This window comes from Palaemon carinicauda, chromosome 2 (assembly GCF_036898095.1).
Source record: "Palaemon carinicauda isolate YSFRI2023 chromosome 2, ASM3689809v2, whole genome shotgun sequence".
Lineage (NCBI taxonomy): Eukaryota > Metazoa > Arthropoda > Malacostraca > Decapoda > Palaemonidae > Palaemon > Palaemon carinicauda.
The window spans coordinates 40,025,976-40,098,064 of record NC_090726.1 but is presented as its reverse complement, the minus strand read 5'-3'; the positions used below and the strand labels follow the sequence as shown (position 1 = coordinate 40,098,064).

At 39.9% G+C, this 72,089-nt stretch overlaps 2 protein-coding genes across 4 annotated transcripts in view; one reads left to right on the top strand and one right to left on the bottom strand.

The window, feature by feature from the left end:
• The window catches only part of LOC137616682 (uncharacterized), a 20,844-nt gene extending 13,378 nt beyond the window's left edge, over positions 1-7,466 (top strand). Inside the window, exon 4 of the mRNA XM_068346623.1 lies at positions 6,000-7,466. Coding sequence (XP_068202724.1) covers positions 6,000-7,376 — 1,377 coding nt within the window. The 3' untranslated portion in view covers positions 7,377-7,466. The remainder of the gene's footprint in view (positions 1-5,999) is intronic.
• A 13,538-nt stretch (positions 7,467-21,004) lies between these two features.
• Positions 21,005-69,603, bottom strand: LOC137623940 (zinc finger and BTB domain-containing protein 46-like). Of its 3 annotated transcripts, none has more exons than XM_068354701.1 (8): positions 69,493-69,603; positions 59,374-59,472; positions 52,901-53,533; positions 51,831-51,962; positions 45,988-46,219; positions 42,317-42,534; positions 31,587-31,770; positions 21,973-22,132 (listed from the first exon to the last, which is right to left on the bottom strand). In XM_068354701.1, exons 2-8 carry the CDS (start codon positions 59,452-59,454, stop codon positions 22,107-22,109), a joined length of 1,506 nt encoding a protein of 501 aa, XP_068210802.1. In that variant the 5' UTR covers positions 59,455-59,472; positions 69,493-69,603; the 3' UTR covers positions 21,973-22,106. The 3 variants fall into 3 exon arrangements, with proteins under 3 accessions (XP_068210801.1, XP_068210802.1, XP_068210800.1); XM_068354699.1 differs by lacking the exon at positions 21,973-22,132 and adding an exon at positions 28,909-29,596; XM_068354700.1 differs by lacking the exon at positions 31,587-31,770 and having other exon boundaries at positions 21,005-22,132.
• Between the last annotated feature and the right edge of the window lie 2,486 nt (positions 69,604-72,089).

Here is a 72,089-nt window from a genome sequence, read left to right as displayed (position 1 = left end):
TGTAGCCGTTTCAGATGTAAATCCTATGTTCCTGCTGAAGGCGTGTATCTCACTGACTCTTTTAGCTGTTGCCAAACAAACGAGAAAAAGAGTCTTCAAAGGGAGATCTTTAAAAGAGGCTGATTGAAGCGGTTCGAACCTTGCTGACATCAGGAACCTTAAAACCACGTCTAAGTTCCAACCTGGTGTGGCTAACCGACGCTCCTTTGAGGTCTCAAAAGACTTCAGGAGATCCTGTAGATCTTTGTTGTTGGAAAGATCTAAGCCTCTGTGGCGGAAGACTGCTGCCAACATGCTTCTGTAACCTTTGATCGTAGGAGCTGATAGGGATCTTACCCTCCTTAGGTGTAAAAGGAAGTCAGCTATCTGCGTTACAGAGGTACTGGTTGAGGATACTGAATTCGCCTTGCACCAGCTTCGGAAGACTTCCCATTTTGACTGGTAGACCTTGAGAGTGGATGTCCTCCTTGCTCTGGCAATCGCTCTGGCTGCCTCCTTCGAAAAGCCTCTAGCTCTTGAGAGTCTTTCGATAGTCTGAAGGCAGTCAGACGAAGAGCGTGGAGGCTTGGGTGTACCTTCTTTACGTGCGGCTGACGCAGAAGGTCCACTCTTAGAGGAAGAGTCCTGGGAACGTCTACTAGCCATTGCAGTACCTCGGTGAACCATTCTCTCGCGGGCCAGAGGGGAGCAACCAACGTCAACCTTGTCCCTTCGTGAGAGGCGAACTTCTGCAGTACCTTGTTGACAATCTTGAACGGGGGGAACGCATAAAGGTCTAGATGGGACCAATCCAGAAGAAAGGCATCTACGTGAACTGCTGCTGGGTCCGGAATCGGTGAGCAATAATTTGGGAGCCTCTTGGTCATCGAGGTAGCGAACAGATCTATGGTGGGCTGACCCCACAGGGCCCATAGTCTGTTGCAAACATTCTTGTGAAGGGTCCATTCTGTAGGGATGATCTGACCCTTCCGGCTGAGGCGGTCTGCCATGACATTCATATTGCCTTGAATGAACCTCGTTACAAGCGATATCTTTCGCTCTCTTGACCAGGTGAGGAGGTCCCTTGCGATCTCGAACAACGTCATCGAATGAGTCCCTCCTTGCTTGGAGATGTACGCCAGGGCTGTAATGTTGTCGGAGTTCACCTCCACCACCTTGCCTAGAAGAAGGGACTTGAAGCTTCTCAAGGCCAGATGAACTGCCAGTAGCTCCTTGCAGTTGATGTGTAGTGCTCTTTGATCCGGATTCCAGGTGCCCGAGCATTCCCGACCGTCCAGTGTCGCACCCCAGCCCGTGTCCGATGCGTCCGAGAAGAGAAGGTGGTCGGGGGTCTGAACAGCCAGTGGTAGACCTTCCTTGAGAAGAATGTTGTTCTTCCCCCAAGTCAGTGCAGACTTCATCTCTTCGGATATAGGAACTGAGACCGCTTCTAGCGTCATGTCCTTTCTCCAGTGAGCAGCTAGGTGATACTGAAGGGGTCGGAGGTGGAGTCTCCCTAACGCGATGAACTGGTCCAGCGATGAAAGCGTCCCTATTAGACTCATCCACTGTCTGACTGAACATCGGTTCCTTTTCAGCATGCTCTGGATGCATTCTTGGGCTTGACTGATTCTGGGGGCCGACGGAAAAGCCCGAAAAGCTTGACTCTGAATCTCCATACCTAGATAGACTATAGTTTGGGATGGGACGAGTTGGGACTTTTCTATATTGACCAGGAGACCCAATTCCTTGGTCAGATCCATAGTCCATTTGAGATTCTCCAGACAGCGACGACTTGACGCAGCTCTTAAAAGCCAGTCGTCCAAATAGAGGGAGGCTCTGATGTCTGCCAAATGCAGGAATTTGGCAATATTCCTCATCAGTTTGGTAAACACTAGAGGTGCCGTGCTTAGGCCAAAGCACAGGGCTTGGAACTGGTAAACCACCTTCCCAAAGACGAACCTTAGGAAAGGTTGGGAGTCTGGATGGATGGGGACGTGAAAGTACGCGTCCTTTAGGTCTAACGAGACCATCCAGTCTTCCTTCCTGACCGATGCTAGCACCGACTTCATCGTCTCCATGGTGAACGTCTGCTTGGTGACAAAGACATTTAGAGCACTGACGTCCAGCACCGGTCTCCACCCTCCTGTCTTCTTCGCTACTAAGAAGAGACGGTTGTAGAAGCCCGGGGATTGATGGTCCCGGACTATGACTACCGCTCCCTTTTGTAGCAAGAGAGACACCTCTTGCTGTAAAGCTACCCTCTTGTCCTCCTCTCTGTACCTGGGAGAGAGGTCGATGGGAGTAGTTGCTAGAGGGGGCTTGCGCAAGAATGGAATCCTGTACCCCTCTCTGAGCAACTTCACAGACTGTGCGTCTGCACCCCTGTTCTCCCAGTCCTGCCAGTAGTTCTTGAGCCTGGCTCCCACTGCTGTCTGGAGAAGAAGGCAGTCAGACTCTGCCTTTTGAGGACTTGGAACCCTTCTTCTTTTTGCCACGTTGACTATCGGCACGGGTACCTCCTCTGCTGGAGGTTCTGCCACGAAAGGGCGGAATGAACCTAGACGCTGGTGTGTCCATCCTAGGTCTAGGCACGGAAGGTAAAGCTGTGACTTTACGTGCGGATGACGCCACCAGGTCATGGGTGTCTTTCTGGATCAACGAGGCAGCAATCCCCTTGATCAGCTCTTCAGGAAAGAGACACTTGGATAGCGGAGCAAACATCAGCTCTGACTTCTGACATGGTGTGATCCCTGCCGACAAGAAGGAGCAAAGGTGATCTCGCTTCTTAAGAACTCCAGACACGAAAGAAGCTGCAAGCTCGCCAGACCCATCCCGAATGGCTTTGTCCATGCATGACATGATGAGCATGGCAGAGTCCTTATCCAAAGGGGAGGTCTTTCTGCTTAACGCTCCCAAACACCAGTCCAGGAAGTTGAAGATCTCAAACGCACGAAAAACTCCCTTCAAAAGATGGTCCAGGTCCGAAAAGGTCCAGCAAATCTTGGAGCGTCTCATAGCCAGTCTGCGGGGAGAGTCTACCAGACTTGAGAAGTCGCCCTGGGCAGAGGCAGGAACTCCCAAGCCGAGATCTTCTCCCGTGGCATACCAGACGCTAGATTTGGAAGCAAGCTTGGTCGGTGGAAAGATGAAGGATGTCTTCCCAAGTTGCTTCTTGGCCTGCAACCACTCTCCCAGTACCCTTAAAGCTCTCTTGGATGAGCGCGCGAGTACGAGCTTCGTAAAGGCAGGAGCTGCTGACTGCATGCCTAAAGCGAACTCAGAGGGAGGTGAGCGCGGGGCTGCAGACACAAACTGGTCCGGATACAACTCCTTAAACAGGGCAAGGACTTTCCTAAAGTCTAAGGAGGGAGGCGTAGTCTTGGGTTCCTCTATGTCGGAGTGTTGATCGTCCAAATGCGCAGCTTCGTCGTCATCAGAGATTCCTTCATCCGAATGCTGAGGAGGAAGCGGCAAAGGAGGAGAAGAAAGCTGAACGGCTGAATGCGGCAGCACGGGTGCATGCGTAGCTGCACTGGATCCAACATCATGCCGCTGCTGGTCAGTCTGAGAGCTGGCAACAACAAAAGCGGAGTGATGGTGTGTGGTGGGGACTGCCGTGGGTTGCGGAGACTGCCGCATTGCATCAAAACACGGCAGCTTGACAGCACCTTCCCACTGCTGATGCGGTAGCTCACGCATGTCAACGGAGGGTGCCGCACGTCGGCTAACGTCAACATGCGTCTGGCAGGGTCGACTGTGCATCGGTGGTGGAGCTCTAACAGCCGGAGTGTGGGAGTAGGCAGCCGTAGTGTCTGCTGAGCGCACAACCGTGGCAGGTTGTAGGTTAACGGGTGCAGTGTCAACCTTCTCAGCACGATACTCCTGCATGAAGGAAGCTAGCTGAGTCTGCATAGACTGCAGCATAGACCACTTAGGGTCTACAGCGGTTGATGCGGCAACAGACGGAGTGATTGCCTGCTGCGGAACCACTCTACCTCTCTTGGGAGGTGTGCAGTCTTCGGAAGACTGCGGCGAGTCCGAACTGACCCAGTGGCTACACCTGGGCCGTTGGACTCGCTCGGAAGGGACCTTGCGCTTGAGAGGTCGTGAGACCTTGGTCCAGCGTTTCTGACGAGAAACTTCTTCCACAGACGAGGAATGAATGGGCTCACTCGTCTGTTTGTGGGTGGGACGATCTCTGCAAGATACGTCCGCAACCACTGAGGGTACATCTGTACGCTGATCAAGGCCTGTCGAACCCTTTGGTCCTTCGACATTGCTTCTCCCCTGGGCTTGGGAGCTTGCAAGAGGTCCCGGACTGGGAGGACGACTGGCACGAACAGATGCACCCTCATGCGTAACACTGACACTGACACTTTTCACAGCACTTGCACTCACTACACTTCCCACTGCACTTTTCTCCTTCAACTCTTTGACGTCGGCCAAGAGTTGATTGCGGTCATTCGCTAATGACTCAACTCTGTCACCAAGAGCCTGAATGGCACGCATCATGTCCGCCATCGAGGGTTGCTGAGAGCTAGTAGAAGGGTCGGGTGTCACCACTACAGGGGAAGGAATAGGTTGTGGGGCATGGGGAGAGGAAAAAACAAAAGAGCGAGACGAACTCCTCCTGATCCTATCCTTCTCTAGCCTACGTGCATTCTTAAGGAATTCATTAAAATCGAATTCCGAAAGCCCAGCGCATTCCTCACATCGATCTTCCAATTGACAGGATTTACCCCTACAATTGGAACAAACGGTGTGAGGATCTATAGAGGCCTTCGGAAGACGCCTAGAACAGTCCCTAGCGCTACACTGCCTGTACTTGGGGACTTGAGTAGGGTCAGACATCTTGAATTAGTCAAAGGGGGAAATCCAAAATCTATCCAAGTCGTCAACAAATAATCCAAATCTAATCAAAAAAGCTTGATAAGGTAATGATAATAACTCCTGTACAGCGAAAGCTAATATCTAGAGAGAATACATCACCAAATAGCGTGAAAATAAACTCCAGAAACAACAGCGTATCAAGTAGGTCTTGCCGGTGGCACGACAGAGAGAAAATTGGTTCTTGTTAACAAGAAGTACCTGAGTACCTACTCGACAGATGGCGCTGTTGTTGTACACCCCCACCTGTATAGCGATCGCTGGCGTATCCCGCCCGTAGGTTTTTTCTGTCGGGCAACAGAGTTGCAGCTACATGATCACCGGGTAAGATTAATATTGAAAAGTATATTTTCCTCCATTTTGTATGCTCTAATATACAGAAGGGCCTCAACTTGCAAGCATTTGGAGATACAAACACAAATCCAATTGAAAATAACAAAGATAAGATGAAGAAATACAGTACTGTAATAAAACAATTGTCATTTAATACAGTAAGCAAAATAATACTTGTAATAACCTGATATCTATTTCATATGAAACCTGACTATTTGTTGACTTCAGTAGCTGGAAATTGTAGGGATGAAATTCAGGTTAGGCCTACCCAAGGCCAAATTTTCTAAAAAATCAACCTACATACAGCTTGGAATCTATTAACCCTTTTACTGGGGCCCCAGGGTCTTTGGAAATTTCCAACCCTTAACCCCCAAGGGGTTATTTTTTCCCAGCACATTTTGCAGTATATATTTTTTAAATTGCTCTAACAGTCTTAATTTTTGTCATAGAGAGGTCAGGTTGGTCTCATTCTCTTGGAAAATGCCTGAATTTTCTCAAAAAATGATTAAAAATATGAAAAAAAAAATTTATAGCATTTTATGGCAAGGACGTACCGGTACGTCCAGGGGGGTAAAGGGATGTGTTTTGTGAAACGTACCAGTACGTCCTTTGGGGGTAAAAGGGTTAAGTTTGTAAGTTGAGGACCTTATGTAATTACCCAACATCCAACTACATGTTAGTCCAGTGTTTACATGTCATTTCAGTATAAATCCTTATAAATCAGTACTGTACAAACCTAGAACTGACTTAATAATGAAATTGAATGACTATTTACGTACCTTTGACCCTTTTTGCAGACCGTTCGTAGTGGGACCGCTAGAATATTCAACAAACTTTTAGAAGCAACTGCTCCATTTCATTTGGAGAGATTATCAACGGCCTTCATCAAGTTTGAAGAATCTGCACCGTTGGTAACTCTGCTGAAACATTCCCCTTACCTCAAGCACGTGTATCTTGTTAATAATAGTAGTTTTTTCGTATTTAATAGTCTTCGAATACATTGCAAAAATATTGAAACTGTATATTTTAAACTGTTTGCGTATTATGCTGTGCTCACGAGTGGAAGTTCATCAAGTGATATCCTCTTCGAAACCTTTTTCGGGGGACTGAAAATGGATGATGTAATAAAAAGTCTGGATTGTAAAGGACAAGTTGTGCTCTCCTTTCCAAAGTTAAAGGAAGTAGTTATCAATAATAACAATTCAAATACATGTGTTCCAATAACAGAATTTATGCATTGTCTTCAGCACTTTTACCCACATATTAAGACGAGATGGGTTAACTTCATCAATATTCACAAACCTAGTCCAGAGCTCCCTGTGTCCACTTTTAGATTACAGTCTCCCTTTTTAATAAAAGAAAAATATAACTGGGATGTTCTGCAGATTGGCTACGTTAATGAATTAGAATTATTGGATGACACGGTGGAAAATTACGGAGAGTATCCTACCGTAAACCACATCGTGATTGAAGTTGATGCCGTCTTCAGTACAAAGACAAGGAATTTCGTCAAAGACCTAATGAAAAGGCACCAATGCATGAGCATTGAATTAGTATTGTATAAACATTCTCTCTTCTCTAATTCAGAATTAGCATCTGTATTTAATGATATTGGTAATATTTTACAGACATTATGTCTCAATTTACTTTATGGAGTTGTTGCTACAGAGCTTGTGGTAGCTTTAAATTCATGTACAGCACTTCAAGTTCTGAGCTTAGAAACAAATCTTGAATCATACGATCATTCACAAAGTCCTTTTAATATATTTCCAAAGTTGAATTCCTTAACACTTACCATACATTCTCCAAAATTTCCCAGCAAAGATGCAGAAAATTTCCAGCATCACTTGATAATGTCGGCACCTTTTATTCGAACGCTAAAGACGTCGTACATCTCCGAAGAGGGACTGGACAGGATGGATGTTGGAGGACTTCTACACTTGAATACATTACACATAGGCAGTACTTTTCCCAGAAACCTTGAAAGCTTCATCAGACGACTTCCATCGTTGTCTGTACTTACGTTAAACGGTCACTTCTGGACCTGTCGTCGCAGGAGCAATGGCACTTACTTTAGTCTAAAGAAGCATTTCAAAGGTACAAACTTGAATATCTACGGGATAGGTAAATTTTCACGGTATCCCTTCACCCAATGTTATGAATTCTTTGACTGATATATTTATTGGAACCACTTCTGTATGTATAATTTTTAAAATCTATTTTTATAGATATGTGCAATAAGTTTTATTAAAAAAATTCACCGATTATTCATTTCTTTATCCTAGATGATTAATAATTTTTCCAAGTGTGACCAGCAGTGGTCTTGAGGTAGCCTGGCCCAATGAAATTGGGAATATATCACTTTGTACAGTTTGTAAAGTTTGCTGATGGGGGATGAAAGGTCTGATGAAGACCTCTGGACTCCGATCAACCTTAAATGAATACATAATCTTATATTCTTCTCTATTACACTTCATAAGAACTATATAAAATGTACAACATATTTTTGTCATTACTGTACTGTACTGACTATTAGAGTCAATAGTTAACCCTTTTACCCCCAGGCTATTTGGAAATTTCCAACACTTAACCCTCAAGGGGTTGTTTTTTTCCCAGCATATTTTGCAGTATATTTTTTTTAAATTGCTCTAACAGCCTTAATTTTTGTCATAGAGAGGTCAGGTTGGTCTCATTCTCTTGGAAAATGCCTGAATTTTCTCAAAAAATTATCAAAAATATGAAAAAAATAATTTTTATAGCATTTTTTTGCAAGGACGTACCGGTACGTCCATGAGGGTAAAGGGATGGCTTTAGTGAAACGTACCAGTACGTCCTTTGGGGGTAAAAGGGTTAATACAGTAAACAAAGCAACATTTGTAGTAACCTGATATCTACTTCCTATGAAATCTGACCATTTGTTGACTTTTGTAGCTGGGAATCATGGGCATAGGATTCAGGTTAGACCTACCTAAGGAAAAAATTTAGTAAAATTCGACTTGCAAACAACTTCTTGGAACCAATCCAATCCGTAAGATGAGGACCTTCTGTTTATCTTAAAAGGTAACACAGTAGAATATTTCATATAATGACACACAGGTAAAGAATAATAAGCTTATAAGTAAAAGATGAAATAAATTGAGGTCACATTGCTTCATTTCAAATTAACTTTTACTCGTTTTCAATTATGGGGTCTAATGTTTACGTGGACCTTCCAACATTAACATTTTTCGACTCTGAAGAGTCATCAAGGTTTACACACAAGAAAATAACATATTGTAAATAAATGTATATAAAAATTTCTTTGAGGCCCTTTTGCATCAATAGGTGTAGGAGGAGGAGGGGATAATACATTTCTGTACACCATGAATGAATGTTTGCTTGTGACTGAGCCTATATGCAGGACACGGAAGTAAGAAGTCTATCAAGAGAAAAATCGTTGGCAATGAATAAAATGAAATACACTGTATGCAAAATCTGAAAGCTAACGCTGTAAAATGTTATTTTCCTTAGTAAAATAAATTTTTGAATATACTTACCCGATGATCATATAGCTGCATCCCTGCTGCCCGACAGAAAAAATCTACGGGCGGAATACGCCAGCGATCGCTATACAGGTGGGGGTGTACATCAACAGCGCCATCTGTCAAGTAGGTACTCAAGTACTCGATGTCAACATAGAACCAATTTTCTCCTCTGTCCCACTGGTTCTCTATTGGGGAGGAAGGGTGGGTCCTTTAATTTATGATCATCGGGTAAGTATATTCAAAAATTTATTTTACTAAGGAAAATAACATTTTTCAATATCAAACTTACCCGATGATCATATAGCTGATTCACACCCAGGGGGGTGGGTAGAGACCAGCATTACAAGTTGACATTATGAGCTAAGTATTCCGTATTTCATTTTAGCAGTTATTCAAAATAACGAGCATGAAATAAATAAGTACCTGGTAAGGAAGACGACTTGAACAATTACTCTGCCTTTTTAAGTACGTCTTCCTTACTGAGCCTCGCGATCCTCAAAGGATGCTGAGCGACTCCTAGGAGCTGAAGTATGAAGGGTTGCAACCCATACTAAAGGTCCTCATCAAAACCTCTAATCTAGGCGCTTCTCAAGAAATGATTTTGACCACCCGCCAAATCAAGTAGGATGCGAAAGGCTTCTTAGCCTTCCGGACAACCCAAAAATATTTCAAGAGAAAGATTAAAAAGGTTCTGGAATTAGGGAATTGTAGTGGTGGAGCCCCCACCACTACTGCACTCGTTGCTACGAATGGTCCCAGAGTGTAGCAGTTCTCGTAAAGAGACTGGACATTCTTAAGATAAAAGACGCGAACACTGATTTGCTTTTCCAATAGGTTGCGTCGAATATATTTTGCAGAGATCTATTAGTTTAAAGGCCACGGAAGTTGTGACAGCTCTAACTTCGTGTGTCCTTACCTTCAGCCAAGCTTGGTCTTCCTCATTCAGAAGGGAATGAGCTTCTCGTATTAACAGTCTGATAAAATAGGAAAAAGAATTCTCTGACATAGGCAAAGATGGATTCTTAACTGAACACCATAAAGCTTCAGACGGGCCTCGTAAAGGTTTTAAAATAGAACTTAAGAGCTCTTACAGGACATAATACTCTTTCTAGTTCATTTCCAACCATACGATAAGTTTGGAATATCGAACGATATTGGTCAAGGCCGAGAAGGCAGCTCGTGTTTGGCTAGAAAACCAAGATGTAGAACATGTAGCCGTTTCGGATGAGAATCCGATGTTCTTGCTGAAGGCATGAATCTCACTGACTCTTTTAGCTGATGGTTAAGCATATCAGGCAAAGAGTCTTAAAGGTGAGATCTTTCAGGGAGGCTGATTGAAGTGGTTCGAACCTGTCTGACATAAGGAATCTTAGAACCACGTCTAAATTCCAACCAGGAGTAACCAAACGACGCTCCTTCGTGGTCTCAAAAGACTTAAGGAGGTCCTGTAGATCTATATTGTTGGAAAGATCTAAGCCTCTGTGACGGAAGACTGATGCCAACATGCTTCTGTAACCCTTGATAGTGGGAGCTGAAAGAGATCGCTCTTTCCTCAGATATAAGAGGAAGTCAGCTATTTGAGTTACAGAGGTACTGGTCGAGGATATGGATACTGACTTGCACCAGTTTCGGAAGATTTCCCACTTCGATTGGTAGACTCTAAGGGTGGATGTTCTCCTTGCTCTAGCAATCGCTCTGGTTGCCTCCTTCGAAAAACCTCTAGTTCTCGAGAGTCTTTCGATATTCTGAAGGCAGTCAGACGAAGAGCGTGGAGGCCTTGGAGTACCTTCTTTACGCGTGGCAGACGTAGCAGGTCCACCCTTAGGGGAAGTGTTCTGGGAACGTCTACTAGCCATCGAAGTACCTCGGTAAGTTATTCTCTCGCGGGCCAGAGGGAAGCAACTAGAGTCAACTTTGTCCCTTCGTGAGAGGCGAACTTCTGCAGTACCTTGTTGACAATCTAGAACGGAGGAAATGCATATAGATCTAGATGAGATCAATCTAGTAGAAAGGCATCTATAAGAACTACTGCTGGGTCCGGGATAGGTGAGCAAAGTATTGAGAGCCTCTTGGACATCGAGATTGCGAAGAGATCTATGGTTGGCTGGCCCCAGGTGACCCAAAGTCTCTTGCATACATCCTTGTGGAGGGTCCAATGTGTTGGAATTATTGTCCCTTCCTACTGAGACAATCTGCTAAGACATTCAAGTTGCCTTGGATGAAACTCGTTACTAGTGAAAAGTCTAGACCTGTTGAACAGGAGAGGAGGTCACTTACGAACTCGTACCATGTCAGAGAGTAGGTCCCTCCTTGCTAGGAGATGTACATCAAAGCACGGAGTTGACCGTGTTCACCTCCACCACTTTGCCTTGAAGGAGAGACCTGAAGCTTTTCCAGGTCAGACGTACTGCCAGAAGCTTCTTGCAGTTGAAATGCATTGTCCTTTGACTCGAGTTCCATAATCCCGAGCATTCCCTACCGCCTAAGGACGCACCCCAGCCTACGTCCGATGCGTCTGAGAAGAGAACGTGGTTGGGAGTCTGAACAGTCAGGGGAAGACCCTTTCAAAGGTTGATAAAGTCCTTTCATCAAGTCAGACCAGACTATCTTTCCGGAAACCGGGATCGAGACCGCTTCTAGCGTCTTGTCCTTTTCCAGTGAAGAGCTAGATGATACCGAAGAGGACGGAGGTGTAGTCTTCCAAGAGACACCAATTGAACCACGGATGACAGTGTCCTAACCAGACTCATCCACAGCCTGACAGGGCCGTGTTCCTTCTTCAGCATCTTCTGGATGGATAGCATGGCTGGGGAATGATCGTCTTGTTCAGCCATGTCCCCATCAGAGGGTTCCTCATCCGAAACTGATGAGGAAACGGCAACGGAGTGGGCAACGTCTGACTCGCTGAATCCGGTCGCACTGGTGGATGCGTGACGGAGCCGGACACAAGATCATGGTACTGCTGCACAGTCTGTGAACTGTCAATCATGGGGACGCGAGGAAGTACAGCGACAACCCGAAACTGCCTAGACTGTCTGGGTTGTGCAGACAACCCCCTTCCGGGTTGCTGAGGTTGCCGCACTGCGTCACAACAAGTCACCTCTGCTGGTTGTTGAACGTCTTCCTAGTGACACACTGAACGTCCACAACCACCTCCGAGAGTTGCTTAACGTCAACGTGCGACTGGCAACCCACACTGGGTCGCACCGGTAGAGGAACCATCTCAACTGGCGGACGTGAGTAGGATACCTCAGCGTCAACAGGGCGTACAACCAACCGGTAGGAAGGTTGTTGGCTAGAAGGTTCTTCTCCGTAAAAAATCCTCTAACAAGGACTAAGCTTGGACTGCATGTCTTGCAACAAAGACCATTAGGGTCTATGGGAGCAGGTGTGGCAACAGACGGGATTAGCGACTGAAGCGGAACCATTTACCATCCCTGGAAGCATGTTATGCTTTAATTAAAGTCCATAGGAGGCTAAGCAGCTTAAGGCTCCTCTCCAAATGACAGAGTCCTCAAGGGAATATCAGAAGGAGGGAGAACAGCACTTTCTCATCTACAGGAACCATGTCCGAGAATAGCTAGGTTATCTCAGTGAGGGTTTCACTGGTGCATAAGCAGCAGACCAGAAGGCAACGTTATGTAACTGCTTGACAGTCAGTGAACTGTCAACCACAACAGGAGCGTGAGGACATATAGCACTGGTGCATAGTAGCAGACCAGAAGGCAACGTCATGTAACTGCTTGACAGTCTGTGAGCTGGCAACAACCAAAGCTGTGTGGGGAAGCCTCAACTCCTGACTGACTAGTCTGCTGCGGGCGAGTGGCGATAACCACAGTGGGTTGCGGAGGCTGACACACCGTGTCAAAACACGGCAGCTTGTGGTAGCTCACGCACGGCAACGGAGTGCTTCGTGTGTCTGTGGGAGTCAGCATGCGTCTGGCAGGGTCGACTGCGCATGGGTGGAGGAGCTCTCACAACAAGAGTGTGGGAGCAGGCAGCCATGCTGGGCGCACAACCGTGGCAGGCTGTAGGCCAACGGGTGCATCGTCAACCTTCTCCACAGTCGGAGTGTGGGAGCTGGCAACAACAAAAGCGGAGTGCTGGTGCGTGGGAGGGACTGCCGTGGGTTGCGGAGCATGCCGCATTGCGTCAAAACACGGCAGCTTACAGCACCTTCCCACTGCTGATGAGGTAGCTCACGCATGTCAACGGAGGGTGCAGCATGAACATGCGTCTGGCAGGGTCGACTGCGCATCGGTGGTGGAGCTCTCACAGGTGGAGTGTGGGAGCCAGCCGCAGTATCTGCTGAGCGCACAACCGTGGCAGGTTGTAGGTTAACAGGTGCAGTGTCAACCTTCTCATTACGATACTCCTGCATGAAGGAAGCAAGCTGAGACTGCATAGTCTGCAGCATGGACCACTAGGGTCTATAAAAGACGGCAACAAACGGAGCTACTGTCCGTTGTGACTGAGGGTCTAAAACAGCTGGTGCGGCAACAGACGGAGTTACTGCCTGTTGCGGTACCACCTTGCCTCTCTTGGGAGGTGTGCAGTCGTCGGATGACTGCAGCGAGTCCGAACTGACCCAGTGGCTACACCTAGGCCGTTGGACTTGCGCGGAAGGGACCGACTTGCACTAAAAAGCTGCAAGATTTGGTCCATGGTTTCTGCAAGAAACCTCTTCCGCAGACAAGGAATAAATGGGCTCTCTCGTCTTTGTGTGGGTGGGGCGATCACGTCGGCAACGTGTGTAGATACACCCGAAACCACCGAGGGAAACGTCTGTTCGTCAATCAAGGCCTGTGGAACCCATAAGTCCTTCGACATTACTTCTCCCCTGGGCTTGGGAGCTTGTAAGAGGTATCGGACTAGGTGAACAACTGGCACGAACAGACGAACCCTCGAACGCAACACTGTAACACTTTGCGCATATCACTTTATCACTTTTGATTTTCTGTTAGCACTTATTTCACTGAAATCGAAACTTTAACTGATTTCTATCTGAAACACGCAATCCTATCCTTCATTAAAAGGAAGTAATTGCGAAAACCGTTAACAATGCAACAGAAAAACATAATTAAAGATAAAGAATTCAGTGGCTGGAAAAGAGACTAAACACTAGATCAAATAAACTACGTAAAAATCTCTCACCGCATAAAGCCTGGGAACAAGAATAAAACTCTAGAAACGTTTTACCTTCTTCCCCTACAGCGACTAGGGAGAAGAGTAAAAAAACGAGAACAACGTTACCCGCTTGAACGAAACGTTTATTCTCCTCTCTCTCCCTCCGTCTCTATCTCTCTCTCTCTTCTCTCTCGACTTAGAACCTGAGAGAAGAGCCCAATTATATATCGTTAAAACATATTATTTGCTAAAGGAAAAAACTGAAAGGTTTCCCAAATAAAAAGTTCCTTTATTAGAATTTAAACCATTTAAGCTAAGAAAGAATGAACGAAACGCTAGAATCGGTTTACTCTTACTGCAACGTGAAACCGTGAAATACTCTCTCTCTATCGTAACGATAGAGCGCATGTTGAACGTTCTGAACGTCAACAACTGCGGAGACTAAACTAATTTTTTTCATCTTTGAAAACAGTACGAGACTTATCAAAGAAATTCTTTCAAAAACATTAAAATTAAAAAAGTATAAATTCTTAAAAGGTAAATACGAAATGACGGGCTCAATGTTAATTAACTTCGGTTCTAAGTAAGGACCGCCTACTATTAGGAAAGGTCGCATATAAACAAACATAAAAATTAATTTTTATAAGTTTATAATAAATGGAAAGTTAATCGAAGAGGCCTATAAAGGCGGAGAGATATAAAATAAAAAGATCTATAACTTGTTAAGCAAAATTACCAAAAACCTAAACACACTTCCGTCTAAGGGAAAGGTCGGCCATTTAAAAGTGAATGAGAGTCCATACTCTCTTCGTCACCAACACTTCCGTCTAAGGGAAGGGTCGGCCATAATTAAATCTATCCAAAACGAGTTCAAGTTTTGAAATGAAGATAAAACCCCTGCATAGCGAAAGCTCAAAACTGGAATAGTGTACTTCACCAATTCGTTGTGAAAACAAATCCAGTTAGGGACGGCGTATTTAGTAGGTCTTGCCTGTGGCACGACAGAGGGAAAATTGGTTCTATGTTGACATCGAGTACTTGAGTACCTACTTGACAGATGGCGCTGTTGATGTACACCCCCACCTGTATAGCGATTGCTGGCGTATTCCGCCCGTAGATTTTTTCTGTCGGGCAGCAGGGATGCAGCTATATGATCATCGGGTAAGTTTGATATTGAAAATTCCTCGATTTAAATTAAAAATATCAAATCAAATGTGCATAGCTGGACATATGCACAAGAGATTATTGTAGTTGGATGTACACAAACAATTAGCTAACTTGATCATTATCAACCTTATATTTACTCAATGAGTACTGGCACCAGAATGAAGAAAAATCTTTACAACAAAATTGTATTTTCTAAACAATACAGCTGTTGTTTTATTTCAAATACTTTCAATTATTCTATGTATGAATTTGGGACATGTGTCCTAGGACTGGGTTCAGCTCGAGGAAAACGCTGTAATTGCAGTACAGTATAATATCAAATTTAATAGGCAGGACAAGATGGAAGCAAGGATGTGAAATGGAAAAGTGGTAGAAAGCCGAAGTTACTGCAGTTAGGGGCTGAAGAGACCCGTAACTAATGCCTACAATGCACCATGAGAGTTGGAATAAAGGCACTAACCCCAACTTTAAATTACTTAGACTGTAGCTTTTGACTATACAATATTTTATGTTCAGGAGGTAAGATGTAAATGAGATGACTAAAAAACCATCAATTCAGAAAGAACATATTGGCCATTCATAGTTTAGATCCTGAGCAGTCAGCTCGACATAGGGTTAAAAAGTGGTGAGAATTGGACCACTACACACCAAATGAGCCCAAATGAACTACTCCAAAGTGGAATAACCCTCTTAAGAAGACTGGGTAACATTAAGTAGAGCAAGAACCAGATTGGATAAGACTGAGAGCAACACCTATAAATGGGGACTCATCCACTAGCGAGTGCCAGTGTGGCTATCCAGTGCAAACACAACTGTTAATTGTTCAGAGGCTACTTTTCTCTTGATAAGGGTAGAAGAGACTCTTTAGCTATGGTAAGCAGCTCTTCTAAGAAAAGGACACTCCAAAATCAACCATTGTTCTCTGGTCTTGTGTAGTGTCATAGCCTCTGTATCATGGTCTTTCACTATCTTGGGGTAGAGTTCTCTTGCTTGAGGGTACACTCAGGCACACTATTCTGTCTTATTTCTCTTCCTCTTGTTTTTTTAAAGTTTTTATAGTTTATATATGATAGCTTTATTTTAATGTTACTGTTCTTAAAATATTTTATTTTAACTGTTAATTAATTCTCATGTAGTTTTCTTATTTCCTTTCCTCACAGGGCTATTTTCCCTGTTGGAGCCATTGGGCTTATAGCATTCTGCTTTTCCAACTAGGGTTGTAGCTTAGCAAATAGTAATAATCATAATAACACATCCTTTGTGAATATGAACTGGGACCCACCTGTACACATCAAGACCTCTTGAACACCAATGAAGCGGAAAAGCAATGAATAGTACGACAAACTATGATGAATAGCATGGCCGTGAGACAAAGCATAATGCAGTGGACATACTGGGCAAGGATAAAATGGCTGAAAATATGCTATATGTGTGGTGAATATTGGAAAGAATAATGATGATTAAAATTATCTCTGGAAAGAGTGTGATACATGCTTTCAATCCATGTTTCAATTAGAAAAACCAGAAGAAAAACAAAATTTGGGGAAAAACTATCAAATAAGAGTGATAGAAATACTAATCATTACATATACTGATAATGAATAGGCAGATGAGAAAGAAATCAATGAAAAGCAGATCTTGAAAAATATCACTTGGTCGGTAGGCTAGTATGCACCTAATGTCCGATCCAGCATATAACATAATACAGAAGGTCCCTTCTTACAAACATTTGGAGATACAACTGAAAATAACAAAGATAAGATAAAGAAATACTGTACTGTAATAAAACAATATTATATTATTTAATACAGTAGGCAAAATGACATTTGTAGTAACCTGATATCTATTTCATATGAAACTACTATTTGTTGACTTTTGTGGCTGGAAATCATAGGTATGCGTTTCAGGTTAGGCCTACCCTAGGCTAAAATTTAACAAAATTTGACATAAAAAACTCTCCTTCTAGACTTATGTCGCAAATGCTATCTTAGATGAGATGCTACTTGTCGCGTGGTGGCGCTAGGTTCACCATATGATAGCCATGTTCACCATACGATAGCTACCGCGGGACCAATGATAAGGGTATCGAAGGACCCGTGGGTAAACTTTCGTGGGTACTTGTGGGTGAACAAACTCCCATGGGTACATGTGGGTAAACTCACGTGGGTACATGTGGGTAAACTCCCGTGGGTAGTTGGCAATGAAGGTTTTCTGTCGTACAAGACTCCTACCTTCAGGACTTAGCACCACTGACATGTTTTTGAAGGTTAGGATAAATCTGATACCCCAGACTTCATACACTCAAGCTGGGATGGTACTCCAAGAATCTCATTGGATCGAGCACGAATCAGAAGCAATATTTTTGAACATCTTTATTTGTCCCCTTTCACCGTGGAAAAGATTTGCTGGTGCTCTGCCAAGGGACCTGAGATCTCTAAGAAACGTCACTGTTTCCTCAGAGCATAGAGACATTCTGCACCGCCCTAGCATGAGATTGGAGTTGTGCCAGTCTGGAAGCTGACTCTTTGACACAAACCCCAAACAAGGGTGAGATAAGTCTTTCTTTGTTGAGAATGACTCATGTATATGACATCTCACGTGGTATGCTCCTCTCAGTGTCTAGGCTGAGGCTGTAACACGTCACTTTTGACCTTTAGTTCGAGGATTGAGAGGTGGTTTAACTGGGAATTATATAGTCTGTATAGTTGGGAAAACACAAATTATTTTTTAAATTTGTAATTTGTTCCTACATTCACATAAACCATCGTCCTTTAAATAGGAGATCCATTCATACATGGGAAGCAATACCTTATAACCAGACTGGGAAAAGTCCTCTTCTACCCAGGACAAATCATTGTTTCTGGTTGCATAGAGGAGTGAGGACTGTGACTCCAACAGCCTCCTACCAGCTAATCATAGAGATGGTTTGGTCAGTACTAGCTTAAATCAAACCTGGTAATAAGTTAAGGAACACTTCTCTCTCTATATGGGATATAATGTTGAAAATGTTGGTCCAGACGTCGTCTAATGTGGGGAGAAGGCACCAACTCATCCTCCCCTTCATAGGGGGGATGGAGGAGTTGCTTCTCAGGAGTCATCAGTCATCTAACCTGTGCATATTGATTGTGGCTGCTTCATTCCCGTGACAGGAGAACAAGAAAAGGTAAAAGGGTCAGTCACTGCATACTTGTCCAAAGCAGGAGCTGGGAGAGATACCCAACTACTGAGAAGCAACCACAGGGCCTAAAGAAGGATTACAGGGATCCGTGGTCAAAGTCCTAAAAGTAGCAAGGCAAATATGGTCCGAAATTCTGACACCATCTTCAATTCAGAGTACAGTACACTGACAAAGTGATCCGGGCCAACAATGACAAGTGCCTTTGTTGCCAGACTCTCGGAGCTAGAAGGAGCACTGACTGAGGTCTTCTTTGTGTCCTGCTCATGCTAAAGTGGATTGTGACACTCATGATGAATGTCAAATCCTGCATATTCAGGACCTCGGGCATCTCAGTTAAATGGCTCAAGCAGGAACTGGAACTTCACAATGTCTCCTTACTAGAAAGAAGCATAATTTCCCATCCTTCCATAATTGATATAATGTGAGAGCGTGCAAAACTCTTATCGCTTGCTGCAACAAAGAAGAAAGCCAGCCTTGAGGGATAAACCTTATACTGTAATGCTCTCCTTGGTTGACAGAAAAGGCATGAACTCGAGCCCTGAGGTAGGGGAAAACCTGACCCCAGGACCAAGTACCAGGGTAGGTAAAACTTTTCGAAGACTCCTTCAAGAACAATTCCCCAAGGAGGATGGATTCAAACCTTACCAAGGAGCTTCTTCACTTTTAACAGGAGAGTAGGTCCATGATCTGCAGAAAAATAGCTATGACCAAGAGACACTTTCTCTAATAACCCTAATGTATAGTGTCTAAGGACAGGACACCACTCAACTTAGGGCAACCAAAGTGTCCCACAGAAGGGACCATGGAGTTATCCGAAACATTCCACTATCCATAGACAATACGGGTACTCAATCCATGAATGGCCATTAAAGACTGCCACTTTGTCGTTAGATTTGCCATACAATCCTCATGGTGCGGCTGGCCAAGTCCTGAGAAACGGTCATCAGGTATGTATACACTACCTTTTCCTGGCCTAGATTGCTGGAAATTGGTGCATAAGCGACTACTCACCTACAACTGGTGCCACAGCTATTGCTGTCGCAACAGGCTTCTGTTTCACTTAACGGAACCTGAAGGAATCACTGCAGGTGAACTCCATTACACTTCTAAATGGAGGAGAGCAATTCTCTCTCCAAGGGCAAGAATGCTCCACCTATTCCAAGCAGGATTGGGAAAGGTGTGTGAAGTCTCAACTTCAACCTGGCCCTTGGAGTCAGCGTTGGATCCTAGCTGGGACCTTTCGGCTGCTCCCAGGAAACAACCATCACTATCTTTCAATCAACCCCGGAGGTACCATCTAAGGATAGGTCCTGATTAACACTTTGGAAGAAGGAGAGCAGCTACTAAAACAGCGTGGAATTCTTTATATGCCATATCAATAGGAATGATGAATGTAGGAGCAATAGTCACCATCAATGGGTCTACAGATTAACCTGACCGAAGCCTTGAGGAGCAGTCAGTAGACAAAATCTTTCATTCTTTTTCAAAGGAGAAAAGTGCATGCTAAAAGTCTAAAGGAGCTTTTATGAGACCTCCAGTGCAGCAACTACTATTACTACTACTACCACAACTACTACTACTACTACTGAAAAGCAATTTCTTAAGAGGAGAAAATGGAGAAAGGGAGCTAAAGAGAAAAACAGATGAACTCGTTCTTCATTAGATGTTCCTTACTACCATGATTGGTTGAGAGGTTCCAACTCATCAGGAATTGATGTGCTACCTCTTTATGTTTGTTGATACAATTAAAAGGAAATTCCCAATTGAACTGCATATCCCAGTACTTGTTATTTGCTTGAGAAAGTGATCAGACCTCTCAGATCTTAAAAGAATAAGGGGGTTTCTCAATTTATCCTGGAAAGAGGCATGCCAGGATACACAAGCTCAGCACATTCGGTATGAACACCTGATGAGCAAAAGAGGCCTTTTGGAATAACCAAAGGCCTGCATGCACTGTAAGTCCTTTGAGTCACCAAGAGAATGCAATCCTCCTCTCTGGGGTCTGAGTATGGAGCTAAAGTTCTAACTGAACTCGGTCTGAAAGTACTGGTTCAGGCGAGAGGAGACTGGACTCATGTTCTGTCCTAGCGATAACTTGCAAATAGCTGACAGGAGCCAGGATTGTTCCACCTTTATCGCATGTCCAGAGATGGAGCCAGCAGGGTAGATATGTACTTAATCTATATAGCAGATGGAGAGAAGGACACATTTAGGGAATCCCTACTATCAGTAAGAAACACCCTCTTCTTCCGTCCAAAGTAAGCACAGAGGGCTTGGACCCTTCCAGAGGAAGAATTTGCTAGGGGTCACTGCTGTGAATTAAAGAGAGAGAGAGAGAGAGATTTTCCTATTTCTTCATTCAAAGGTTGGGAAGCTAGTAGCTTCGAGGATATTACCATGATGACTACAAGGTGAGATTCAATGAAATAGTACCAGATAGACAATAGTCTATGAGATTATATTTAGGATGTGAGTTAATGTTTGTGTGAAATGGATACTTTTGAATGCTTACAAAACAGTCATTAAACCAGTCTCACCTTTTGGTACCTTGGACATCTTGAGAATAGAATCAGTGGATTAGTGAAAGTAATGTATAATTACCCCACTTTAACTTTTTTTAATTTTCTGTGTAATCACTTGAAGATAGTGCTCGTAAAAAAAAATTTGAACATATAAAATAACTTTCAACAGCAACAAGATTCATTAGTTTTTCCATCTCATCAACCAAAAAAGAAACCACAGAAAAGTAATATCCTGTGCATTCTTAGTCATTTAATATAACATTGTATAAAGCAAATATTCAGCCTTTTCTTTCAAAACTGTTTATTTAATGCTGGTTTAATGTCTACGACTATCCATTCTGCATGTCTTTCATATTTGTATTTACATAAAATGTAGATATTTTGACATCCCTTCAGATTCATAAATGTTTTGGATGCAATAAGAACTTTCACTAATCTAAACAGTGCCGCCACTGGTTCTGCCTGAGAATTCCGCTTGGTAAGGAAAACGGCCTATAAACGTTGTAGTAACGAAAACCATCAAAACATGCGTCAAATCAAATCAAATATAATCATAATTTCTATACTTTGTTATGTTAGTTTTAGTTCAAAATAAAATACAGATCGACAGATACAAAAACATAGACCATATTATTAATGTAAAACAGATTTATATGCCAAAAAATATGTTTTTAACTTCGATAACTATGCGGAAATATTTCCTGCTCCAGAAATCGGATTTTGAAATGGAGATCCCTCTGTAGGTTTATTTTTCCGCCATTACCCCCCCATAATTCCGCACTTTGGCAACACTGTCTTAGACACTGACAGGAAGACTCTTTGACACAAACTCCAGACAAGGGTGAGATAAATCTTCCTTCATTGAGTTTCTGTCACAAGGCGGCAAAGACTACATGAATCTCAAAATCACTTCTCAATATTAATGGCTTGCTCGTTACTTCTCATTATTTCCTTATTTCCTTTCCTTGCTTCCTCTCCTTTTAACAACCTTCCATTTTCATCTTTCACTGTCTCTTCAATTCTCAAACCAGCCTTCCTTACTCTCTTTACTTGCTTAGCTAGTAATAATAATAATAATAATAATAATAATAAAAATAATGATAATCTAAATAGGCATCTTAGACACTTGCCTCAATATGACACTGCTTATGGCTGCGAAGTGTGCGCATGTGAGCAAATTTTGCCGAACAAATATCACAGGTGAATAAACTTTCCTCTCTTGTTGAATCCCCTTTGGAGGACTTCCCTCCCTTAGGTGTTTTCTTATGACCTGAAGATGAAACTGAACTATGGGTCCAAAGGTGTTCCAAGATGTTTTGATTGTACGGAGTTTTGTAATTGCAGTGAGGACATTCTAGTAGTTTCACTACAACAAACTTTCTGGGGTTAACATTTGTCTCCTTTACTTCTTCCTGAAAAAAGAAAAAATTCTATAGATGATTATTCTAACGCACAGGCAAAATGATTAAATACTGATTTTACTTGACTCAATTACAAGGTGCTTGAACATGGTAAAGTATGAGATTGGATGAACTTGTATTGACCAAGATCTCACTGGATTTGATTTCTGCTCTGAAGATAGGAGTCTGCTAGAAACCAATCCATACAATGTCGCTATACAGTATTAGCCTGAAGAAGATTGAAGCAATCTATTTAATGGTATATAAGTGAAAAAAGTTAGACAGTGGATGCTACCTAGTTATGTGAATAAGAGGGGGGAAGGAAAGGATAAAATTTGTATTGCATCCAAGGAAGGAAGTCATGCTCTTGATTAACCTATGTCTCTTCATTATTGGTTCAAATCCAGCAATCTTTCATTGTGAGGCATAACTACACCAGTATATTTCATCCCTTGAGGCTCACAAACAAATATAAAAGCTTCATGCTGACTTGTGTTATGGCCGTATTGCAAAAGATTCAAGACCATTTGCCTTCTCTAAATCTACACTGTTCTACCCCCTATCTGTCATGCATTATCTGGTTTACTTTATCAATGAAACCCTACCTTCTCTGGTATACAAAAAATATAATGTGTATCTTCACAACAGTGATAGAACATAACTTCAAATTGTAGTTCAGGGCAAAAATGTACTGGGCCTCTAGACCTAAGCAGTGGGTATGTTTGAAATCGAGCATTCTTTTGTCTATGTAATTGCATCCTTACACTGCAGTTCTTTTCAAAGTTTGATGAAAGTTTGTTTCGGCTGCCAAGTAGGGGCAAGATTTTATCCTAATTCTATTCAATTTAATAAGAATTTTTCTCCACACCATCTGTTTTAAAAGTATTCAAAGTAGTTTTCTTTCATGTGGGTGCAACAATTACTAACAACAAATATGGATAATTTGTGATGGAAAATACTAAATGCCTGGATATGCTTGATAAGAAATAAAGCTTTTTTAACATAAAAAAAGAAGAAAAAATCAATTGGGAATATTTCACAGGTAATCATTCTAATACAGAATGACATCATGGAAAAAGAGAAAAGATGATTGTAATACGGGTAGCGCATATGCTCAAGTAACTATTAGGCATTTGAAACTCGGTATACTGTTCTTAGATTTGAACACTCACTATGACAATCTTTCCAAGCAGAATAAAATATTTTGAAAAATGTAACTAGAAATTATGACTATAATTAGAGATCAAAACATTCAATATCAGAGAAGGGCGATTTTCAACCGACCAAAACAATGCTTTACGGCACAGCCTCGGAGTTCAGTTTTAGCTTTCACGTAAACTCCCACCCTGCACTTGTGAATGGCCTACACCTTGAGTTGCAAAGATTGAAAACAAAAATAAAATTTTAATTATAAATTTCATTATTTCAATAACCACCTAATGTTCATATAGCCTATAGCTACTCTCAAGAAGCAGTTTAAATGTCGATGTTTAACCTAAAATAATTCCTTTTTTCTTCTTTTGTAAAATACTTTCACCTCTGATAAGCATAGAACTATCGGGCATACTGTCTATGCAATAATGACATACCTCCCTCTGCTTTTCAGTCTTGGAGTGGAAACCATAACATTAGTTTCTTGACATCACTAGTCAATGGAGAGGAGGAGGGGTGACATTTATAAGAAAATCAGGTGAGTATAGAAATAATCAAATTTATAATAAAAATTCTGGTTTATTTCTATGAAACTCTCCTGACATTCATATTGCTGACTACCACTCACTGATGAGGATGGGCTAGTGAAAGACAGGAAAATTACTATCTAGATTAATACATTTCATCAACCACCTGAGACTGATTTCAAAGTCACCAACCAATCCTAACCCAAAGTAAATCTGTAATCACTCAAGTTTTCTGTTTTGATTTTAACTACAATCCCACTATCAAAACTTTTAAAACTATATACTTACACTGTATAATAATAAAACCTTAAACTTTCTCATTGAGAAAAATAAAGGTATAACAAAATAAGTTTAAGCAAATGAATAAACAGTAAATTCTTATCAATAACATACCCACCATATTCACCACAGCACACAATACCAAGCAAATTTCTAATAAAAAAGTTTATTTTAAATGTCTTGTGAAAACCATCTTGATAAGCCACTGAGCTGTTGTCAAAAATCCTTTCAAAATAAAGTTTACCGCATCAAATCTAAACTTGCTGCGTGTCTGTCACTGAACTGTTAACTACAAACAACCCAGGATTTCAATAACCATATTTACAACTTTTACTCAACTATTTCAGTCTTGTTTACATAAATCTTTACAGCTCTCACAAGACAAAAAAAAAATCCTTTGAATGACGTACCACTGCCTTTCCTCCCCAAAAAGGACCTTTGGGAAAATTGCATCCAATATATGATAATAAAATAATTAGCTCTGAATGCAAAACCCATCTCATAGGACAAAACTTGCTTTCCATCAACACATTACTTTGATGGCAATACTAAAAGCAAATTTACTAATACTAAAATGACAACCATTTAGCTGCGAGATCAACCTTCCAAAAGTTTAAACAGAGACCCTTTTGAAAAGGTACCATTACTTTTAAATTGCACTAATCCATTCTGATAAACGTAGGTTTTTCAAGAGTAAAAACCATGAATGCAATCTCAGTAGTATCTAAAGAGGGTAAGTTGAAGCCTAGATACTTGAGTATGGTATTAAGCAAGGACTTCTAATCCCTTACAGCATAATTAGACAATTTCCTCTCTTAAAAGGAAATTGAATTTCAACAACCTGTCCAAACTAATTCTCATCAAATTATTTTTTTCAACTGCATCAATCAAAATAATCCTTCCAAAATCTTTGATATTCACTATTAATAGACTGCCTTTAGTGACCTAAGAACAGACATCCAGAAGACTTATAAAAGCACGTTGATGTTTAGGTAAACTGACTCCCAAACTTGTTGCCTGAAAAAATAGAATTTGTAAGGCCACCTTTAAACCTTGATACTCGATTATTCTTGGACCCTTCAACAACATAGGACACAGACCTGAAAAGTTCTCTATGTGGACAAAAAGTCGCCAACAGTCATGCTACCATTAGCAGTATTCCTGAATTTGCTTAACTCCAGTAAAATGATGGAGAAGAAAAAACATGCAGACCTAGAATAGAAACCTGTAACATGATCTTCACCTACCTAGTTATCTAAAACTGGTGACGAAATCATATGTATTTCTTGTTGAAAAAAGTCAAAACATGTTCACATTTGGTCTTTTCCAACTCTAAATCCCTCAACATACTGGAGAATGAGAAATCATTTGATTGGGAGTATCTGCAATTCTTCTTCCCCAAAATATCCAAGGCATAAAGATATTTCCTTAAAATCTGTCCAAGACAAAATTACTTCTAGTAATAAGCATAGGGATATGACTTAGTTCTCTCTAGATTCGAGATATGCGTTTTGTCAGCTATTCGAAAACACTGCCATGCTCTGACCCATTATTAATAACTTCTAAGCCTCAAGTCTTTATAGCAAGGGTAGATGTTCTCTTTGACCATTTCTCTGACTAAAGAAAAAATGTCATAGTTGTACTCGCCCGTCATGGGAAGCATCCAAGTAAGCGAGATGCAGAATTCCCATTTCCCACGAGGTTTCGTACAGAAACCGAAACATCAGTCAAGAACTAGGAAAACCAGTTAGTAAAATGCTAGAAAAATAAGCCAACACACGATTATGGATTCAAGCCCTTTCCTATCACAGAGTTCTGTAATTTTATTTTGAAAATATGAACCTTTGGTGAAATGTTGAGAAAATTTGACAAAGAAATGGGCCTTTGGAAAGGGGATGATTGGAGGACATGGGGATTCAATAAGCTCCTTTGTTCTCAGACAGCAATCATGGCTCGGGATGCAAGATTTGCCATGTCGTATAACATAAGGAAACTTTCCTCCTACTCACAACAGCTCGGAATAATGACAGATCTTAGCTATCTTTTTAATTCTAAGCATTGATTACTGTCCTGTCCACTTGGTGAACTAGAACAACCCTATTTTCAGTTTTCATTTCATCAGTAACAAATAAAATAAAGTAGTAACAACTTCATAGGTTATTATCAATCAAATATATATTACTCAAACAAAAATTGTTGATTAGCAGAAGCCTTTGCTTCCCACAACACATTAAAATTTCAAAAGTTTAGAACTTTCAAATGTACCTTGACTGTACTGTGTTGCATTAGATTGTACCCAAGAGTTACAGTATGAATCTGAAATGAACCTGTCACAGGCAAGAAATTACATTTCCAATTCTTCATTGTAACGACAAAGAGCAGTTATCCAAATTTTTTTTCTATCTAGTCATAATGTCCTCTAATTACTTGGCAAACATTAATGAGACAGGGAAAACTAGATTACAAAAAAAAATTTTTAAACAAAATGCTGCCAATCTAATTTGTTTGATAATAACGTAAATTCATAAAAAAAAAAAAAAAAATCCATCTTTGCAAACTTGCTCAGTTAAATGCTTTTCATTAACCCTTTTACCCCCAAAGGACGTACTGGTACGTTTCACAAAAGCCATCCCTTTACCCCCATGGACGTACCGGTACGTCCTTGCAAAAAAATGCTATAAAAATTTTTTTTTTCATATTTTTGATAATTTTTTGAGAAAATTCAGGCCTTTTCCAAGAGAATGAGATCAACCTGACCTCTCTATGACAAAAATTAAGGCTGTTAGAGCAATTTAAAGAAAATATATACTGCAAAATGTGCTGGGGAAAATAACTCTCTGGGGGTTAAGGGTTGGAAATTTCCAGAGCCTGGGGGTAAAAGGGTTAAAAGATATGCAACAAGCCAAAAAAAAAAAAAAAATCTTCATCTGAATTCCTAGTCTTAAGCTACTGATGTAAATATTATGTAATTTCTCAAAACAATTGGAAGTCACCTTGTAGATCTATTCATTTAAACCTAAATGAGTTTGGAATGAGATCAAGATTTATAAATTTCTCTTCTATAACAGCCACTTTTCAAAGGAGAGAATTTTGAGTATACTGTAGATCACACTTTATTCTCTTATACTGTATCTAAATTAACATTGGCAATGTATTAAAAATAACTATTCCAGAACAGAGTTAGACAATTCATTGTTATATAGATCTCTTTAAAAAGAGTAAAAGTTTCAACACTAATGGTCACTGAATAAAAAAACTTTTCCTGCACCTGAGGTAATGCTATAATTAATAATTATGTCTAAAAACAACAGAAACAGTTGAGTGCAAATCATCTTAGACTCCCTTCACATGAGCATCTTTTTCCCCACAAGAAAATTGCCACTGTAAGAGTGTCAATAAAATACGTCTCCACGCAATTGATTTTTTCACATGTGACTAGTTCACCTGCTATGCAGAAATGGCGATTTGCAAATACCGCACATCACCATTTAGTTTGCTTGAGATGAAGAATGTCAAGCAGAGAGAGACTTAATGTTTACTTAATGAACAGGGTGCTAAAAAAGAAAAGACAATGAACAGGGTGTTAAAAGAGAAAAGACACCATAAATGGTGGACCCACCTATTAAACTGCTCCAGAATATTCTACATCAAATATTCCAGCCTCAAAGATGATTAACTAAAATTCTTCAATTATTTTTGCAATTTGTCTCAAGAACTAGTGAGCAAATTGAAAGAGGAAACTAGACATCAAGACACAGCTATCTGATCATTCAATCCTCCAGAAGATACTATTGCCTTTACTGCTAAATAAGCGTAGATGGAGGTAAATGAAATAGCAGTATGTATTACAGTGGCTTTATTTGCCTATAATATTTACACAGGAAATTATTGAGGCTATATTTTACGTGCTATTTAAAATATTAAACTGACTGCATTGCAGTAAGCATGTGTGAGTATGTATGCATACATGCACAATCACATGCAATCACAAATATTATATACATATATATTTATTTATATATATATATATATATATATATATATATATATATATATATATATATATATATATATATATATATATATATATATATATACACATATATATATATATATATATATATATATATATATATATATATATATATATATATATATATATATATATATATATATATATATATATACACTTGTATATAAAGTAGTGTATATAACCCGTCAAAGAATGACGGCTAAATATTTAGATAAATATGCACACACACAGATTCAACCCTTCCCACACCCTACCCCTAACTATAACACACAAGTATGGGTAATTTGTGGGAAATTGTTGTTTCTAGGTGCTTGCCCAAGAAATATGTATGTATGTATGTATGTATGTATGTATGTATGTATATATACTAAAGTACGCAACCCATCAAGAATGACGGCTAAATGTTTAAATAGATATGCACATATGACCCCACCTTTTACCAGGGTATGACTACTCCCTCTACCCCCTACCCAAGGGACAGGGAGAGCTGAGCATGAAAGTCAAGAATGACGGCTAAATATTCAAATAGATATGAACACATGCACCCAACTTTCCCCAGGGTATGACTACTCCTTCTACCCCCTACCCAAGGGACAGGGAGAGCTGAGCATGAGTGAAAAGAAATATATATACATATATATATACATATATATATATTATATTATATATATACATAATATATATATATATATATATATATATATATATATATATATATATATATATATATATATATATATATATATATATATATATATATATATATATATATATATATATATATATATAGAGCAAGTCACATGCTCTTTATTATATAGGCGAGAGATATATACAGTATATATATCATTCAACATTTGTAAATATCTGTAAGTGCTTTGTGAAAACGATGCATCTAAATCATAATTGTTTGATATGTGTGGTGTGCCGGAACCTGGAGAAGGTGCTGCGTATGACTATATTATTGCTGAATTTAATGTTGTAGGGGTTTGTTAACTAGGTTGAAAGATATTCTTTGTACTCTGTGAGGTTAAAGATACCAAGCAGCGGCCAAACTGAGTTTGTTGGAATACTGTGGAGTGCAAATATTTGGAATGGCGTTGCATCACGTCCAGAAAATTTGAATGCGTCTGGGACAAGGGGCGTAAGATGATCTTTATTGTTGCCTGTTTTCTGTCGCTCATGACCTTCCATGAACTAAATAATCCTGTCCTCTAAAGACATCCTTTTCCCTTTCTCGTCAGTTCTAGGCTGGACCACTGGTAAACTCTTCAGGGAAATCTCGGGGCTTCTCTTCCAACATTTCTCCCGGAGCGTGGTCTCAACTTGAACTGTCGTCCATCACTTTCTTTAGGAAGGACAACTGTTCACTGAAAATGTATTGACGAGGTTGCACAGCTCCAGATATAGATCTCCTTTCCTTTTGTTTCTTTTTGTTCTTTGCAAAAGAGTCTCGAATGTTTTTCCACTTAGTTTGGAGTTCTTTTTCTGCAAAAAGAAAAATTTGTTTCAGTACTGTATATACTGTATCTATATAGTTGTATTTTTATCTCAATTTACATATAGATATATATATATATATATATATATATATATATATATATATATATATAAATAAATATATAAATAAATATATAAATATATATATATATATATATATATATATATATATATATATATAAGTAAATATATAAATAATATATATATATATATATATATATATATATATATATATATATATATATATATATATATATATACTGTGAAAGTATTTTTGTTCGTGGTGTACCAATTTTCGTGGGTGGGCGAATCCACGAATTTAAAAATCCTACGAAAATTTTTATACACTGTCAGAATTTAGTATTGAACTTAGACACATTCAATTTGTGTTGGTGACCTACATTTTGTAAACCATTGTGGATTAATAATTATTTTGATTTGTTATTGTGAATCTGTTTTATTTTGGTGTGCACTATGATAATTATTGCATTGCAAATGAACACTTTATCATAATTGGGGTTTAACTAAAAACCAAAAAAGTAAAAGTTCCAAAACGGAAATCCACGAATTTAAGAATCCACGAACCAACATTTTTTTTTATAAAACAACGAAAAATGGTACCCACGAATAAAAATACATTCACAGTAAATTGAGGTAAAAATATAACTATTTAGACATTTCTGGTTCACTGCTATATACATATTGCTTTGTAATATTTCATCTATTTCAAATTACTAAGGATACAAACTGTAAAACCAAATTTCTAAAAGTAATACCATCTATACATATATTAAGAATATCATTTGTTATTTATATGTGCGCATATACTCAAGAGCATTAGCCTGAACTTATTTGATGACAAAATCAGCAGAAAGTGTTCACATTTTCTCATATAGCCTCCTATAGCAAAAAGTTGATTTCATTGATTTAGAATTATTCCTCAAATAAACATAAATATCTTGAAACTATGACCTTCAAGATGCCAACCGACAACTACTCTAGTTATCTGTATTTAGTCCGTTATACAGACATTCATTATAATGGGCTCCATTATTGGGAGGATCTTCTTTATGTATCTATAAATTTCATGATTCAGGTATCATGCCTCTGGCTGAAGTGTGACTAACATTCATTACAGCATATCTACAAAATTGGTTTGTCAAATACCAGCGAGGTTGCACACAGAGAATGTATTCAATTTTGGGATATAATGAGAGAAGAAAGCATTTCGGAGCTAGCCGAAGATCAAAGGGACAAGATTTCTGCAGGATTTCAAAGATGCTTATTTTCCAAACTGTATTTGTCCAGTTGATGGAAAACTTATCGAAACTGTAAAAGTTATAGTGGTTCTATAAACTTTAATTACAAACATTACTTTTCCGTTATCCTTTTTGGCTCTAACTGACACAAATTATGTTACATTTGTTGACTAGTTCATGAGAAAATAATTCAGACTTGACCATATTTCATTATTTCCTATATTCCAAAAAAATTGAGAATAGCATGAATAATGTATTACCGCATGGTCTTGTTCAGGAAGAACCAATTGAACCCTCACTTCATCTTTTTTGTCCAATCAAAAGTGGATTTTAAAAAATAAACTAACAAGAATTACTCTCTATAAATACTGTGCATCTGGCAGTCTGTGAAACAAGTGGAGAATATTTCATCGACCTCTGAATGTTTGACACTGAATTTTCTGTTGACACCGTCAAAGCCTGTTGTGTCCTTCACAATTATGTTTACCGAGGGTTGAATATAAATCAAATTATATTTTTGAGATTTCAAGACTTCAAGAGTGGTATAAAGCAAAATATTGGAAGGTATCCCTGTAAAATCAGGGATACTTACCATGATTATTTCAACAGTGATGTTAGGAAGCTGGCTTGGCAATAAGAGGCAATAAAATGATGACACTTGTAATACTATTATAACTGTATACAGTGTTTTATGTGAATATAAGTATAATAGAACTTACCTATGTTGATCTGTTCTGCGGTGCTCTTTTCCTCGTAACCTTCAATGAGCGAATGGCAAATCTCTACCCAGGCTTGTATTTTCTTGTGTTTGTCTTTATAAACGTCTGACGATTTATCCCATATCACAGGTCTCTTTTCCACTTCCCAAATCAGGAGTCCCATGTCAAGAGAGCCTGCCCTGATCTGTAAGAGATAACTGTATTATAGGCAGATTACACTGCATTGTAGTTTGTGTGGTATTGCACTGACTTTGATGGGATTCAGTATGCACTTACTACAATACAATATGGACTTGCTATAATACAACGAAGAAGGCCCACAAGACGATATTACACCATATTGTATTGCACGCCTATTGCATTGGAACTATTTGGTTTTGTCTGGTAATGCATTTGAACTGAATTTAATATGCATTCACTGCAATACAATAGGGCCACCAGGAGTCACCAACCTGTGGCTATTTTTCAAGACACTTCTGCAGCTATAAAAGCTGAACTAACCTTTTTTTTCTATTTAAAACAGAAATTAGGGAACACTCTTGAGACAATATTTGAATTGAATTTCATTTAATTTTAAAGGTATATTGTAGGCATCTTTCTCTTTTTTTATTAGATGTAAAGAGATTCTAATCTTCGAATAGTAAATAATTGAGAGAGATTGATTAATTGATTTGGAATATTCTGGCATCTTGACATCGAAGGTCATTGACGGCAATATAAATAAGCAATAACAGGAAATTCAATCTAAACCAATAAAAGCAAAGACATCCTTATGAAAGTTAAATAGCTTTCGGACGACCTGTTTCTGAAATGAATATAAAAATACCGCTAGCATAGTACAACACATTCTGCCCAGGAATCTAGAAAAGGATTAACCTGAAATGGCGTATTCACACGGGATTTAATTTGTTCAGTTCCCGTTTATTTCCAGAATCCATCAGCAGGGGAGCCATGCTGGTATATCAGTCATTTTTTAAGAGCTCAATTTACACTAATAGTAGCTAATAAAAACATAAAAAATAGAGTATGAAAATTAAGAATTTTCAAGTGAATGAAGTGACTTTCATGTATCCATACAGAACTCAAGAGGACTTGCATGTTGTATAAATAATGAAGTACGTTCCAATAATAAACAAGTGTATTATTGAATGATATTTACAAAACAAAAAAGCATAGTGGATTTGCTACGAAATATCCAAGTGGATATGAGAGAAAAAAAGTTGTGGAGAATCTAAAACAATGTAAGAGTCATAATGTACCAGTATTCATTAAGAGGGAGAAATAATCCAGCAACACTACAGTTGTAAGAATTGTGCTTACTCGTGAAATAATTAAGAGGAATGCCTTTCAAAAGTAGATAATAGATTAAAGGCTGTTAAAGGTATTAAAACATCTATTCAGTACCACAAAACAAGGTTGAAATCATTAAGAAAATAAAAGATGTGCCATTGTCTGCACAGACCATGAGAGACAGAACGATGAACTTTCAAAAGACAGTAAAGATGAGCAAACAAAAGGCACTAACTCTTCCGCGGGTAAACAAAAGACACTAACTCTTCCTCGGGTTACCCTACTTTGCCGGTATGTAAATTCTAAAAGCCGTCAAGAGGAGCTTATTGAAGAGCTGCCTCTGAAGTAAATACACTTATGGAAATACATTACCCCTCAAAAGCCCAACTTATACTATTCAAGACTGATCTAAAGTAAAATTAATTAGCCAATTAACTTATTCAGTTGGAATGTAAAGACAAAGGTATACTGTATATAAAAACTGAAAATCTGGATGTTTTACATAAAATAATAAAACAAAATATATTGAATGGATTAACTCCTATTTTAATAGTTTTTACTGGCTACTAGACATATCATATAAGTTTTCAAAATACTGTAGGTATTTGTTAACATCAAAGATCAGACATAGGGAAATGGGGATTTTACTGCTATGCTAGATAAATACCATAACTGTACTTGATTTCAACTCTAGAACTTCAGGAAGTACAACATACATATATACATATACCAAGGCACTTCCCCCAATTTTGGGGGGTAGGCGACATCAACAAATGAAACAAAACAAGAAGGGGACCTCTACTCTCTACGTTCCTCCCAGCCTGACAAGGGACTCAACCGAGTTCAGCTGGTACTGCTAGGGTGCCAAAGCCCACCCTCCCCCGTTATCCAATACAAACTAAAATTCCCTCTATCATTATCTCTTTCATACATCCATAAAAAAGGGATTTTGACGAAGAAATGAGACTACAATTAGTATGAGGAACTAATTGAAAGTCGGACAAAACAAAGGGATCACGAGGAAGCGACACCAAAATGGCCGCGTACACACCCATAAGGGGACGTCAACAAAGCGGCAGAGATAAAAACCAACAAGGTTATTAAATCAACGTGTCACTACCTAGAAATCCCAAACAGACAAATATAATACTCAACTTGGGAGCAGGGATCTCCAAAAGGTCTGACATCTTCAACAACACAAAAAAACACAGAGCTATGAAAAACATGTCTGAACCTTCGCTGGTGCCCAGGAGGAATGAGGGAGGGAGTGTGGGGAGGGGTAGGGGTGAGGGGAGGATAGTCGTAGTAGAAGGCAGCAGTCGGGTGTAGATCGGCACCTCGTAGTTCCGGGGGATGTTGAAGAAGGAGAGGGCTAACTGGTGAGGAACCTATGGACGTGGTTCTTACATGCCCCAGTTACTATACCAACACTCAAGAGTGAGCGAGCTGGGTTTATTCCTGGCATTCTATGCATCTTTTTTCTCTGGTATATTTAGCAGTATTTATGCCTTAGAAATGGTGCTATAAGGAGCATTTCAGGGAGTGACACAGGTCGAGCCCAGAAAATAGGCTTATAAGGACAGTTCAAAGGAATAAGGATACCCTTACAGACTAAATAAGGAAAAAAAAAAAAAAACTACACAGGATGACTGAAAGAAAAATTCATGATGGTTTTTACACTAATCTTTTAGCCTAATTATCTAGATTATTATATCCTGTTTGAAGCTTGGCACATGCAGTATTGACAGCAAATAGTTCATGTTGTCAACAAAGACATCAGTTAGTGGCCCTGGAGGTGCATTTACATGGCATTGGAAAGTCATCTGGCAGTAAGATTTGTTGTCGTTCTGGCTCAAGGATACTGTCAGCAATGTTGTAGTCAAAATTCCTTGGAGCAAGGTGCACTTTCTCCAGACAGTATAGTTCCATATATGTCACGTAAAATGTACAGAGAATATGCCCCTTGATAGAATGACTGCTTGGGGGTGGTTCAAGGATGGTCCCATTACTGTGGTGGTAAAGGTAGTATCATACATTGTCCAGTGTTTTGCATGGCATTCCAGAATCGTAAACATTAACTAGAAACTCTTCTGTTAATGCAAAGTCAATGTCAACTGGGTGCTTTCTAAAATTCTGGAGATAGTGACATGGATTATCGTTCAGTCCAGCTGCTCTAGTGCCAAATTTTCTTGTTGAATTATAGCCAGTAAGATGATGCAGTGCTACAAGTACTTTGCAAGTTTCTGTGCCTAACCTCTCAGCTAAAATATGAAGAGGAATATATCTGGTGGTATTTCCCACACCAGCTCTGATTCACATTTCCCTTCATCCATCGCTCTTTAGGAGATCTCAGTATTTCAATCAAATGCCCATGACATCTGTACTATGAGATATCACAACTAACTTTTTACTCCATAACACACTGCATGGAGGGCATGGGGGATAATCCTCACATCGGGTTTTCTAAGTTAAGGTGTGATACAGTAGCTCCCCTGATGAGGACTCCGATACAGATAATTGATTCTCACCTTTTCTGATATAGTTACGAATGCACAATTTGTGGAAGTTCAAATTGGCTGCAAAGACTGCGTTTGCAACCAGCAGATTACACGTTCTGGTAAGAACGTCATCCTAGAGAACTGAAGCTGCTTTCAGAAATGCTTCTGCCCAATTTTTTTCAGATATTTTAAATTTCTCATACTTTAATTTGTTCTTAACATTTCCACATATAACACATGGTTTAGAAAATATATTCACGGTCTTGCTTAGTTACTGGGTTATGTGACTCTACCATTGATCACCTTGTATCCCCATGCAAAGTACCCTTTTCCTGACTTGAAATGGCTCCCTTGGGATCCACAGAAGTATTACTTTGTACAAATTTCCCAAGGTTTTGTTCATACACATAGTTTTTATACGTCATTGTTAACATGATATACAAATTTGCTGTGATCAACAGACTCTCAAGTCTTTCATAAATTATTTCCTTCCTCATGTTAGCAGCTTCCAGCAGCCATTCCATCCCATTTTCAGTACTTGTTGTACCACAGTTCGGGTTTATCTTCTGGCATATGATGCACCTCTCATGCCCAAAGACCAGGCATTGAGAAGGTGAAGATGTCCTTACGTTTACTTGGAGGACCATCCAACTCAATCTGGAAAGAAGGGCAGAAAACTATACGACCCTGCCGAGCCATTAAGCTCACACAACATTGAATAATTAAAAAGGCTAAAATACAAAAATTAGTCCTAAATAGTTCTTCTCGTTGTTTCAAAAACTTCTCTAATGTGAAGGGAACTAGTAATGTCTATCAAAACAGGATTTAATCCATTTCATGTTTTATTTTCTTATGTAGAACATACGTAGCATTTCAGTTTTTTACATATACCTTTTTTTCTTTACTGTCCTATTGAATAAGTTTATTGGCTAATCAATTTTACTTTAGCCAGTTTAAAAGAGTATAAGTTGGGCTTTCTTTTGAGTGGTAATTCTTTTCCATAAGTGTATTCACTTAAGTGCTATAGCATTCGAAAGTAGCTTCAACCGTCATTCATAAGCTCATTTCGGGTACTCACATTTTTTACAAATCTTTGATTTCAGATAAAATTGCCATGATTCAGATAAAATACCCTCATTAATATTATGCCCCAAGTGGTCCTCTATCAAAATCAGGGGGTGATTTCAGGGCCCTATCAACCATAAAAATACCCCTTGGCTCCAGGAGAATAAATAATTTTCCTCTAACTGGTACTAAATGTAACAAGGATTACATTATTTTAAATGCTGCCGTTTGAATGAAATGCATGAAAAAATATATTTTGGTTTGTGGATATGTGTATAATAAATACTGTAATATCACTAAAATTATGTTTTTGATTAGGCCTATTGAACTACAATCGGTTATTTCTTAAGCACACCAGATTGTGATTTTAGATTTGAGGAGACCACTTTTGTCCATTGCGGCTCTAAAAGTATTACATTTTTATGACTCTATATAAATGGCTCTTTTACCTTTAAAGGATGGTGACAACTCCAATAGGCCAACAGTTCAGTATATTTACCACAATACAGTACATGTGGCAATACAACACAATGCTACACCATAAGGCATGAGTTGGTATGTAATATAAAGGAGTCATATTGCATATTGTTATAGGGAATGTGTATTGCATTGAACAATAGTCCTTTTTCATATCATCATTAGATAAAGATACACACTAGATTGATGGAAGATTTCAAGATCAACACTCTACCTCTACCTCAGATGTACAAATGCCATAGAGGAACTAGACCCCTCATCTGAACAGCTCCATTAAATTTGTCGGGATTCTAGAAAGCTCAGAGCTGTACGATGTAGCAGTCCATGTGGCAGAAGAATCTCTGCGTCACAGGATTTTTCTCGCATCGTGTCAAAGGTATCATTAAATTGATTTCTACGCCACACAGATTTCCAGTGTGGGAAAAAGGTCCTTGTGTGAAGGAAGCTCTAGTGAACACTAAAAATGACTTAAAACAATTAGAAGTATCAGATTTTACCTCATGTTAATTTATTTGGAAATCTTATCAAAATAAGTTTCCATGTACGTTCTATTTCACTTATTACTAACAGTCGCCATTATGCCTCTCAAGGCAAGGGACTTGTTTGGAAGAAAAAATACTAGAACTTACATTAAAGCATCTAGTGACCAAACATAAATTGGGACAGGCTCACTGTCAATCAAAACATGATTCAACCATAGGCTTCTGGAGTTATACTGAAAATGAAATTTCTAACTTACAGAAGCTACAAAAGTACTCATGCTATATTAAAATTATAAAAAAGGTTCATCAAAAACAGCTACTAACAAGGAACCTGGTACTGTAGTCCAAAGTACCCAACTGGGTACGGAAACAAAAACTACGGCAAATCTTTGCTCAGACAGCACCTATAACATTTAAAATGCTTCTAGATGACTAGAATTATTGCCGGATCTTTGCTCACATAGCATCTATAACGTTTAAAAAGATTATAATTATTATTAACAATCATTATCATCATTAATAATAATTATTACTATCAATAATAATTATTATTATTAATATTATTATTATTTAGCAAATGTTATGCAAGAATGATTGATTGATTGATTTGAAGTTTTCTGGCATGATTATGCAAGAAATAGAAAACTGAACTGCTAGGCAAAACTTGATAAGTAAGCCTAGGACTCTCAGTCTTGTCTGGAATACCCCTGAACTAAACGCAAAAAACGTAAAATTGTAGTCATATACTAAATATTGATTTACTTTATATCTAAATAATCAGAGGTCAGCTATCAGCTGACATAACTCTTAAGAAAGAGGAATATAAATGACCAATCATCCTTAAAAGAAAACATAATATTACGGCTGTTAAATTACACAAAACCGGGAATAACTCGTAATCACAAAGGGATTTATTATTTCATATTGAACTATTGACACTGGCATTCATAGAAAATTCAGAAGACACCCCAATAAAAAGTTAAATAATCCAAAAACCCAATTTGAACTGCATGGCAAATTACTGACGTCCAAATCATGAACAGCCGGCAAAAACACCGAAAAGACAAAGGGACTACGATGCATCATCTACTGGTTAGTTGTCATAGACAGCGGGATGGCGCAATGGTTCCCAGACGGGGAAGGTATTTTGCAAGGAGAAAAATGGGAAATTTTTATTTTTGGGTTAGGAGTTGACATTTAAACCGCTTTGAGATAGAAGCAATATGAATATCAGGGAAGTTTCACAACAATTAACCCTTTTACCCCCAAAGGACGTACTGGTACATTTCACAAAACTCATCCCTTTACCCCCATGGACGCACCGGTACGTCCTTGCAAAAAAATGCTATAAAAATTTTTTTTTCATATTTTTGATAATTTTTTGAGAAAATTCAGGCATTTTCCAAGAGAATGAGACCAACCTGACCTCTCTATGACAAAAATTAAGGCAGTTAGAGCAATTAAAAAAAAATATACTGCAAAATGTGCTGGGGAAAAAAATAACCCCTGGGGGTTAAGGGTTGGAAATTTCCAAATAGCCTGGGGGTAAAAGGGTTAATAAAGTAATATTACCTTTGAAAAGTAATATGAACTACAATACCATAATATAAACCCTGTGAAAACAACGTAGTACATTACAGTGGGTTTCCTAGTGTGTTAGTTGACCGTGCGTAGGGAGTGGTCTGTGTTTCAGGAGGTTATGAATTGACCCACTTTAAGGCACCAATTATACACAGATTTTCACTCTTTGCAGGTGTCTCCGTTACCAAAACCCTGCAAAGACGGAGAATCGACCGTATAGGAAACAAGAACATTGCCTTTATTTACACAAGCACAAAGACGCATACAAAAAAATATTTATGCAATCCTAAATATAGGCTGAGCAACAAAGCTCAGCTCTCGAATGTGTATATCTACAATGACATTTTTTTGTAAATAATGCAAGGAAAAAAAAGAAAAATTGCAATGGAAAGATAAGTCTTCTATATATACGTATCTAGTATTGATAGAATCAATTGGTGTTGCTGAAAAAGAAAAAACAAGAGCAGTTGTAGTTAAAAGATAAAAAAAATTATAAATACTTTATGCAATTTTTTTCCTAATTTTTACATTTTGCTGTATACCATGTAAAAAACACAAGAATATCCTTTCAAATTTTATGTGAAACATGAAAATTACCATTATAAATAGGACAAAATTATAAGAAAGGAAAGGAAATTTTCACATTTTACTATATCAACAGAATATAAAAATACTGTACATATATGAATCAATCGTAGGTTACTATAGCCGCCCTGTTCCAGTGCTGACCATCTTTTTCCTTTGCGACAAAGAGTAACAGTTACGTTGTGGCTTGGAACCTAGGAAGAGTCCGATACGGATCAGAGTGGATATATGCGTCACTAAATATGCGCCTGATTGGTTCTTGAAGAATTATCGGGTCAGACAACCAATCACAATTGGGCATAGCCATACCGGTGAGAGCATCCTTAAGAAAGATGACCCAAGGGCAAGCAGTTTTGTAGGTAGGCCGATAGTGTGTGAAACGAGTGGTTTGTAGTGCCAAATGTGTGCCGCACCAAGTACTATTTTTCCAAGGCATTTTCTTAGTAACGTAACAGTTATAATTACGCGGCCCTTATAGCTTGAGAGAATATAGTCTATTAAACGATCCCTTTGGGTATTATTTGTGCATGAAATCCTTCTCCAGTTGTGTTTTCCTAACTTGATTGAATCCCAATATGACCCAGATTGGGTCATACACTGTACAGTACAGACATGAAAACTTATTTCATTAATAAAAACAGTAAAAAAAATATTCCTAGGGTAAAATGAGGACATCACATCAAGCGCACAAACACACCTATACACACACGTGTACAACCATTAATTCCAGAATATTCAGCCGGGTACTTACTCTTTGTTGCTTTTTGTAGTGCTAGGGGGATGTTTTTGTTGCTACCTGTCTCACTATTAAATGAAGTCTCTTGAAGCTGGTGGACAGGTAGTAAGGCCAGGACAGTTACTGGCCAAGCAGTGACGGGGAAGGAGGTGGTCCCCCGCTGCTATCGCACCCTCGGTGATATGCACGGAAGCAATTTTCATTGCAGAGATGTACATTGCAGGACGAACAGAAACATCTTGTGTCCTTTCGTATTCTTTTTGACCAGCACCAACGACACCGCTTCCGTTGCTTAGTCCTTACAAATTTTTTCTTATGTCGCACAGACGTGTTATACCTGACAGCAGGATCTGTGACACGAGGACGTCCCACAGGTGGGGTTGTTGCTGTCTTTGGTTGTCTTCTACTCGATACTGTCACAGGTTCAATGTTGCTTTCTGGGCTGCTGTCCGACGAAGAAGGAGCTTCATCTTGCTTTTCATTTACAATGTTTTCTTCCTTGTTAACCTAGTAGTGGTACTAATACTGCTATAAAATGCATATGGACATTTTTACCAGGTCTAGAATATTCTCAAAACAAAAGGAGTACAGTGTATGTTATAGCCATGCATGTAGTAAAGTATATCTAAATATCAAGCAATACACTTATTTACTGAATATAGCGATTAAGAAAATACTGCGCTGTAACTATAAAAACACCTCACCTATACACAAATAGATATCATCAGAGGAAAGAGCATCATATGCTTACCTATCAATTGTATTAAACAATAAATATTGTAGCTAAAAAGTGATATCCTCTAAAAATTAATAGAGTAGTAATACCCCACCCTATGTTATTAATTTGGTCTAGGTAGATAGGGTTTTATCCCTATAAAGTGATTTATGCACTCTCTATTCCTGTAATAACCATAAAAAATATACATATAACCCGATATCATTTTATAAAATAATCAATGTACTGTACCTACATAAATAAACCTCCATATGCATCTGTGATATCTGGTGTTCCTAAGGATAGTGTTCTTGGCCCATTACTTTTCATAATATATAAACATGACATGTGGTTGGCCTAGATAACAAGCTCACTGCATATGCAATGGTGCAACTTTCTTGGCATCAATTCCATCTCCTGAATGTAGATCTGGGGTTGCCAAATCCCTTCATAGAGATCTACCTAAAATTAGTGCACGGTGCAAATAATGGGGCATGAAGTTGAATCCTAACAAAACTCAAAGTATGATTGTAAGTAGGTCAAGGACAGTTGCTCCTCAACATCCGGATCTCAGCATTGATAATGTTTCTTTAACTCTGTAAGACTTTCAAAAATTTTAGGAGTGATTCTCAATAGCAAGTTTACTTTTGAGAAACACATCAAGTCTCGGTCTTCTTCAATTGCACAAAACAATTAGAAATAAAACAAAATCACAACAAACCGATATTTCAAATAAAATTTTGGAGAAACTAAAGACAACAACACGGTTGATTATTTGAACTTTAGATTTGTTCATCTGTAAGATTGCTGACAGGGATAAAAGCAATGGGCTAAAACCTGTCCCCCTCCTTACAGAGGTGTCTATCTCACTGGCTCAAGGAGAACTGTTTTTTTCTTTTGTTATGTTTGAGCTCTTCAAACTTATTTAAAGTAATAGCCATAAATTTTAGGTAAGTCACTAAAATATCACTACAAATAAATAAACAAACAAAAAAGGCATAACCGAAGCATTACACCAGTTCTGTAAACAGAATTACATGGCAATAATAAATTAAAGTAAACTTTTAACTGGGGTCCAAAACTTTTTACTGGGCCCCACAAGGCATTAAAAGAGTTGGAAGACCCAGACCTGCATGGCTGAGGACTATGAAGCATGAATAGAAGAGGATGAATGGAGAAGTATTGATTTAAAAGCTAAAGAGAGATAGAGAGATGACAGGCGAAATCCAACAGAGGCCCTTTGCGTAGGAGGAGATGATGACGAACGAATTAAATTAATGTAAAAAGACAAAAATTCTTACCGATAACTGTTTTATTCCACCATAAATAATGCTGTAGTGTCGATAGAGGATATTATATGTAGTTCCTAACAATGTAGCAGCCTCCTTCAAGGTAATTTCCTGATTTTTAATCCCTTTCATGAGGCGCACAATTCCTTTTTGCTCCCAATAACTTTCTTTTAGTCTTCCTTGTAAATATGGACTAAACCTATACACCTTGAATGATTTTAAGAAGTCCGCTGAAAAAGATACAATAGATGTTAAAACATTTAAATATTACACTACATGCATAAAAACTGTTCCTTAATGAATATGTTTAGCATAAAATCCACTTTTTTTATTATTTTCCCTCTAATAAGGAATTGTTCTTCAGGGAAATATTTTAATAAACACTGTCATATGTAAGTTGATCTTTAGTAACACCCTATACTATCATTATTATTATTATTAATACTAGACAAGCTACAACCCTAGTTGGAAAAGCACGATGCTATAAGCCCAAGGGCTCCAACAGGGAAAAATAGCCCAGTGAGGAGAGGAAATAAGGAAATAAATAAATGAGGAGAGGAAATAAGGAAATAAATAAATGATGAGAACAAATTAACAATAAATCATTCTACAAACAGTAACAACATCAAAACAGACATGTCATATATAAACTATAAAAAGACTTATGTCAGCCTGTTCAACATAAAAACATTTTATGCAACTTTGAACTTTTGAAGTTCTACTAATTCAACTACCCAATTAGGAAGATCATTCCACAACTTGGTCACAGCTGGAATAAAACTTCTAGAATACTGCGTAGTATTGAGCCTCATGATGGAGAAGGCCTGACTATTAGATGTTAACAATGAATGTTTGCTTCTGAAGGTCACCAACTTACAAATTCAATAGGTTCAAAGAAGCTGTTTGGCCTAGGGTAGGCCTGACCTTGAATCCTATGCCTATAATTTCCAGCTACGTGTAAAAAAAATAGTCGTATTTCATATGGAAAAGATAGGTTATTACGAATGTTTGTTTTGCTTCTTGTATTAACCCTTTTACCCCCAGGCTCTTTGGAAATTTCCAACCCTTAACCCCCAGGGGGTTATTTTTTCCCCAGCACATTTTGCAGTGTATTTTTTTTAAATTGCTCTAACAGCCTTAATTTTTGTCATAGAGAGGTCAGGTTGGTCTCATTCTCTTGGAAAATGCCTGAATTTTCTCAAAAAATTATCAAAAATATGGAAAAAAAAAAATTTTATAGCTTTTTTTTGCAAGGACGTACCGGCACGTCCATGGGGGTAAAGGGATGAGTTTTGTGAAACTTACCAGTACGTTCTTTGGGGGTAAAAGGGTTAATTGATATAATATTGTTTTATTACAGTATTTCTTTATCTTATCTTTGTTATTTTCATTTGGATTTGTGTTTGTATCTACAAGTGTATGTAAGTTGGGGACTTTCTGTATGTTCAACTCTACACAATAACAAAATTCCATATGGAAAACTAAACATAATAAAATCAATAAGAAATTTTCCTTGACAGCAGTTAGCTTGTTAAAAGTTAACGACTTTCTTTTTACCGTGTCTCTCACTGTGGTACATATATACATATACCAAGGCACTTCCCACAATTTTGGGGGGTAGCTAACATCAAACAAATGAAAGAAAAAAAGGGGACCTCTCCTCTCTACGTTCCTCCCAGCTTGACAAGGGACTCAACCGAGTTCGGCTGGTACTGCTAAGGGGCCAAAGCCCACCCTCTCCCGGTATCCACCACAGATGAAGCTTCATAACGCTGAATCCCCAACTGCTGCTACCTCCGTGGTCATCCAAGGCACCGGAGGAAGCAGCAGGCCCTACCAGAACTGCGTCACAATCGCTTGCCATTCATTCCTATTTCTAGCACGCTCTGTTGCCTCTCTGACTGTGGTGTTTTGTGATAAATCTAGCATTTTCCATAACGAGAACTGAACACGCTTGATGTGATATATCTTTAAAGAGATTAAAAAATAGTACATATATTTTTCGTTGACAAATTAAGTTCAATGAACATTATTTCAAGAGGGTAAAAACAACAACGGACTACTACTTATGCTCAGTCGAGTGTAAAAGAGGTCAGTGAAGTGTGAAACTGGTTATTTATTTAGTAAAAGTTTGTGAATTAAATTTATACTAAATTTTATATAGTACATTAACAAGTAAAATATCTGCAATTAATCAATATAGATAGAATATAGAGAGAGATGTTGAATAAATTGGAATAATGATAAGGAATACGAAAGGGAAACCTGTAAAGATATACAATATGATATAAGGTTAGGAGGAATAAACATAGGCTAAATTGAACAGTAAGAATGCAGAAATAATAGAAAGGAAAAGATAAATGAACATTAAATGGAAAAGAGGGAAGAATGAGAGAAATCTCTTAGGCTTTGGTAATAAATAAAATTACTACAAATACTGGAAATACTAAACAAAAGGGAATAAGGATAACAATGAAAAAGAACGATGCAAAATAAGGAAGATCATAGGGATATAATGAATAAACTAGACTGAAATCAACAGTAGAATTGTGTGAATAACAGTGAATAACATAAATAAAAAGATGAATGAAAAGGAATATAGAAACGAGGTAAAAATGGGAGAAACCTTTAGCTTTGACCCAACATTACCTTAGAAATGACTTTTAACCAGCTTACAGTACCGAGTGATGTAATGGCGTACGATTGTTTTATCAAAGGGAATCAAATATAAGATTTTGATATCATTTTGATCTGTAACTGAATCACCTATGTTGATAGTTTATTTTGATATTCCTGTTTTTTAATTTTTCTCACATTTCTTTAAAATCAGGGTACTTTTATGATCATTAATAAATTTCCCCTGTGCTTCCTGCTAAGGTCATGTGATTCTTCAGCGTATACTTTTTTTTTTCATAATGGTATCAACAGTTTAACAGTGGACAATCCAATTGTTCAATGGTCACTTCCCACTTGTTAATGGTAGAAGAGACCTTTTAGTTACGGTAAGCAGCTCTTCTAAGAGAAGGACACTCCAAAATCAAACCATTGTTCTCTAGTCTTAGGTAGTACCATAGCCACTGTACCATGGTCATTCACAATTTTGGGTTAGAATTCTCCTGCTTGAGGATACACTCAAGTGTACTTATTAAATTTTTTTCCTTATTTTCTCTCCTCATCAGGCTATTTTCCCTGTTGGAGCCCTTGGGCTTACAGTATAATGCTTTTCCAACTAGGGTTGTAACTTAGCATGTAGTAGTAGTAGTAGTAGTAGTAGTAGTAGTAGTAGTAGTAGTAGTAGTAGTTAAAGTTAAAGTTGCGGGTTTAGGTCTCCACAGAGACGATTTACATCGTCCTCCTCGGGCGACCATTAGCCAGCAGGGACTATCACTAGTCCCCTCTAACCTCCCCCCCCCAGGAGCCCCCCTGGGAGTACCCCCCGGTAGAAGGTCTCACGGTATTCGCGTCCCTGGCGGGGACCGAACTCGGGACCTCTATAATAGAAATCCGCGACGCTACCAACCTTGCTATCCGGAGTAGTAGTAGTAGTAGTAGTAGTAGTAGTAGTAGTAGTAGTAGTAATAATAATAATAATAATAATAATAATAATAATAACAACAACAACATTTTAATGTAAAACTTTTTTTTTTATAAAATAGAGAAAACTCCTATGAACAAATACTCACGCAAGTGTTTCTCAGGTATGGGTGAATTATCATCATCAGGATCCTCTACTGAAGTAGAAGAACTGCAACCTGGATCGACATTATCATGGGTTCCTGACCTCTCGAATTCGAGTGCAACATTCCCATCACGATTATCAGTTGGATTTCCTGACATCATATAACGATCCAATATCTCCTGGTCACCTAAACTGTCGATTTCATTATTTGCACTTGATATCTCTTCTGGCTCATCCTGCAATAAAAAAAGAATAAATACTTGTTGAAAAATTATAAATTCTTAATCCAATTTGTATTCTTTATAACTACTGCATATAAATCTTGGTCTTTTAATAGGTGTATGAGTTCAGAAAAAGTTTCAAAGCCATTTAAAATGTCCCAAGGTAATAATAAATGCCAGCGAGTGCCAGGTTTCCCAAACTTTCAGTGAGAAAAAATAGCACTTTAGAACATAATCCTGGGACTCGTGGGGTGGTTGAGACTACAAGTGTAACTTGAAGAATTACAAATTAAAGAGCAATGGAAAAAATAATGATGGGAATAACAGTAAGAGACAGAAAAAGAGCAACATGGATATACGAGAACAAACTAAGGAAGAGGATATTTTCACATGTAAGAAAAAGAAATGGACATGGGCATAACGTATAATGTCAATGAGAGATAATATATAGACATTAAGAATGACAGCATTGGTCCCTAGAGATTACAAAAGCAGCAAATGAAGGAAGAGATGATGATGGATTGATGAGCTAAGTATAGAATGGCATAGAAGGACCATAAACAGATGCAAGTGGAAGGTTATGTCTGAGACCTTTGTCCTGCAGTGGACTAGTTAATGGCTAATGATGATGAATTAAGGAAAACAAAATTGTTTTTCAAAATTTGTGATCTCTTCGACAAAAATACAAACTATCACCCTTTAAAGGAGATTCATCCTTGGGTGGAGGTAGTCCCTATGAACCAAAATCTGGCTGGTTTAACTTTTTTCAGAAAATATTGAACCACCTTGTCCCATTTATCAGCGAAATTATTAACTCCAGCCAAACTCCAAAAGGTCTGAGTATTGGAAATGTCACAGGCATTAGGTTACGACCATACAGCGTAAAGGGTAATTGATCACATGGGAACAAACACCTTCAGCTATGGTAAGCAGCTCTTCTAAGACGCCACTCCAAAATCAAACCATTGTTCTTTAGTCTTGGGTAGTGCCCAGATGTATGAGACAATACCTCCTTGCTTGCTGACGTAAGCTATAACCATGGTGTTGTTACTCGTCAACAGTATTAAGTTCCCTATCAAACACACTTGGAAAGCTTTTAGTGCTGAATGCATTTTTAACAGGTTGATATGTAGGTGTTTTTCTTTTCTTATGGGAACAACCTCCCTTGAGTGACTTGATCCCTTAGATGCTCATCCCACTTCTCCCTGGATGGGTTCAAGAACAAAAGCATTTCAGAAGGTGGGAATTTAATCATTAAGCCATCAGGAAAGTTTGACCTATACCTCTTGCTCCACTGGAACAAGATGGGAAGGGAGATTGCTGGCTACGTCCAATGTAGCGTAAATTTCTTTAGGGAATGATGTCCCATACAACATTAACAACAACAGCCCTTGAGTTCTTACTTGAATAGGAATGAAAGCGCCATCTTTGAGCACGTTCATACGATCATCTGGTGAAAACACTCGCTGCTTCCGTACCAAAAAGCATGTCCAATTAATTCTTCCCCTGCTTTGACGCGAGACAAGACTTTATTTGATTCATCAAGATGCCCAGCTCACAACAGAAGAGGACAGTCTCTTTCAATTCTGAAGCAACGGCCTCTTGGAAGAGGCCAAGATCAGCCAGCCATTGAGATACAAAAGACATATCCCGTTCAATAGGACCCAAACAAAAACCAGAGTAAACACTTACACACTTGAGAAGCAGTGGTCAGTCCTAAGCTCCGGGCTTTAAAATGATACACTACACCATAGAGGATAAAGCAGAGGTATTTTCTGTAGAACGGATGAAGGGATATTTGAAAGTATGCGTCCTTCAACTAACACTGAAATTTAGTCTAGAAATTTACACTACTCTTTTTTTACCTCAAAAGATCTGCTTCCACTAGTCTACAATATCCAAGACTCCTCAGTAGATCTTAACGTACCTCTTAATGCTGGGCCTCCTGTCATGTTCTTGGTTGTAAATCTTTCGAGCTCTGGGTTTGGTCTGCTCTATTTATCTTCGACTATCTGCTTCCCAAGATGAATGAGGTTCTCAGTAGGTAACGCCTCTCCATGAAATGCCAGTAGCTTTGTGACATTGCCAACTTCAAACCTTCAGATCAAGGTGCATACTCATTGCACCAACTTTATGATAACAAAGTCAATTGTACCATCAAAGCCATGGAAATTCTCAAACTTGGAGGACAGTTTTTCTAAACATCTTTCAAGTTTGTCTCCTTCACTTCAGCACAAGCTCAATCAAAACTCTCCAGGGCTAAAGAATTATTGAAAGACTTCCAAAAGTTGTCCTCAGTTACTTATAAGGCCATAGAAAACCTCCTTCAAATATAGAAACCTTGAAAAGGCAATGAAACCTTGGTCCACAGACTGCAAAATGGTTATGGTATTGGGTGGAAGGTAAACCTCCTTGTTGAATTAATCCTCCAAGTGGGCAGTATGACTAGGGGCATTATCCAGCACTAACAACACTAAAGGACAAATCCTTGGAAGCAGAGTACCTCTTCACTTCTGTCACAAAAAGATGGTTAAACCAGTCTTTGAATACTTGGAGTGTCACCCAAGCGTTCTTGTTGAATCTCCAGATGACAGGCTGTTGACCTATCCACATGTTTTTTGTACCATTGGATTCTTAGTCTAATACACCAGCAAGGGCTTCAGGTTGTAGTTACCAGCAGCCTCACCTGTAAGAAGCAGTCAGTCTCTCATGCCACATTCACAACCTGGTGCTATCTTCTCCTTGGTGATGTAAGTACGATTTGGCATATGCTTCCAAAATAAACCTTTCTCATCTACATTAAAAATCTTTTCAACAAGGTAACCTTATGCTTTAATTACCTCAGCCAACGCAATAAGATACCAACTTGCTGCTTTCCCATGATTGCTAGAAGTTTCTCCTTGAATTTTTAATGTTATATTCCTATGACCTTTAAACTGCATGAACCAACGTCTACTGGCCACAAACTCTTCACCTTCACTGAATATGGTCTTCCAACTAAAGAATCAACACTCTGCACTTCAATAATGAGACCACTTTGGTGGTTCATAATAACAGTCGATTTACATAGAAGTTGAGTCCTTCACAGGATTAAGAATATGACCTTCATCCTACATAATAATCGCGACAGTCGATTTACTGTTCGAGTAAACGTCCAATTTTTGTCACCGTTTCTCCCTTTTCTGCTCGTTTCACAATGTTTATCAATTTCACTTCAATGGTGATGGCTTTCCTTTTCCTTGATAAACTGTCATCATCATCTGCCTTATGCTTGGGAGCCATGATGAGCAAAAAGTTTCTGTGAAAAATTACCAGAAAAGCACAGAAGAACTGTCAATCCGGAATGGCGTACACCTTAGCACAAAAGAAAAAACGACGTAGAACGCCATACCAAAGGCAAGTGAGGGATGCTCCGTTTTCTTCTGCTACCAAAACGAAATGTTGATCCACCGCATTTCTGCGAACTAGTCCGCCTGTTCATAATGACGTAAGTGTTGGAAGTTGATACACATTTCCTTTATACTGTAACTTTATGGAAGATGCATCATAAGTCCTACCATAGTTAATTTTAGTTTAAAAATCACAAATTTTAAGTAATTTGTATTTTTCCTAACAGTACTTACCTCGAACTACTTTCTTAACGAGTATCTGGGATCTCCTCCCAACCGACCAGAATTTTGTGTAGTTTACCCTACTCCCGTTTTCTATGCGGGGTAACCTCTGGCGGAGTGATACGCGACATGAGGCGAGCCGGGGTCAGAGAGCATGCTTGCTCAGGTCTCGAGCTCCAGTAAGTTTTCTGGCCGCGTCGCGATAACATCTCCACGCTCTCTCCTTACCCAGTGCGACCCTTTGTGTCTCACGCGGTCCCATTGTGTTCATTCCATACCCTTTCCCTCTGTGTTCGTCGTGTGGGGGCAGCTTATGTTCTCCTACAGCCACGTGCCCGGAGTACGAGTCCTGGAACGAGGTTCAGTGGGTGCGCTATGGCACCAAGAAGAAGGCATCCAAGAGGTCACCTAGGAAGCCAAGCCTCTCCTCGCCGCTTACTTCTCCCGATGCCTCGTCGGATAGAGCTTCTCAGCCGCCTTCCCCTACCCAGAGTATGGGACGAGGTAAGTCAGTTGCCGAGAAGAGGCCCATTGCTCTTCCCCAGGAGTCTGAGATTTCTGCTAGTGGGGATGTTTGTCAGTCCAGGCAAGTGGGGGGCCTGAGGGAGGGACGGGAGTGTGTTCGGAGGACGGAGTCCTGGTGCCAGCGGGGCCCGTCTCTTCCAATGATCCTATGTGGGGAAAGGCTGCTGCAGCCTCTTCCCTCGCTTCATGGGTCTGTATTTCAGGTATGTCAGCAGCCGGGGGAGACGCCGAGAAGGAGGACTCACCATCATTGGATCCCCTCGCATGGGCGCCGCCAAGGATGCCCCTCAGGTCGCACATGAGACTGGAGGAAGAGTTCGAGGCGTGGTTCCCAAGCAAGAAGTTACCTCGCTCTCCCCCAGCGCCTTCAGCAACGCTCCCTCCCGTCTTCCTGGAGCCTTCGTCACCTACGGACCGACTAGTGGGCGTGTAACATTATTAGAACATGGGATCTTCTATTGAAGGAGATTTCAATTGTTTTAGATTTCACGTTTATCACCTTAAGAGGAGCAGCAATATGACCAAGTTGTTTATTGTTAACGAAACCGCACGTCCAATAGAGTCTATTTCACTTGACCTATGTCAAAATGTTTAATTAATAAAATCAGAAGCAGAAACACATACCATCAGACAGGATTTCATGAAATATAAGAAATATTTCAGTTTTAGTATTAACCCGTTAGATCAAAGAACATTTCGTGCTTAAATTCTCATATTTGAGTTACTGGTCAATTTATACATAATTTCTTAGCCTTACCCCACTTGATTTTACCTTTAAGATTTTAAAGGATGTGTTGAATAACCAAAACTGAAATGGTTTGGTCATGTCATGAGAAAAGCTGAACATGTATGTAAAAGGGTTATGAACATTGAGGTTGAGGGCAAAAGGAGAGGAAGGCTAAAATTCAGGTGGAAAGATAAATTACTAAATGACATGAAGAAAAGGGTATAAGACAACAAGATGTACAGGGCAGAGGAAGATGAAGAAGGCTGACAAAAAACAGCAACCACATATAAAAATGGGAAAAGCTGAAGGCAAAGATGGAGAGTTGAATAACCAAAACTTAGACAGCAGTTTTAAAGGTTTAAAGATCTAAAGGTCACTCATGAATGGCAGAGGCAAGAGCTAGTAGCATTGCCCTATCAAACAGGACAATACCCTAGAGACTGACCGTATTACATATAATCAGCGTCCAAGCTCCCTCTCTACCCAAGCTAGGACCAAGGGGCCAGGCAATGGCTACTGATGACTCAGCAGATAGACCTATAGGCTCCTCCAAACCCCCCATCCTTAGCTCACAAGGATGGTGAGGTTGCAGTGATCAAAGGAACTTAACGAGTTTGAGTGGGACCCAAACCCCAGTCTGGCAATCATCAGTCAAGGACGCTACCACCAGGCCACTACAAGGGGGTGAAGGTTGTTTAGTCAGACTTGTAAAAACATAGAGAAAGTATGAAATAAATACTATAAATCTCCCATTATTACTAACCTTGAATGGAAGGAATATAGTCTCAGTGTTTGAACTGCAAGTGTCTTCGATAAACTCCTCTTTAATATTAACAAAATCCTCCTCACTGTCTGCAATACCTTTCGCTTCTTCCTCCGCCTCTCCAGCATTGTTCTGAAATACAAAAAAGCGCTTAAAGAAATCAAATTGCTATAAAGAATGAACATTTCAACTTTTGAGATATTTTCAGTTCATCGTGATAAATTTTATCTATCACTAATATAATGAATGCGATTAAAACTTAATGTGCTAAATACCATATCATTAACTAAAAACACCGTGAATAACTACAGTGGTTTAGGAAAATTGTCACTTACATGCAAGCCAGGTGTTAAATTTAGTAAATATTCATCGGTTTAAAACCTTAATTGGGAAAGAAGGACAATAAAATCTGAAAGGCTCCAACAGGGAAAGCAGCTCAATACAGAAAGAAAATAGAGAAGTAACTAATAAACTATAAAAACAAAATAATGGAAAAATATGAACTACCAGGTATATTAAGATAAGTAACCATGTTAAATAGTCATATTTACAACTATGAAATGAGACTTATGTCAACCTGTTTAACAGAAAAGCATTTGAAATAAGTTTGAATTTCTGCAGTTCCACAGATTCTCCATATTATGAAGACCATTCCACAGGCATAATTATTATTATTATTATTACTATCCAAGCTTCAACCCTACTTGGAAAAGCAAGATGCTATAAGCCCAGGGACTCCAATAGGGAAAAATAGCCCAGTGAGGAAAGGAAATAAGGAAATAAATAACTGAAGAGAACAAATTAACAATAAATCACTCTAAAAAAAGTAATGTCAAAAGAGATATGTCATATATAAACTATTAACAACGTCAAAAACAAATATGTCATATATAAACTATAAAAAGACTCATGTCCGCCTGGTCAATAAAAAAAGCATTTGCTCCAACAATAATAGTTTATTACATGAGAAAAAAATTAGTACCTGCATATAGGAAACCTAGTCTCTCTTACAAAATGGGGCCACCATGTTTTCTATGTCACTACAGGCACACTGGATATCAGTTACTCACCTTGGTTTCAGTTTCCTGAGTTAACATTCCACCATCAGAAATGCCCGATCCTACATTGTCTTCAGTAGCGGCTTCACCTGCCGTGAACGCAAAGTCAGTAGTTGTAACATCCTTTGCCATGCTTCCTTTCGCACTGTTCGAACAGGAATCATTCCCCTTAGTTTTTTTGTGTCGTTTAGGGTTTCTCCTTAATTTCACGGAGCTCCCAGTCAGTGTATCCCGTTTTCGTTTTTTTTCTGGATCCGCCGATTCACTTTCCAAAGTACTTTCCTTGCGACTCGCAGAATTAGTCGATAAACTGTATGTTACATTGGTCTGGCCATCAATTGAGAGGCAAACACTTCTTAATGCCTCTTCACATAGGCCTTTAATTTTCAGCTCTCTGGCAGAGTCAAATAACTGAGCAATATCTTTTTCCTGAACACTGACCTCTCCCAAGTATATAAAGTTCAAAATGGCCTCTAAACCACCTTTTTTCACATTGTTCAGCACTAGCACTGGATGAGAAAGGGGATGTAGATTTTCCGTCTGCTGTAACAGCTCTTCAAAATACTTACTGGACGAAGATAAGATCACTTTGTGAACAGGATACGTGTACCCGGAACAAATGATTGTTGCATCTGTATATTTGGTCTGTAAAAAAATATATATATATATGAATATTGACACTTAAATAAAAATAGATTTGTTGATGCATGTTTGGTAGAAAATATAATGAATAATAATTCAGCTAACTTTCACATTTGCATTATATCTAATAATATCAAAAGTACAAATAAAACAAAAGCGAATAAACAGCTAATTATCTCATATTTTTTAGTTGAAAGTCTTTTACTGTATTGCAGAACTTTATAAAGTCAGATATAATAATTACAACTTCTATTTATGAACAGCCTTTAAATAAGACTTTTCATTCAACTTAAGGAATTCTTAGTAGGAAGTAGCAACCAACTTACAAGATGAAAAAAATTACAGTACGGATAACTACAGTACTCTCATCTGAATATTTGAAACAAAAAATTACAACTATGAAACCTTGTTTCTACATCAATGCAACCTTGTTTCTACAACAATGAAACCTTGTTTCTACAACAATGAAACCTTGTTTCTACAACAATGAAACCTTGTTTCTACAACATAGCTTTGCTTATTTACAAAAACCAAACAATCATCTTTGGACATCCAGGCTTGTAATTACTGATGGGTTCACCTTTCGTTCTTTAAAATAGGGAGCCACACTAATTGATGGGTCGTAAGTCCCATTACAACAGAACTCGTTGGTTCTTTTTCCTCAATGGAAATGTCAGTCTACCTGGTCATGTAGTAGAGCAAAGACGACAACTCCGGCAACCCTCTAACATTCCATTAAAGGGATGAATAGACTGATAGGGTCTGGTCTATACAGTAAGATTGACACGTGGTCAAATGAGGAATCACTTTCTCCGGAGGAAGTGCAGTCCGAAATGATATACTGTACCTGGGACATGACAATTAACAAGTTGGTACTGTATATATTTTACCCTCCTGCCCCTCGTCAAGGGAGAGATACTTCTCTAAGTATGAAGCTCAGGAGAGTAGGAAAGATGAAGGAGAAGAGCTAGTCATTCTATCTTTCATTCTAGACTTACATCTAGTTGTTCTACCTTTCATTTAAGATTTACATCTATACAATACCATAGACATGATGCTTCCTGTCCTGTGCAGGAGCTGGGCGCACTATGTAACTACTTTAGCAACCAACACAAGACCAAGAACACAATTGACACGGTACTTGTAGGTATAATGAACTCTCATAAGTAAAGAGCCTTCAGGGTTGTTTAGCATTACAAACACCAGCCTTCATCACCTGGCTGACAGCAAGATTCTTTGAAGGTAGGGTGAACTTTACCAATGACTTCATGGGCTCTGGTCCTGGCTGGAACCTTGACCTTCTCAGTTGCCGAGGTGTATGCCCTATGTTTTGTCTCACAAAGACAGAAAGAGATCATATTATTGACACCACTTTCTTGGTTTTCACAATGCTATGGAGGAGGTGTTGAAATTCAGACCTGAGGTGATAAGTTCTCTTCAGATATTATCGCAAAACCCCCACAGGACACAAAAGCATCTCCTCTTGGTTGCCATCTGATGCTTCATGTCAAGTAATGGAGAAGATCACGAGCTTGGGGTTGTGCACCGAAGGGTTCTGGAATTGGCCACAAATACCTTCCACCCATAAGTGTAGATGACTAAAAGAGGCAGAGTATCTTGCCTATTCTCTTCAAAGAAATAATCTTCATGATCAGAATTCTAACAACATTCTCAAGGCTCAAAAAGGGTACACATAAATCCTTGAAAACTAGGGTCACTCCCACCCCTGGAGTGTGGTGTCCCTGGATGAGCAATACTGATCAACACTCAGTGTTGTTCAACTCCCACAAGAGGAAGATCTATACCCTTCAGTCAAATGGCAGTACTCAAGGTTTAGCAATAGTATTTGACAAACGCGACAGAGAAGCACCTCTCAGCGAAGGAAGACAAAGAAATTCACGATCTCCAATAGAGATGCTCCGATAGAAGTATCACTTCTACGACACCAATTGCCGAAGATGGTCCATTTCCCTGGTAAACAGCTACAGAGGAATATTGCAAGTGTTCTGAGATCTCGTTTACTCAGAGATGCTGAATAGCCACCAACTGTGAAGTTCCAGCAACTTAATGGATTGGTAGCAACTTTGAAGATGCGGCTGACAGAAACGTATGAACCACAAATGTAGTTCTCTGGAAACCTCGGTTAGAAGTGCTGACAGCTAAGGATACCTCTCAGCATGTGGTCATCTGGAAGCCACCTGGATCAGTCCGAGGCCTGGCATAATCATACTGTAGTCAGTTGATAAGCGGGCAGAACAGGAACAATGGAGGAGAGGCATAGGCATCCAGGTGATCCAAAGAGCATTGGATGAAGTCTTCAAACACTGCTCAAAGATCTGGAAAGGGGGAACAAAATAAGGGGATTTCCTGCTTAGCAGTGTAGTAAGCAGGTCAAACACTGGAGATCCCAACAGAACAAAAAGCCTTACCATTACATAAGGATGCGAGACCACTCCAACCTTACAACCTGCCTGTGGCGACAGTGCGTTCCTCTTGCCTGGATTGTACTTGGCTGACAACTCTACGGCATGAAATGCCACACCCAGATGTTCATCTCCTTCGTCAGCAAAGGAGTGCAAAACCCTGTCCTCTTGCTTGTTGATCTAGGCTACTACAATAGTGTTGTTGCTTATCAACACTTATCAAATACCTTCTCAAATGTTATTGGAATACTTCTGGAGCTAGAAACGTTGCTTGCATTTCTAGGTTGTTGATGTGCAGATGTTTCTCTTCTTCCAGGTTATTCTGGTGTGCACCTTAGCCATCCTTTGATGCATCTGAGACAGCTGCATGTCCAGAAGTGGGGAATAAAGTGGGACTACCCTGGTGAGGTATTGCTTGTTTAGTCATCAGGCCAGATTGTCCCGAACCTCCTGCCCTGCTGGAGCAAAGATTTAGATGATACTTTTAAGCTGACCAGTGATCCATCACACTGAAGGGGATGTAGACACCCTTGAAGAACAAGTTTCTCCAGAGAGGAAAGCTAGAAGTATTATCTTGGACAAGAACAGGCAGGGTTCCTCCCTGAACTTGCTAATGCAATTCTAAAGGAAGGACTTAAACCTCTACATGAGTATAAGATTGGACTTCTTCTAATCCCTAGATCATGACAAAATGGAACTAGAGCAACTGCCTCCCTGAAGCGGCCAGAATCAGCCAATCATCGAGATACCTTGATAGACGTATCCCTTGTGAATGGGCCAAGCTGCTACCAGGGTGAACACCTGAGTGAATGCCTGAGGAGCCGTACACAGTCCAAAGCACAGTCTTGAAATGGTACACTGTACTGTAGAAGGACAAGGGGACATACTTCCAAGAGGACTGATGAATGGGTACTAGGAAGCATGAAGTCTCCTTCTCTCATGGAATCCAGCACAGGCCCTGAAGGTGGAACTCAGATCCCCTTACACAGTCTACTGAACTTATGCACGAGTGCAAATACATTCAAACTCGAATTTTCCCTTTGCCTACAGGAAGTGGGCCGGCGTGAATAGGGAGTCAGATGGTGATACCTGTCTAGCCTTTGGCCCTGATAGAATCACGGGGCTGAGCTATCAGTAGTTATTTTCCTTTGGTACTATTACTTACTACTCTTTCTGGTCTCTTGTCCCCCTATCTCGCATATTGATAGTGATTTTGTCCGATCCTCCAACATCATTGGAGCGGGCAGAGCGAGAAGAAAGCTCTTGTTCAGAAGAGCAAGAAGAAAGCTCTTGTTGTTCGGCAGAGTGACAAGAAGACTCTTGTTTTTCGGCAGAGCAACAAGAAGACTTGTTGTTCAGCAGAGCGACAAGAATAATCGTGTTTCTTGGCATTGCGACAAGAAGACTCTTGTTGTTCGGCAGAGCTACAAGAAGACTTGTTGTTTGGCAGAGTGACAAGAAGACTCTTGTTGTTTGGCAGAGCAAGAAGAAAGCTCTTGTTCGGCAGAGCGAGAAGAAAACTCTTGTTCGACAGAGCGACAAGAAGACTCTTGTTGTTTGGCAGAGCAAGAAGAAAGCTATTGCTGTTCAGTAGAACCAGAGGAGCAACATGAGATTTCCTCTCCACCTTTTGCAGGTCTCTTCCAGGCAGCTTTCAATGTTCACGCTGGTATCACCAAAACGTGTTGGAAGCGTCCCAAGGCAGGAGAGGGACAAGGGCAAGTCCTGACCAGGAGCGCTGGCACTTGGTCTCTCCCAAGACCCAGCGAGTTCCTGTACCTCACACAGAAAGCATTTCCTAAAGGGTCAGGGTTTGGTGTTGTGCAATTCCTCCCATGAAATGGTTCACATTTCAGGATACTCTCCTCAATTGGTAGTCCTGGGCTTTAGCAATTTCTTCTTCTTGGGGGTGGCAAGCATTACGTCGGAAGTGATGAAGGAGGCATAGAATGAGGAGAGATGACGGGAAAGAGAGCACGTACAATTCGTTTTCCTCTTGTTACTCTTCATCATTGTCAAGAATTTCCGGCTGTTGGTGACCTCCCTACAGAAAGTAAAGACACAGGAGGTTCCATAGCAGCTGGCAATGGCTCATTGAAGGACATCATATCAGTTTGCTCTTCTGCAGAAGGGGCAATTGAAGAGGAAGGCATAGAGTCATGAGACATCTTAGAACTAGCCACTCCTAGCACCTAAATTAGTATCTCAGCAGACAGAGCACCATGTATGCCTAGGGAAGACTTAAAACTTACCTAAGATCAAGTCCTTGCAGTGAGGGTCACCAACAGGTGTCACAATAACAGTTTTTTTTAGAGGGAGGCAGGGGGTATTGCCCTCACCAGGGGAAGATAATACACCCGATTCCTTCAAAGGCACTCCCAGAGAGCAAGGCAGTCTCCCTTCCTGTAAATTCATACAGAGGACACAGCCATGGCAGAACCTAAAGGAGACACAGAGGGCTTAGTTTCTTCAGAATTAGCTTAGGAGTTGCCAAGTCATATGCCAATCAGTCCCTCTTAGAGTACTGTATTCGCAAAGTACGCCCACTACATAGGAGGTCATGATCTACTCTCATTACAAGGAGATGCCTACAAATGGACATATCCCTGCAAAATTAAGAGTTGATGGGGATCTCCCTATGTCTTACACATATACTAGCCACAACAAGGACCAGTTTTACCTGGGGAAAGCCGCATGTCTGATCTTGGGGTAGCCATCCAAAAAACAAGATAGCAAACACTCAGGAAATAGATAAGAAAAGATTAATTAGCCAAATTGTAAGACACAGCGAGGAACATGCATACAGAGTTACAACAAAGTCAAAAGTGAGGTTTCCAAGAAAACCAAACACTGTTTACCTTGTTATTTAGTTTAACAGCAGGTTTCCTGCTTCACTGACGTCATATGCCTACTAAGGGTCGATGATTTGTAATATGTGTAAGAACAAATAATAGAATGAAAGAATCTAAAAATATCCTCTCAGTAAATCCAAGGCCAAAAATTTTATCAGTTCCTCTTTACTGCATGAAAATATTTTGTGTAATTAAACAAGAAATAGAATGGATGCGTTTCTCAAAAGTAAGTTAAAATCAATAATTATACAGTATTTTAAATGAATTGTATAAAATTAAAAGAGACAATGTCAATGGAAAGATCTGGATATTGAGGAGCTACTGTCCTTGACCTACTTAAAATCACACTACCAATGTATTTACAATTAAATTTTGAGTGACCTATAACTTAGCATTTTTAAAGATTTAGTATTTACATTGGCACAGAACTGTATATCAAATCTCTACAGCAATTTATATTTCAATGCTTACCAAAGATTAGATTTTAGCATTTAATTTAGTTTCCATTTCATTAAGTATACCTCAACAGAAAAATGCCACACTGGAAAACAAATATGGAGTAACTTACCTCATCTCTATACTTGAGTATAATATTTGTCATCTCGCTAGAATGGGATTTCCAGACCACCTGGCAATTTCTGGCATCCATCTTCCAAAAGTAACGCACCTGAAAAATATACAGTAGAGCAAATTAAATTCATATTGTGAAGAACAATACTCAAACCATATTTCACCAAAACTAAATTAAAACGACACTTTTCTTATCTTCCCTAGGACGTTGTGTCTTTACTTATCAGGTAGGCTTCTCCCTTGTACTTTTGAATGACAGAGTTAAGGTAACTGAGGTGGCTAACCCAAATACGCAAAATTTTCTTTCTTAGTCTGGTCATGGAAAGGTTTATGGGGCAAAGGGCCCGCCCTCTAAACTAGGATAGGTGGGTGTGGTAAGATAAGACCCGTTTCCCTTATTTTACTTACGTTTTCAGTCATAACGTCTAGAATTCTCATACTGTAAGATAATGATTTGAAAAATATGGGCTTCTGCTAAATATCATCATCAAAATCATTCAAATTACTTCTTTTTGTCTTTATCATGAATACTGAGCGATACTGAAATTTTAGTTTTTTAAGAGGGTCTCGTAGGTTTCTCTCTAACCACTAATTTCCAGCCGGAATAGAGGGCAAAGTCATTTAAAATACACTACAAAAGGTAGGTTAATATAATTTCCTATAGGAAAATTAGTCCTGTTGTAACTATAAATTTACCATTACCTATATTCTATTTTGCAGCAATGGAGTATTTCAAGGAAAAGTTATATGGGAAAAAAGTAAATTGGAAAAAAAAAGATTACATGAATGAAAACATATAAGAGTAATATCAATGTGATATGATTCCATAACCATTTGAACTTTTGAACAAATAACCAAAGTTAAATTTTGGTTAGCCACCCTCCTGTTTTGCTGTAATTTATATTTTTCTTGAGTAAAACACATGAAAGCAAAAAACACTTCTTCTCCATACAGTATATTATCTGCGCAAATGCATAAGAGAAAATATCAATCATTACATTATGTATGGAATTTTTATAAGTTATTTGTTTATCTTCACAGTGTCACAAAGTGTAGCTCTCATATGTTAATACATTTGTTCCCATCCTACTTACCTCCTCTTCATTGCACACCGTGACAATTTTCATCTAAATTGCGCAGTACCTCCACTCACTGAGCTCGGTGCTCCAATGGAAATGCTATACTTTCTCTAAGTGCAATACTATTAGCAATTAGATTTTGGCGTGCCCTATTCATTTGTTTAAGCATGTACCCACCTTGCAATAATAATTTTCCCTCTCGTTTTTATGACTTTTACTTTTAATTGGCCAATCAGAATCCAGATATTTTTTAATCACTCCTTTTCATTAGGTTTTCTTCATAATCGTTACAGAATGCAGCAATTGATTTTCAAATAAAAATTCTTAGTTGAGGCATGGCTACCGAATGGGAAAGAGCTCAACACAGTATACCCCTAGACAAAGGCATTAGACTATTTTCCAGTAATAGCGAAGAACGTTCTAAATTTCTATATAATCACGTAATGCTTCCATCAGAAATAAAATGTTAGAGGCTTTGTAGATAAGCGGCCATATCTTCTCGCGGCCGCAGAAAACAGGAATTTCTTCCCGTTATTTAACCGTTCACAAGACTACAACAGGTGGCCACTATCGTACATACATCCCCTATTTTTACCTCCGCCAACGAAGTTGGGAGGAGGTTACGTTTGCAACCCTTTGTGTATGTTTGTGAACAGCTTCCTGGCCATAATTTTAATCGTACTGTACTCGCAGGCTAACGGTCCCCTGCGACCCCTCAAACACTGTCGTTATTATACAAACCCAACCTAACCGAACCTAGTAGTTCCAAGGTCACAACCCCTAGCCGGGGGCAAGCCACCGGACCCCATTCGTAAATCTCTCTCCTACACAAAAAAAAGCTATGGGCAGCACTCTAAATCATATCTTAACCACAATGTAATAATAAAAAAATTAGTCGCTGAAGTCTAAATCCTCGGGTTCTTGCGCCTTCACAGGGGCCCTTATCCCTTTTACCCCCAAAGGACGTACTGGTACGTTTCACAAAACTCGTCCCTTTACCCCCATGGACGTACCAGTACGTCCTTGCAAAAAACTGCTATTTACATTTTATTTTGCATATTTTTTATAATTTTTTGAGAAACTTCAGACATTTTCAAAAAGAATGAGACCAACCTGACCTCTCTATGACAAAAATTAAGGCTGTTAGAGCAATTTAAAAAAAATATACTGCAAAATGTGCTTGAAAAAAAATAACCCCTGGGGGTTAAGGGTTGGAAAATGATATTTTAATTATAAAATAAATTTTTGAATATACTTACCCGGTGAATATATAATAGCTGCAACTCTGTTGCTCGACAGACACATACAGTAAAAAACTCGCCAGCGATCGCTATACAGGTTGCGGGTGTGCCCACCAGCGCCAATTGTCGGCCAGATACCACTCTCGATGTAAACAAAGACTCAATTTCTTCTCATCCCACTGCGTCTCTATTGGGGAGGAAGGGAGGGTCGTTTAATTTATATATTCACCGGGTAAGTATATTCAAAAATTTATTTTATAATTAAAATATCATTTTTAAATATTTAACTTAGCCGGTGAATAAATAATAGCTGATTCACACCCAAGGAGGTGGGTAGAGACCAGAGTTAAATATGTTTACATCGTATAAGCTAAGAGTTTTTTTATTTCATTTTGGCAGTTATCAATATAACAAAACCAAAATAAATAGGTACCTGGTAAGGAAGTCGACTTAGACGATTACTCTACCTTGTAAGTACGTCTTCCTTACGGAGCCCAGCGATCCTCTTAGGATGCTGACAGACCCCCAGGAGCTGAAGTATCAAGGGCTGTAACCCATACAACAGGACCTCATCAAACCCCTAATCTGGGCGCTCTCAAGAAATGACTTTGACCACCCGCCAAATCAACCAGGATGCGAAAGGCTTCTTAGCCTTCCGGACAACCCATAAAAACATTAAAACATTCCAAGAGACAGATTAAAAGGATATGGAATTAGGGAATTGTAGTGGTTGAGCCCTCACCCACTACTGCACTCGCTGCTACGAATGGTCCCAGTGTGTAGCAGTTCTCGTAAAGAGACTGGACATCTTTCAAGTAAAATGACGCGAACACTGACTTGCTTCTCCAATAGGTTGCGTCCATGATACTTTGCAGAGATCTATTTTGCTTAAAGGCCACGGAAGTTGCTACAGCTCTAACCTCGTGCGTCTTAACCTTAAGCAAAGATCGGTCTTCCTCACTCAAGTGTGAATGAGCTTCTCGTATTAACAATCTGATAAAACATGACAAAGCATTCTTTGACATAGGCAAGGATGGTTTCTTAACCGAACACCATAACGCTTCAGATTGGCCTCGTAAAGGTTTAGTACGAGCTAAGTAGAACTTAAGAGCTCTAACAGGGCATAAGACTCTTTCTAGTTCATTGCCTACGATCTCCGATAATCTAGGAATATCGAAAGATTTAGGCCAAGGACGAGAAGGTAGCTCATTTTTGGCTAGGAAACCAAGTTGCAGAGAACAAGTAGCTTTTTCTGACGAAAACCCGATGTTCTTGCTGAAGGCATGAAGCTCACTGACTCTTTTAGCCGAGGCTAAGCATACCAGGAAAAGAGTCTTAAGAGTGAGATCTTTCAAAGAGGGTGACTGCAAAGGCTCAAACCTGTCTGACATGAGGAATCTTAGGACCACGTCTAAATTCCACCCAGGAGTAGCCAAACGACGCTCCTTAGAGGTCTCGAAAGACTTAAGGAGGTCTTGCAGATCTTTATTGTTGGAAAGATCTAAGCCTCTATGCCGGAAGACCGAGGCCAACATGCTTCTGTAGCCCTTGATAGTAGGAGCTGAAAGGGATCGTACTTTTCTCAGGTATAAGAGAAAATCAGCTATTTGGGCTACAGAGGTACTGGTCGAGGATACGGATACTGACTTGCACCAGTCTCAGAAGACTTCCCACTTCGATTGGTAGACTCTAATGGTAGACGCTCTCCTTGCTCTAGCAATCGCACTGGCTGCCTCCTTCGAAAAGCCTCTAGCTTTCGAGAGTCTTTCGATAGTCTGAAGGCAGTCAGACGAAGAGCGTGGAGGCTTTGGTGTACCTTCTTTACGTGTGGTTGACGTAGAAGGTCTACTCTTAGAGGAAGACTTCTGGGAACGTCTACTAGCCATCGAAGTACCTCGGTGAACCATTCTCTCGCGGGCCAGAGGGGAGCAACTAACGTCAACCTTGTCCCTTCGTGAGAGGCGAATTTCTGCAGTACCTTGTTGACAATCTTGAATGGTGGGAATGCGTAAAGATCTAGATGTGACCAATCTAGGAGGAAGGCATCTATATGTATTGCTGCTGGGTCCGGGACTGGAGAGCAATAGATTGGAAGCCTCTTGGTCAGCGAGGTTGCAAAGAGATCTATGGTGGGTTGACCCCAAGTCGCCCAAAGTCTCTTGCACACATCCTTGTGGAGGGTCCATTCGATTGGAATTACTTGACCTTTCCGACTGAGACAATCTGCTAGGACGTTCAAGTCGCCCTGGATGAACCTCGTTACTAGGGAGATGCCTCGATCTTTTGATCAGATGAGCAGGTCCCTTGCGATCTCGTACAAAGTCAGTGAGTGGGTACCTCCCTGTTTGGAAATGTACGCCAAGGCCGTGGTGTTGTCCGAGTTTACCTCCACCACCTTGCCTCGAAGGAGATTCTCGAAGCTTATCAAGGCCAGATGAACCGCCAAAAGCTCCTTGCTGTTGATATGCATGCTCCTCTGACTCGAGTTCCAGAGACCTGAGCATTCCCGCCCCAGCCCAAGTCCGATGCGTCCAAGAAGAGAATGTGGTTGGGTATCTGAACTGCCAGGGGAAGACCCTCTCGTAGGCTGATATTGTCCTTCCACCAAGTCAGACAAGACTTTATCTTTTCGGAAATCGGGATCGAGACCGCCTCTAGCGTCTTGTCCTTTTTCCAGTGAAAAGCCAGATGGAATTGAAGAGGACGGAGGTGTAGCCTTCCTAGCGAGACAAATTGCTCCAGGGATGAAAGCGTCCCTACCAGACTCATCCACAGCCTGACTGAGCAGCGTTCTTTCTTCAGCATCTTCTGGATGGAGAGCAGGGCTTGATCTATTCTGGGGGCCGACGGAAAAGCCCGAAAAACTCGACTGTGAATCTCCATCCCTAAATACAGAATAGTTTGGGATGGGACCAGCTGTGACTTTTCCAAATTGACTAGGAGTCCCAATTCCTTGGCCAGATCTAGAGTCCAATTGAGATCCTTCAGACAGCGATGACTGGAAGAGGCTCTGAGAAGCCAGTCGTCCAAGTAGAGGGAGGCTCTGATCTCCGATAGCTCGAAACTGGTACCCCACATTCCTGTAAACAAACCTCAGAAACGGTTGGGAATCCGGGTGTATAGGAATGTGGAAGTATGCCTCCTGAAGGTCGAGAGAGACCATCCAGTCGCCTTCCATAAATGCTGTCAAGACAGCCTGGTAGACTTCATCGCGAAGTTTGTCTTGACAATGAACACATTGAGCGCACTTGCCTCTTACGTACTCCTGCAGTGAACATGGCTGTCAAATCATGGAGCCATCCCTGAGGGACTTGTCCCTGCAGAGAACGTGGCTGTCAGATCATTGGAGCCATCCCTGAAAGCCTTGTTTATGCATGACATAATTGTACAGCAAAACTTCAAAGGCTCGAAAACAGCTGTGAAGTTGACCTGTAAAATCTTGGAGCGTCTCCTGGCCAGGCGCCAGGGAGAGTCTACGAGATTTGAGAAGTCTATCTGGGCAGAGGCAGGAACTCCCAAGCCGAGAACTTCTCTCGTGTCATATCAGACTCTCGCTCTATAAGCCAGTTTAAAAGAAGGGAAAGCAAAGGCTGTATCCCCCAAACTCCTCCTGGTGATAAACCAGTCGCCTAGCAAACGTAAAGCTCTCTAGGAGAGCGAGAGAGCACTAGCTTATAAAACAACGGCTTCGAAGTAGCTAGGCCTAGTGTAAGCTCTGACGTTTAGGCGAACGAGGAGCAGCAGTTACAAAAAGATCCGGACAAAGATCCTTAAAAATCAGCATGATTTATTTAAAGTCCATAGAGGGCTAAGCAGCTTTAGGCTCCTCTCCGTCTGACAGAGTCCTCAAGGGAATATCAGTAGGAGGGGGAACAGCAACTTCCTCATCTAAAGGAACCTTGTCCGATAATAGCTGAGTCTCAAGCAAGGGAGAGACCTACCGTGGTGGCAATGCTTTACAAGCAGAGTCCACACGCACTGGTGCATTAGTAGCGAACCCGGACGCAACGTCATGTAACTGCTTGACAGTCTGTGAACTGTCAACAACAACAGGTGCGAGAGACCAGGACGCAACGTCATGTAACTGCTTGACAGTCTGTGAACTGTCAACAACAACAGGTGCGTGAGGACGCACAGCGTCCACTCGAGACTGCTTTGACCGCCTAGATTGAGCAGTCAAAACAACTCTAGAATGCGGAGGTTGACGCACAGCGTCAAAACAAGTCAACTCCGATTGTTAGCGAACGTCCTGAACGTCAACAGGAGCATCAGCAAGTGGCCTAACGTCCAAATGTGGCTGAAAATCCACACGAGACCGCATCGAGTGTGGTTCTAAACAACCTGACTGACGTGACTTAGCTACGCCAACGTCACCAGGACGCACAAAGGAACGTTAGGTTGGCTGAAAGCCAGGATCTCGATAAGATAAACGGCTAGGCTCAACGGACTAATCGGCAGAATAGTCTTCCATAAGGGAGGCAAGCTTATTCTGCATGTCTTGCCGTACAACCCATTTAGGATCAACGGAAATGGTTGCGGTAAGAGACGAGGGTAACGTATGTGACCGCAAAACCTTGCCAACAAAAAGACTCTCGGAGTCTGTGTTACGCTTTTGATAGGCGGCGAGCAGTTTTCCGATGACTGCATAGGGTCAGAGCTGTCCTAATGGCTACAACCAGGACGCTGGACCTGTCCTGAAAGGACTGACTTTCGCTTAAGAGCCTCGAAACCTTGTTTCAGGTTTCTTATGCGAAAAGCCTTCGGATGACGAGGAGAAAATTGTCTCTCTCGCCTTATGGTAGGGGAGATCTTGGTAAGATACACCCGATACCATAGAGGGAACGTCTGTTCGCTGATCAAGGCCTCTCGAACCCATAAGTCGTACGACATTACTTCTCCCCTGGGCTTGGGAGCTTGCAAGAGGTCCCGGACTAGGTGAACGACAGGCACGAACAGACGAACCCTCGGTTACGCAACACTGTAACACTTTGCGCAATATCACTTTATCACTACGATTTTCTGTTTTGCACTTATTTCACTGAAATCGAAACTTTAACTGATTTCTACCTGAAGCACGCAATTCTACCCTCATCAAAAGGTTATAATTGCGAAATCAGTCGTATAATGCAAGCACATTAATACCAGCAAAAAACAGTAAACATCTTTTAAGATAAAAAAATCAGTGGCAGGGGAAGAGACTAAACACTAGTTCATTCAAAACTACGTTTTCAATCTCTCACCGTACATTGCCTGGGGACGAGAATAAAACTAAAAACGTTTTATCCTTTCTCCCCGTACAGAGACTAGGGACGAGAGTAACTCGAGAACAACGTTACCCGCTTGAACGGAACGTTTTCTCTCCTCTCTCTCCCTCCGTCTCTATCTCTCTCTCTCTCTCTCTCTTGATTTCGCACCTAAGAGAAGAGCCCAATTACGTTTCGTCAAAAAAACATGTTATTTGACCAAAGGAAAAAACTGAAAGGTTTTTCAATTAAAAAGTTCCTTTAAAATAGAATTTAAAACATTTAAGCTTTGAAAGAAGAATGAACAAAACGTCAGAATCGATTTACTCTTTCTGCAAAGTGAAACCGTGATACTCTCTCTCTCTATCGTAACGATAGAGCGCAAACTGCGTAGCATAAATAAACTAAACGTTAGTTCATCTTTGAAAACAGTACGAAGACTATTCAAAGAAAATCTTTCATAAAATATTTATTAAAAATATTCATTTAAAAAGTTTTAAATCATTAGCTCTTTAAAAGCTATTTACGATTGAAAGGGCTCAACGTTGTTTAACTTCGGTTTCCAAGTTAGGACCGCCTACTCTCAGGAAAGGTCGCATATAAACAAATCATTAAAATTTATTTATTTTTTTTTTTTTTTGTTTATTATAAATGGAAAGTTAATCGAAGAGGCCTAATAAAGGCGGTGAGATATAAAATATATAGAGGAAAATCTATAATTAATTTATAACGTGATAAGATAATTGCTAAAAGCCTAAACACACTTCCGTCTAAGGGAAGGGTCGGCCATTTAAAAGTCAAAGAAAGTCCATACTCTCTTTGTCATCAAAAATTAAATCTATCCAAAAAGGAGTTCAAGATTTAAGATGAAGATAAAACACCTGCACTGCGAAAGCTCAAACCAAAATGAAGTACTTCACCAAATATGTTGAGAAAACTCCAGGTTCTACAGCGAGTAAAAGTACGTCTTGTCGACACGTCGACAGAGAAGAAATTGAGTCTTTGTTTACATCGAGAGTGGTATCTGGCCGACAGTTGGCGCTGGTGGGCACACCCGCAACCTGTATAGCGATCGCTGGCGAGTTTTTTACTGTATGTGTCTGTCGAGCAACAGAGTTGCAGCTATTATATATTCACCGGCTAAGTTAAATATTTAAAATTTCCAAATAGCCTGGGGGTAAAAGGGTTAAAATCACCTAAAAGCCCTTCTCGAAACAAAAAATAAAAAATTTACTGGGTAACTCAAGTAAAGTCCCATAGGTCTAAAAACCTTATTGTCTTCAAAGCATCAAGCTGTAATAAACTCAACGCCATCGCTCAAACTATAAGGAACACGTCTGTCCATTACGGTGTTTAGCTTTGGAAAGGGTTGACCTCGTGCAGGTCAATCTCAGGGCGGGGGTGAGGGGGGGATTAAAAATTTTGAAATCACGCGACCAACAAAAGTAGGCCTACAAGCGCACGGAAACGAACGGTTAGTTCGGGTGTTTTGTTTGACACTGGCTTTATCTACCTTAACATCTTAACTAGATGTTGGCTAACCTAACCTTTGGTTGTATATATAACAAATCAGTGTTTGGCATAATTTCAGGCCATGTCCCAACGAACTACAATCTTAACAAGGGGTTAAGAATGTAGATAGTCGCGATTAGCGAAAACATAAGTCCGAAAATCAATACATTTCCAGGCTTGTGCCACCAGCTGATAGGCGAACAGAGCGCCGCCTAACGGGTGTTATTATAGTTAGGCAGGAAACAATGCTTGGGGGAAATTTAACAATCGAGTAACTTGGCCGTGGCTTCAGCGAACGGCGCATTATAACGACCTTTCCCCTACCTAACAATTCATAATTATCATAGCAGTATCAAATGCCACTAAAAAGGACATGCCCCAACTAACTACAAACTTAACCAAGGAGTAGGAATGTATATTGATGGGACAGCATTAAATTGTAAATCCGAACGATTCTTATCCTGTGACGACACAGGCTCTACCTATCGGGAAAGTTTGGAAACTAAGCAGGAGCTACCCATGACTTGCGTTCGGACCGGGCTGAACTTAGAAAATATTGCTGTGGTAAAGGTAAAATATATTATTTACAATGATAAAATAACTTCATATTATGGTATATCGGATCATAGTAAAGAACATCTTCCCAATAATTAAAAACGATTTGGCTGGTAATAAGAAAGATATCTGCCTGTCCCTATGAACTACATTCACCCCGCTGGGTGGGAGACTACCGAAATATCACCCAAAGGGAAGACTTACAAGATCTTCTAGTATCGACAGAATTAACCACCCACGGGGTCAGTACAGGACCCAAGAGCATTAGAGGTCAAACCTGATAGTTATACTATGAAATAACACTTATATAGCATCGTTGAGGTCATTAAAATGATGTATAAAACCATAAAATAAGCTTGACATTTACGTATAAAACTTCCTCTTAAAACTACATTAGAATGTTTGAACGTATCAATTGAGTTGCGCTAAGACAGGTTTAAAGCAATATAAAAGACATGCATGAAATAATAAACGTCAAGTAACTCACGTTATTAATTTAAGAGAATTATTTCAATAATTTATTGGTTAAACGAAGATTATATGTTCCAGGAATTCCTAGTTCCTCGCTGTGTTGCCAGATGGGTTAGTGTAAAAATCCCCATAACTCATGATAAAAAATCCCCCAAAAATACCCATTTCCACAAATATTTTCTTCTGATCTTGTAGGGTTTACTCAGATAGAAATGAACTCACCATACTTTATATAGAGTGCAAGTAAACTAATTGAAACAATATACGGATTTACTAATTTTTGTTTCTTCACAGAAATTTGTACATAATATCAACATCAGACACCCAAAATCCCCAAATCTAGGGATAAATTCCCATATCAGGTTCGACGCTTGGCGTTCTTTCATTGAAGTTCTTTGTAGTGTTGGGATACATCTTTGTAACGGCTCTCCTTGTTATTAAATTTAAAATGTAATAGAAAATAATTTTGTATGGTATATCTCTTGGAAAATGTGTCCTGTACTGATTACCAATTATTATTATTATTATTATTATTATTATTATTATTATTATCATTATTATTATTATTATTATTATTATATATATGTATATATATATATATATATATATATATATATATATATATATATATATATATATATATATATATATATATATATATATATATATATATATTTTGGGCTCAAGCCATGGCGTCCTGATGGAAGGTTCCTGTTTGGTAGCTTCCTTGGGTATAAGACTACTAAGATATTCCCAGAGAATTTAACCACAGGTTATCACAGAATTCTAACTTCTGGAGCGAGTATCTCAAAGGTTTCCCTTTAAGACATCGTAATACAACAGGGGACACGCATGTCTGGTCGTGCCACATAGCTATCTCCACCCCGAACAGAGTTAACGCTTCGGTGTGTAAGGGCTGAGAATAGCTGGGAGCCGTTCCACAGCTAATCTCACTCGTGGCTACTACTGATACTCGAGACGTAAACAAACGGACGCCATTGCTCTAATGACGTCACGAGCGTCTTTATCCTTTGTTTAGTAGCTGCCCTACTGAGACGGATTTTCCCTTGTGTGAACTTTATCGTTTTGCATCTTCGCTATGTCGTTACCTTCAGCCTCGCCTTCTTCTGGAAAGTTGAGTACAAGGTTCCAGTATTGTTTAATTAAGCTCTGGCCGTAAAGTAAATATTATTTCGCGAAATAATTGATGTTTTGTGGCAGAGCTGTGCCTCTACCGGACCCGCCATTTTATGGCGTCGTTGTTGTTTTGCATGTCTTATTTAGTTAGCCACAACAACGCTTCCGGCATTATATACTAATCGAATACATTAGTTTATTTAGTCTTCATAGCTAGGAACTTTTATATCGTGTTAGACGCTTTTTTATCGGTCATCGATTGACCTCATACCAGTCGGCTACTATAGCCCCCAGGCCAGGAGCCTATATACAAGTGTTCATGCATGATTTATCAGTGATCCTAGACTAAGTTATGAAGATAGTGGCATTATTATTTTACAATACTTTTGACTAGTGATGCAAATGTTTTCGCCTTCAGGGACCATATAGGGAATAGGCTAGTCAGTGATTCTTTCTAGCCTAACCTAACCTTAGGACCCCTATATGCTTCCTTCATCCCCTGCCTTGGCACTCCCTCTATTTAGCCTTGATCCCTTTTCTGAGTAAAGGGATTTATTGTCTAATAGAGTATTATATCGCCTCTCAGTCCTCCCTAAAGGAATGAACCCCCTTTAGGATTGCGTCTGAGAGTGAGGTTAGGCTAGCCTACCTCTATGGCTAGGATAGTCTACGACTTTCCTGCGATAGCGATACGTCTTCTTCCTTGCCTAGTTCAGGACTTTTAGCCCTGATCTAGGCCGGGTTAGGAAGGTTTCTCTGTTCCATGCTGAAACTGTACTCTTGCTCCGTTTTTAGCCGATCAGCCTAATCTTAGGTTAGGGAGTGTCCTCCCTTCCCTTTGTGGCCGCTCTGGTACAGAAACCCTTCCTGGGAAGACCCCTCTCTTCTCCCTCCCCACCTATCTCTTGTATAGCCTAGCCTATGCTTAGGTTAGTTTATACTCATCTGTCCCCTGTCCTACAATTCCTCCTTAGGATGGAAGAGTAGGGCTACCCGAGCTTCCCTGTGCTGTCCGCTCTGGTACATATACCTTCATAGTGTCCTATAAGGTTAGTTACTAGTGTAGCTCTGCATAGGGGAGTCTCCCCCCCCCCCTCTTGGGTGTTCCCTAGTCCTCCCTTGGGCTACCTGCTCCCGGTCCCTAGTGACCCCTGCTTATGGATGCTAGAGCCTGTCTCTATCATGGGTACACCCCCTCAGGGAGGGGGAGGGATGTCTGGAACCCTGACGGTACTTCCTACATCCCTTCCTCCCTCCCCCTGTCTCTCTTTCTATCCGGGTGCCGGTCTCTTGCCGCCTCTACTGCCGGCAATACCTGCCTCCCTCTTGGTGACTTCCCTACCCTTGCCCCCAGCCCCCCGTGTACCGAGGGACTGCCGGCTGCCGCCGGCTACTACCGGCGGCTCTCCTACTCCTATCTATTCGTCCGCTTGCCGGTCGATCTCCGGAGTGCCGGCATATACTGCCGGCAACCCG

Excerpts from the sequence above, each read along its gene's own strand:
- LOC137623940 (XM_068354699.1), bottom strand. The coding sequence starts at position 59,454 with ATGGATGCCAGAAATTGCCAGGTGGTCTGGAAATCCCATTCTAGCGAG. Across the intron at positions 46,220-51,830 it reads CTATATTCCTTCCATTCAAG|GATGAGCCAGAAGAGATATC; the intron begins GTTAGTAATAAT and ends TTTTTATTGCAG. Across the intron at positions 31,771-42,316 it reads GTGGAATAAAACAGTTATCG|ATCAGGGCAGGCTCTCTTGA; the intron begins GTAAGAATTTTT and ends TATCTCTTACAG.